Below are 58,450 nucleotides of genomic sequence, written 5' to 3' on the forward strand. Positions count from 1 at the left end.
AGTGTGTACGGGCTGTGGCCCCCCGGTGACGCCCAGTGTGTACGGGCTGTGGCCCCCCGGTGACGCCCAGTGTGTACGGGCTGTGGCCCCCCGGTGACGCCCAGTGTCTACGGGCTGTGGCCCCCGGTGACGCCCAGTGTGTACGGGCTGTGGCCCCCGGTGACGCCCAGTGTGTACGGGCTGTGGCCCCCCGGTGACGCCCAGTGTGTACGGGCTGTGGCCCCCGGTGATGCCCAGTGTGTGCGGGCTGTGGCCCCCCGGTGACGCCCAGTGTCTACGGGCTGTGGCCCCCGGTGACGCCCAGTGTGTACGGGCTGTGGCCCCCGGTGAGGCCCAGTGTGTACGGGCTGTGGCCTCTGGTGATGCCCAGTGTGTGCGGGCTGTGGCCCCTGGTGATGCCCAGTGTGTTCGGGCTGTGGCCCCCGGTGACGCCCAGTGTGTACGGGCTGTGGCCCCCGGTGATGCCCAGTGTGTTCGGGCTGTGGCCCCCGGTGATGCCCAGTGTGTGCGGGCTGTGGCCCCTGGTGATGCCCAGTGTGTTCGGGCTGTGGCCCCCGGTGATGCCCAGTGTGTACAGGCTGTGACCCCAGTGGACCTTTAACCCTTAAGTAGTATCATGGTGTCTATCATACACTGCTATCATACACATATCATTAGGATAGACACCATGATACTACTTAAGGGTTACAAGGGGTTGTCCCATCTCTAGGACCCTATCTATACTAGTAGTTTATGTAAATAGAAGAATTTTCCCTAAATACATTGCTTTAGAAATTCTGCTTTGTTTGCCTGCTATGTGACCTTATTCCTCCCATTGTTTAGACCGCGTTGCTATAGGACCTGGGACAAGTGACGTCACTTACTCACTGCCGGCAGGACAATCCGTTCAGCTAATTGCAGTTTGCTGATAAGGCCCAGTCTGTTATCTCTCTATGTAAAGACACAGATAACACTGAGCCCATTTTGTACAAGCCTCTGCCTATTATCTGCTCGAGTATTCTGTAAAAGAAAAATTTTATAAAAATTCAGCACCGTGAGGACTTTGTATGTTCAATAAAATATAACTTTTAATTTATTAATCAATGTCCATAAAAAAGTGGATAGAAAAACACGAGATACAAAAATAAGAAAAACTTACAGAGACATCAGCGCGGCAGGTGCAATCGTGTGGTGCACCAGAGCTGAAATAAGCCCACGCGTTTCGAGGCGTACGTCTATAACTCATGGAAAGAAGGGGCAAAAATGAGAAGGAAGGGGTTAATAAATCTCCCCTATGGGCTGTTATGCGGCCTATACAAGCACAGGACACAACCTGTGTTAGTGTCACAGTCTGTCCGTGTCTGTCTGGATCCCGTTATATAAAGTTTTGTGATACAAGAATAATCTTTAGCGACGTCACAAATACGCTTTTCTATTTCGGACTCATGTCGGCTTCCGTAGAAACTGGATCCGGTTCCTTGTAAACAACGTAGAGCGTAGGTGTGAGGCAGGCATGCCGCCCGTCCACCGCTCCCGCAGCCGGAGCCCGGTCCATGCGCGGAAACGGCATCATAGCAGCAGCAGCAGCTCCAGTAGTAGTGACAGGTCCCCGGAGAAGAAGACCCGGAGATCCAGGTCCAGGGATCGGGGTGTCAGTAATGGCCACCGCCGCAGCCGCTCCAGAGAACGCGCCTCGTCCAGCCGAGCATACCACAGCAAACAGTGGGGGGATTACTATGAGAAGGGGAAGGAGGAGATCATGAGACAGAGGCAGGAAGCCTTCATAGCCAGGTGAGGAGGGGGCAAAAAATTCCTGGTAATGGTACGACCTGTATCTGTGTGTGTGTGTGTGTGTGTGTACATGTACCATTCTATGTAGATTGTGAGGTGTACATAGGTTGTGGCCCCCGGCGATGCCCAGTGTGTACGGGCTGTGGCCCCTGGTGATGCCCAGTGTGTACGAACTGTGGCCCCCGGTGATGCCCAGTGTGTACGGGCTGTGGCCCCTGGTGATGCCCAGTGTGTACGGGCTGTGGCCCCTGGTGATGCTCAGTGTGTACGAACTGTGGCCCCCGGTGATACCCAGTGTGTACGAACTGTGGCCCCTGGTGATGCCCAGTGTGTACGGGCTGTGGCCCCTGGTGATGCCCAGTGTGTACGGGCTGTGGCCCCTGGTGATGCCCAGTGTGTACGGGCTGTGGCCCCTGGTGATGCCCAGTGTGTACGGGCTGTGGCCCCTGGTGATGCCCAGTGTGTACGGGCTGTGGCCCCTGGTGATGCCCAGTGTGTACGGGCTGTGGCCCCTGGTGATGCCCAGTGTGTACGGGCTGTGGCCCCTGGTGATGCCCAGTGTGTACGAACTGTGGCCCCCGGTGATGCCCAGTGTGTACGGGCTGTGGCCCCTGGTGATGCCCAGTGTGTACGAACTGTGGCCCCTGGTGATGCCCAGTGTGTACGGGCTGTGGCCCCTGGTGATGCCCAGTGTGTACGAACTGTGGCCCCCGGTGATGCCCAGTGTGTACGGGCTGTGGCCCCCGGTGATGCCCAGTGTGTACGAACTGTGGCCCCCGGTGATACCCAGTGTGTACGGGCTGTGGCCCCTGGTGATGCCCAGTGTGTACGGGCTGTGGCCCCTGGTGATGCCCAGTGTGTACGGGCTGTGGCCCCCGGTGATGCTCAGTGTGTACGAACTGTGGCCCCCGGTGATGCTCAGTGTGTACGAACTGTGGCCCCCGGTGATGCCCAGTGTGTACGAACTGTGGCCCCTCGGAGATGGTGATGCCCAGTGTGTACGGGCTGTGGCCCCCCCCCTCCCCAGTGATGCCCAGTGTGTACGGGCTGTGGCCCCCCCCCCCCCCCCCAGTGATGCCCAGTGTGTACGGGCTGTGGCCCCTGGTGATGCCCAGTGTGTACGAACTGTGGCCCCCGGTGATGCCCAGTGTGTACGAACTGTGGCCCCCCAGAGATGGTGATGCCCATTGTGTGCGGGCTGTGGCCCCCTGGCGATGCCCAGTGTGTACGAACTGTGGCCCCCGGTGATGCCCAGTGTGTACGGGCTGTGATGCTCAGTTTGTACGAACTGTGGCCCCTGGTGATGCCCAGTGTGTGCGGGCTGTGGCCCCCGGTGATGCCCAGTGTGTACGAACTGTGGCCCCCGGTGATGCCCAGTGTGTGCGGGCTGTGGCCCCTGGTGATGCTCAGTGTGTATGGGCTGTGGCCCCTGGTGACATGGCCTCAACTGTAGGACTGTATTGCATTGCATTGATGCGCCCCATAAATCGTGGCAAGTGATTTATGAAGAGGCTACTGACTTCCCTGCACCAGATTGGACGTTTACGCCACTGAACAGCCAGGTAGATTTCCATTGTAATTCATGCCAAAAAATTGGTGTGTGGTCTAATAAAAATGTCGGCCAAGGCACCTGCGCTCTGCTCGTGTTCACCTAATATGGCGAGTGATGTGCAGAATTGGAGTTATGACACACACAGTTGGTGCGGGAATGGTCTGTGCACCAGTTCTTGGTATAGAGGGATTGATAAATTCCTCCCTTTGAGGTTACCGTCTTCTTTGGCATTGCTAGGACAGTTAAAGTACCCGGATTACTCCAAGATATAGACAGGCTCCTGGATTATAAATTTCACATTACTTTATTTTTTGTTTTGCACAGGCGTCTCAATGAAAGAGAGAGGATTGGAGAATTAGGAGCTCCAGAAGTTTGGGGTTTTTCACCAAAAGTTCCAGAACCAGAGTAAGTTCTTATACCTGTAGTGCAAATACTCCTTTAAAAATAGATATTACCTAATATATCTAAGGACCGGTTCACATCTGAGTTCGGAGAGTGTCACCCCTCCCCCCGAATGGAAACCTATATGTATAAAAAAGCGATTACCTGGCAAACCCACGGACCCCATAGACTATAATGGGGTCCATGTGGTTTCTGGAGAGATTTCCCATAGCAGTAACTGAAGCGGTGACGCTACATGTCTTAGACTCTTGTAGCATGTGATGCGTCTAAGCCATAACTAGTTACCATGGTCATACCCCTAATATGCTGGAGGTAATGATTTGGGTTTGGACCAAAAAAATTCACATTTTGTTTTTCTTCTGTTGCAGCTCTGATGAGCACACGCCTGTAGAAGAGGAAGAAAAATGTAAAAAATCCAGCAGTTCCGATTCCTCAGAAGGTAAGTAATCCTCACCAGCGCCCTAAAGCTCCAAGTGTTCTGTGTAGGTTGAGATAAATTTCTCATTTCTGTCTCTATTTATTCTATTTCAATGTCACTTTATAGAAGAGAAGAAGAAAAAAAAGAAAAAGAAAAGAAAGAAGAAGTCTTCCAAAAAAAAACATAGAAAACACTCGGAAGACAGCGAAGACAGTTCGGAAGAGTCAGAAAGCAGTGGTAAGTATCGCTGTTCCTATCGGGATGATTGATATGATGTTGGAGTTATTACAACTTTGATTGCACAATGAAACCTGTAAATATACATCTAGATTTATCACGCCAGGGCTATTAGATCCTGATTTTATTCTTATTCCATAGTACAGGGATAAGGAACCTTCGGCTCTCCAGCTGCTGGGAAACTACAACTCCCAGCATGCTCCAGTCACTTCCATGGGAGTTCCAAGAACAGCAGAGCGAGTATGCATGCTGGGAGTTGTAGTTTTGCAACAGCTGGAGAGTCGTACGTTCCCTACCCCTGCCATAGTAGATAAATGCAGGGCACTCTAAGATCAATGATGGACCGAACCAAACACTTTAGTGTAGACAAGGTAAAGTTTTTCTGCCAATCACAATGCAACTCACAGTAACAGTACAGGCGCAGCCCAGTCATGAATCTTCCGAATTGATGTTCCCCGACCTCTTTAAACTGATACTATGGATGTAGTGAATAGGGTGCTAGCCAAGTATGCCCAGTCTCTTCATTCAATATGGGCGTTCTGAACACGGCCAAGCAACAGCGGCTGCACAAATTGGAGCAAAGGTTAAGAGACCCCCATTCCAGAAATCAATAGGAAACCACTTGTTTAAAATATCCTGTATATGTCATAAATGTCTGGGATGAGAATACCCCTTTACGTTACGTATTTTTATAAGTGAAGTTAAATTGGTAACAGACGTAAAATGTGCCAGAAATCCTTGTAATGCAGATTGCAGATTTTTAGTTTAAAAAGATCAAGTAACAAACACATAAAAAATGTGTGTGTGTGTGTGTGTGTATATATATATATATATATATATATATATATATATATATATATATATATATATATGTTTATTTACTTACATTTTTTTGCTATATATTTTTCTAAAATTTTACATGCATTTTTTCCCCCTCCAAGATGAAGATGAAAAAAAGAAGTCAAAGAAAAAGAAGAAGAAACACAAAAAGTAATTTTTATGTTGAGATTCCGTGAATGATTGCAACATACCGTATATACTCGAGTATAAGCCGACTGTTTCAGCACATTTTTTCATGCTCTCCTCGGCTTATACACGAGTCCGGGTCCACAGAGCACAGAAAACTGGAAGGTCCTTTAGTGCTACTGCTCTGTGATTGGCTTGTCATGAGGGCACGTGACTGTGATGTCATCAATGATCCTGTAGCCACTGTTATGTAACATCTGCAGATAAGGTGGAGTCTAAATCCTAGTAGCTCCGCCCACACCAGAGTCCGATTACATGGTCATGATGTCATCGGAGGTCCTTTAGCACACTAGGATTTAGCATCTCCCTTGCAGGTGAGTGGCCTGGATTCATTGTGTCTTATGGAAGATGTCTGCTGTATGGAGGAGGAGGCTGCAGTAACGTGACACACAGGGACCTTCCTCTAGTTACTCTGCCTAGTAATGTCAGGTATTTGGGGTTGTTCACTTAGTTTCAGTAACTCCATGGGCCTCACATTAATAACAGTTACCCCATCATGTCCCTCCTATTAACCCCTGTGTGCCCCATATAAGGGTTACTAATAGGTGAGACACATGAGGGGACTAATGAAGGACCTTAATGATGAAGATGCCTAATTATTACCCCCATATATCAGTAACTCTTATGGGAGGCACACAGGGGGATAATGTGAGGGACATGATGGGGTTAACTGCTATTACTATGATCCCCATGGAGTTACTGAGCTGCAATGCACATGACCAGACGTATTATCTGCAATGGTGGATTCCCCCCCTCGGCTTATACTCGAATCAATAAGTTTTCCCAGTTTTTTTGTGGTAAAATTAGGGGTCTCGGCTTATATTCAGGTTGGCTTATACTGGAGTATATAGGGTATGTCCATCGTGATTGTGTTACGGTTATGTTAAAGCAGTTTGCAGCACGCTGGGACCCCCCGCTGATCACATAGAGGGTTTACTTTGTCCCTTTTTCCCTGCAGACAAATATACTGTACATGAATAGTCACACTCTATTGTGGTTTCCTGGACATACAAAGAGTAAGACGGATCTGTATTGGTTCCCCACACTTTGTGGCATATCAGGATCATAATTGTAATCCCAATGAACCCTCAGACAACCACAATATATGTTATCTAGATGCCGACGCCTCACTAATTGCAGAATGAGATGACATTTCACCTTCTCCCTGGCTTCACTCCTTCTGGTTAGTCCATCTGCAATGCACATTACTGTACACAAGTGATTGCATCTATTTACATACCACATGAAGGTAGGAACACAATGGATACCTCATATGTGATAGCAATGATGTAGGTAGAGCATAATGCATGCACTGTTCGTGTTATACACAGGAGAGTGTACTGATTGTAGGGGAATAAATCTGGTTAAACTAGTTACATTCAATTCCAGAAGGAAAACAAGAAGATAATTTGCATTTTCCACCTTTTAATTCTTATAATAAAGCTCTGGTATAGTAAGGTTCTGGTATAATAAAGCTCTGGCTTTGACGCCTCTTTCTGATGAGGTTCAGAGTTCAACTTCTGGCAGGTGACTATGCAGTTGTTACCCCCTCCACATATATTTGGGATCCTGCATGGGGAATCGTAAGTATCTGAAGCTCCCATCCTCAATACCTGCACAGGACGTCTGGTCTCCTTGTTATCTCCATAAGCTCCATTATCTGGATCTTTCCATGTATTTGCCCATGAGAGGACTGTTCAGTTACCTCAATGGAGATTGTTTCACCTTCAGGCGGCTTGTAATGTCTTAATATTTTCACAGAAAGAAATCAAAAAAGAAGAGAAGCAAAAAAACTAGAAAAGAGTCCAGTGATTCAAGTAGTGAGGAATCCGATGACCAAACGCAGGAAGAAAACGCATGGGTAGAGAGAACAAGTAGGTGTTCGGATTTTGAACCCCGACTTTTTATAGCGCTGGTTTGTAGATAAAGGGATTCTAGCATTAAAAACTTTTTTTTTTTTTTTTTTTGTAGATAAGACGTCGGTATAGCCTTTAGTAAGTCTATTTGTCTCTTACCTTTAGATGTGATCTCCGCCGCGCCGTTCCTTAGAAATACCGTTTTTTACCGGTATGCAAATTAGTTCTCTAGCAGTGATGGGGGCGGGCCCTAGCGCTGAAAATGCGATGAGGGCGTCTCCACTGCTGCTTGAGAATATGATCCTGCGACGCCTCTATCTTCTGCTGGATCCTCCCCTTCTTTCTTCAGTGTCACCTCCGACGCTTGCGCAGTTGGCGCCACAGTTCCGACGCCGCAATTGCGCGCATGCGCAGTTGGCCCTACTAGTATCTCACTGGTAGAGCCAACAGCGCAGGCGTCGGAGGTGATGCTGAAGAAAGAAGGGGAGGATCCAGCAGAAGATAGAGGCGTCGCTGGAACCTGTTTTCGAGCAGCAGTGGAGATGCCCCCATCGCTGCGAGAGAACTAATTTGCATACCGGTAAAAAACGGTATTTCTAAGGAACGGCGCAGCGGAGATCACATCTTAAGGTAAGAGACTAATGGATTTTCTAAAGGCTATTCCGACGTCTTATCTACAAAAAAAAGTTTTAATGGTAGAATCCCTTTAATACTCTCCCTCCCTCTGCTCACAGTTCTCGTCTATAGACTAGTATAGGCGCTGCTGTGAAGAAGGACGTTCCTGACTGATTGTCTGGAACGCCCTTCTGACGGTGAAGAGCTACGGTACCGAGACCGCTAGCGCTTTACCCGGGGCACAGATTGGGAAAGACGACAGTGCGCTGAATTCAGCCGTATATAGAACCGCATGTGCCCCAAAGCATGAAAGGTCCTCTTTAAATGAATAGTACAATGTCTTAATGTATTTCCCCACAGAGGCTAATTTTGAAGATGTGGATTTCGTTGGTCCCGAAGCTCCAATAACACATTTGTCCCAGGACGATAAGCCATTAAAGTAAGCACTGCATCCATTTATAATGTAATTGGAATCTTTCCTGTTAGGCTTACAGAGTGATTTTGTCACTTTCTTATACAAATCTTTCAATATGTACATGTAGAAGGTTCGGGATCTTTTGATCAGATGTACACAAGTATAAAGATCACTCTATTACGTTACATATTGTAGATGATCTTTTCATAAATGAAGCACATACGATAATCGGATTCTTCCTACAGCTCTCTTGTCAGTAGAGTCCACAACACATGTGTCCGCATACACTGATATAACTGCTCATACGCTTAAAGGGCTTGTGTAGGCCGTCAAACACACATGGCTGCTTTATTCTTCTTAAAACAGTGGCATCATGTCATTTGGTCACATGGTCACGCTACATCTGTCTCATTCATTTTCATGGGAGGTAGATGTGGCATTGTCATGTAACCAATGGACACAATGTCACTTCCTAAGAAGAAAGCAGTCAAGTTTCTGAGGTCCTGCACAATCCCTTTAAGATAATTGACGGCAGCGCCCACCGATCAGCTAATGTTTATGGAGGTTTTTTGTCTCTCCTCCAACATCATATATTTACTTCCACTGCATTATTTGCAGTGAAGGGGGCAAAGTGTTTACACAATCCCTTCAAATAGCTGATCAGCAGAGATTCCCAATGACAGACCATTGCTGATCAGATACAAGGACAGACTCCATCTATGGAAACTAAATGTAACTAGTCCTCACATGTAGAGATGAGCGAATACTATTCAAAACCGCCGTTTCGAATAGCACGCTCCCATAGGAATGAATGGATGCAGCTGGCGCCGGCCGCTTAACCCCCTGTGCGCCGGCTGCATCCATTCATTCCTATGGGAGCGTTTCAAATAGTATTCACTCATCTCTACTCACATGTATTATGGTCTGCCATCTTTTAATATTTTCCATTGTGTTTTCCAGTTACGGGCATGCTTTGCTACCAGGTGAAGGCGCAGCTATGGCAGAATATGTAAAGGCCGGTAAACGTATCCCAAGGAGAGGTGAAATCGGTCTAACAAGTGATGAAATTGCCTCATTTGAGAAGTCTGGCTATGTTATGAGTGGAAGCAGGTATGTATTCATAGTATTCCTGGAGGGTTCGGGGGTCTTATCTGTTTTTAGTGCATCTATATTCCCCTGCATCTGCATCTACTTTCAACACTTGTGTGTATGATCGGTGCAGGGACCGGTGCAGGATCATTTTAAAGCTAATTTGCCATCTCTTTTTAAGGCATCGCCGTATGGAGGCCGTCCGTCTGCGTAAGGAGAACCAGATTTATAGTGCAGATGAGAAGAGGGCCCTGGCGTCTTTCAACCAAGAGGAGAGACGCAAGAGAGAAAACAAGATCTTGTCGAGTTTCAGGGAGATGGTTTACAGAAAAACCAAGGGAAAGGAGGACAAATGACAAAGTCCACGTGGGCATTTTTCAATTTGTCGATTTCCATGATTGTCAGAGAAACCCATTGGAGGTTTTCATTTCTTTTACAATAGGAGTTTCTCCTATGTTTGGATGCCTGTATATACCTGGACACTTTACTGTCAGATTATGGGAGCATCTCTATATAATGATTTTACATAACTTATTAAAAACTGCATCCTATTTCATCAACCAATGACGCCTTTTCTTATTGTATTAGATGGGAACCTGCAGCAATTTGGTTTCATGGAACAAGTTTTATTCATTATTTGCCCCACCATAGACAGCAATGCTATCTACTTAGGTCAGGATGGGTCATACTTTCATGTATAAACTGGTTGTTGCAGATTTTTTTTTTTTGTGCAAATCTTGCATTGCAACAAAGTACACTACGGTGAATGTGCATAAGCTTTACTGATCCTCATTCACAGACTTTGGATAACATAGCATATCCGTCTGGTTACTCGTATGTCACGGTTGGGTTGCCCACTGACTTCAATGGGGAAAACACACAGTGTTTCAGTTGTATGTATATAAAAAAACAAAAAATGCAACAGTACTTGTATGCAGCAGTAAGCGCATAATCCTCTGAACGGAGAATGTCTGGAAGAGGAGAATTCTTATCTCAGCTGGTGTTTTTTTTTCACTGTATTAGGATCCATTCACACATGGTGTATACACTGCGAGTCTTCTGCCAAGGATTGCATGGATAAAATCTGCAGGATCAAAGTCACCGCTGACCACACACTGCAAAGAATATCCGCAGCATAAACTGGCAATTTATCTTGCCAGAATTCACTGCAGATTTCACATCTTGCAATGAAAATGATAAATGTGCAGAAAACCTTTAGCGCTTATGCTATCAATTCTGCATCAGATTGTTGCAATGTGTCGTTTTTGCTGCTGCAAAGTTCATAGAGTTTCTGTTGTAGAAAATCTATGGCGATTTACAAGAACGCTTGATTTTTATTTATTTTTCTCTGCAATGTGTGGCTGGGATCACCCAGAGTCCGATGCAGTTTGCAGGGCATGTAAAACGCTGCATTTTTGCAATATGGGGCCCCCGACCTTAATGACAAATCCCTTATACAATGATGGTGTCCTGAAATAATAGGAAAAGTTTCCAGGGATTCTTACAAATCTGTGACAAAGCACAGCCTTATTTAAAGGGGTTGTCTTGTGAATAATTATGATGACATTTTTCTATTAAACTGAGCAAAACATAATAATTTAGTATTTGAACTGATTTTTTAAAAAATAAATCTGTTCCTATATTACAATTATGGTCACCCTTGTTCTTTGCACTTGGCACAGCCATCTAATGCAGGGATAGGGAACCTTTCGGCTCGCCAGCTGCTGTGAAACTACAACTCCCAGCATGCTCCATTCACTTCCATGGGAGTTCCAAGAACAGCAGAGCCAGTATGCATGCTGGGAGTTGTAGTTTTGCAACAGCTGGAGAGCCGTACGTTCCCTACCCCTGATCTAATGTGTCCACTGTTAGGAGGTTCTAGCACTGTCTGGTCGGTGCAATAGCAGGAATTACCACCTGTGTACGGGAAGATCCTGGACGGAGCTACTGAGCATGTGTGACCGCCATCACTGGACACAATGGGTGGCCGTTCTGAAAGGGAATCGAGAACACCAGGAGGCCCTACAACCCGGGCAGAACTGTCTAAATTGCAAATAAGTTACCAATTCCGGCTTCAAAATAAAATGAGTTTTAATCATAATATACAATGAATTAGATACACGGTTTATGTATTGACTTTCGTGGCAATTCCGTCCCAGGATTTTTAATGAGTTAGAGCAGCGTTACTGCATCGGTCTGACCATGGCTGTCAGCAATTTATGTCAAAGTTGGTGGTTTCGCCCTGGCCATAACAAGCATGTAAGAGCAATAACCAGACGCAGGAGTGTTTTTGTTAGGCTCCAGTTCACGTGTGCGTTCGGAAATTCTGTCTTCCTCTCCGCATGAAAAAATGTGGAGAGAAAAGCGTTGCAAGCAGCACTTTTCTCTCTGCATCTTTTGCACGGAAACCATACGTACCTCATTATAGTCTATGGTAGTGATGGCGAACCTTTTAGAGGCCGAGTGCTCAAACTGCAACCCAAAACCCACTAAATTATCACAAAGTGCTAACACAGCAACTTAACCTGAATAATGTGCGGATCCACAAGTGCAGACAATTACAGACCTGCAAAATATGGTCATACGACTGGGGCTTTATAGAGCTTTCTGCTGCACTGTGACCCCCACACAGTCCAATCTGCTCCACAGCAGTCCCCACACAGTATAATCTGCTGCACAGTGGCCCCCACACAGTATAATCTGCTGCACAGTGATCCCCACACAGTACAATCTGCTGCACAGTGATCCCCACACAGTATAATCTGCTGCACAGTGGCCCCCACACAGTACAATCTGCTGCACAGTGGCCCCCACACAGTATAATCTGCTGCACAGTGGCCCCCACACAGTATAATCTGCTGCACAGTGGCCCCCACACAGTATAATCTGCTGCACAGTGGCCCCCACACAGTATAATCTGCTGCACAGTGATCCCCACACAGTATAATCTGCTGCACAGTGGCCCCCACACAGTACAATCTGCTGCACAGTGGTCCCCACACAGTATAATCTGCTGCACAGTGGCCCCCACACAGTATAATCTGCTGCACAGTGGCCCCCACACAGTATAATCTGCTGCACAGTGGCCCCCACACAGTACAGTTTGCTCCATGGTGGCCCCCACACAGTATAATGTGTTCCATGGATGGGTGCTCAAAGAGTGGGCTCTGAGTACCATATCTGGCACCCGTGCCATAAGTTCGCCATCACGGGTCTATGAGGTCAGTGGGTTTCCTAAGGTATCCATTTTTTTTACGTGAATTAGGTTTCCATTCAGGGGCTCCCCCAAATAGAAACCCAAATGCAGAAGTGAACCAGGCCTTAGAGACAAAATAAATATTTTACGGCTATACAACCACATTAATGGTTTCCCTGACAGTCTTTCTTTCCTGTGACTTAACCCTTTCTTTATACACATCTCACCCACATTGTACGGTTTAGCAGGACGATCTTTACTGAGGGCGGTGCAATCAATTAAAATGTAATGCTGTTAATCATTATCAACTTGCTTTCGATGATGTCCTTCAGCCATTTCTCTCTGAATCTTGTCTGGCCAGGCCTGTAAAAAATATAGCAAAACGTAGAAATAAAACACCCGAGCAGACGGGCCCTCTCCGTACCCATGTGACAAATATATAGCTAGATCACCGGATGATCAGACTCGTACTGTAAACTGACTCTTACCTGTGAACAAGTCTGTTGGATTCAAACACATAGAAAACGTCTACGGGTAAAGTCTGGAAAACAAAGGAAAGTCACATAGTCAAGAATAGAAGAAATGACTGGCCACCTTGGAATCTTGTTTGATAGTCAAACATGTCTATTGTTCTGAAATGCATTATATGGCGTCCTCCAATCAAAACAATTATCACATTTTTGTGATGAAAACCGGCAGAACTATGAATGCAGCTCTGGGACACTCAGGGTCAGTGTTGCACTATATACCCATTGTGACCCCCACACAGTACAATCTGCTCCACAGTGGTCCCCACACAATATAATCTGCTGCACAATGGTCCCCACACAGTACAATCTGCTCCACAGTGGTCCCCGCACAATATAATCTGCTGCACAGTGATCCCCACACAGTACAGTTTGCTCCACGGTGGCCCACACAGTACAGTTTGCTCCACGGTGGCCCCCACACAGTATAATCCGCTGCACAGTGGCCCACACAGTAGTTTTATAGAGCTTTTTTATGGAGTTATGCTAAACGGAATGCAGAACTATGAATGCAGCTCTGGGACACTCGGTCAGTGTTGCACTATATGAGTTGTTCACCTCCATCATGCCCATAACCTTGTGATGTATTAGTGAATATCTTGCTATTGGGAATGTTTTAAGACGTTGGTGGAGCCAGTACAAAGGATTCATAAGCGCGCCCTCACCATCGCTGCTACCTAGACATGTCTGACCCGTTCTAGTTATAATGCCCCTTCAGTGGCTGCCACATAATATAATGTCTCCTTCATGGGGCCCCATACAATATAATACCCTTTAGAGGCCCACATACCATATACTATAATGGCCCATCCCACATTGACCTGCCCCCTCCCGTGTTCACTCAGACATTAACCTGTCCCCTCCTGGGTCCACTCAAATGGCCTCCATAGACATTTCATATTATAATGTCCCCTTCCAGTTTCCCCCACAGTTCCATCGCCCTCTCTAGTTGCTCCCACAGTTACTTGCCCCCCTGTATATATCGTCCCCCTACAACTCATCTGCAAGGACAGGATGCATTGGAGTTGGGACTGCCCGGACCCACTGCCTGAGAAAGCACTCCAAATGTAGGGCTATCCTGCTGCTCCAAGGGGGCCCAGGGGAGTGCACCTATTGTTAAAGCAGCCCTTAGCCCTTTCATCTTTCTATGCTCACCGTTGATTTAGTCATAGACTGATACTTACTGGGGGTTTAATTTTGGAGACCTTTATGGTAAAGTAGACGCAGGCCGTTGCCCTGGGAATTGGTTTCCTGCAGGTCGGGATACTCCATCTCATCCTATAATGGAAGAGTTTATTGAACTCTATCTCCTCTTCTCTTAGGAAATCTGTACAGTAGAGCCAGCTCTCGTGGAATTCCCATGTCTGGTCGCAACAAATGAGATAGTTAGGTATTAATCACAAGGTATAACAAGCTTATATAATATAGTTATATACTCCTGGATCAGGATAGGGGTATACACCGCTGCCATATGCCTCTGATGGTACCCTGTCCAACAAAAGGATCAGATGCTGAGATACAATAGAGTCAGGGGTCCCCATCATATAAGAAAGTTGGTCAATCCCACCCCGGTCAACTAAATTCAGACATCTTTAATGTGTATCGGGGCTTTAAGAATACAAAGAAGTGGAAACTGCGCAAATGTCACCAGTATTTAGGAAAGGGATAATGGAATAAATATCACCAGTCTGTCCGCCTTTGTGTATCATAAACTAGATTTTGCAAATTTCATACAATAGGTGCAATTTTGCAAACAGTTGACCCTTTTTGTAAGTAAACCTTTACATAGTGAATATAACTTATTCTATATCGTCTCGTCTTACCGAAACATATTCTTCAATTTGCTTCTTGCCCAACTCCACCGTGAAGTCCTGACCGGAGAGCCAAGCAATGTTCTTCACTTCATTATCAGTCTCTGAAACAAGATGTTACAATGTATATGTGTATTACTATAGGGAGCCATAGGTGTGAGATGAGGGGCTTCATCGTACCTTTCCCGGATTGTTCGTCTTGCGCGGGTTGCAGGCCTCTCAGACTATCCTGGGCGTTTCTCATGGCGGTCTCTACCAGTTCACAAGCCTTGTCTTTAAGCGCTGCGAGGTACGTCTCCTCCGAATCCATGTTACCCTGTTATAAGACAAGACACGGGATATCTATAGGTCCGCTATAAACGGTAATACTGGAATTACTTATGGAATCCAAACTTATTGCTATCAGGGTAGGTCGGTGCAAAGGACAGACTAGTTGCCAATTATCCCAAATTTGCTGGTACTCCCGAATTATCAGAATTTCCAGTCCTGACTCATTCCTGAAGATTTGGTCCCCGTGGCTCAAGGCAAATCATTGATATCAGGGACCGTATGGTCAGTAATACAAGGGAGTCACCAACGAAGTTCCCTGCACAAGTCCTTGGTTTTCAACGGCTGATTTGATGGTACAGCCCACTTGTGATGTCATACCAGCTCACATGACTTAAATACTTTGGTGTAGTGATGTCACAGCAGCCTACCTGACTATAAACTTACAGCAGTAGTGATGTCACTGCAGCCTATATTCCTTGACTGAAGCATCCTACATTTGTGATGTCACAGTAGTGAGCGACTTCCACCAATGATGTTCATGGTCCAAGGTCATCAGTATGATAATAGCCCCTTAACCAAACCTCTGCATTGTCCTGCTATCATTGGGAATCCAGGGTTGCCGATTGTCTTCTGAGATGGACATGGACTAAGTGGCCCAGGGGTCCAGTGTCGATCCCCTTCTGATCAGAGGATAGGGCATTAAAAAATCAGCCTGGACAACCCTTTTAATGGTCTTATAGCGAATAGTCAATGACTAGTTCTAACTTTCAGCTTTCACAATAATATTAGCCATTTGTGTATTGATACATGTTCATTCTATAGGTTATTGTTGGCGTTGTTGTCAGATCAATGGATACAATAAATATCCATGTATTATAGAAACAACTAATTTCCCAATTCGCTTCCAGTCGTGATCAGTTTTCAGTTTTACGTCATCACCTTTCACAAGTCATATTTTGTTTTTACATACAAAGCTACTGTATCGTGTTTGTCTTTAATGTCTTCCCTCGTGAAACGCTATTTCCAAGAAACTCTGTAACATGTGAATACGTGGATTCCGATTTCCCATATCCCGATTGTTACAGTACGTCATCCTTTGTTTGCGCCAGGTTGGTTGCTTGCTCTAGATTGTATAGAACCCTATAGGTGTATGGATATAATATATCAATATATATCAATTAATATATCTATTTCCGTTTGTCTTGTGGCAGCGCAGATATAGAACATGGTCATGTCGTATCAGCTTCAGGATGCAATACAGATGTAGCAGAGGTGAATTTGTCCTCATGCATAAGGGATTATAAAGCCACAGATGGCGTACGGGAATATCACACGTAGAATGATGATCTCAGCTCCGTCACATTCCTATTGTGCTGCACAGATACAATGCAAGAACCGACGCACAACCTGCCATAAAATGATCACCTACCAGATCCTGGTCCTGGCTTGCAGCGAGTAGTGTGACGGGGCATATGTCACAGCTTGTATTCAGTCGCACAATACAGTGTTTGAACACAGATGTATCTATGGAGACCTGTGCACCAACCAATGCCGGGCAGACTGCAGAGCCTCCAATACCTAGAGCGGTCAGTCATAGGGGCTTGGTCTGCAGCATGCTGACATCATGGTGGATCCTCCTCATACAAGTCAATGCATCTTATTACAAGGAGCCGATCAGGGATTTGTCACCATATTCCTGGAGCTTTTCTAGGAATTTGGCTTTTACAACATTGCAACAGGCAGAAGAATGTCTGAGATATACAGCAAAAGAAGAGACAGCGATTATATAGGGTAGAGAGTGTTTAAATATTGCTGAAAATAATAAACAATAATAGACCAGACGACCTCTGACCTGATGGGGTTGTGACTAGCGTTCACAAGCACGTCTACGAGTTTATCGGCAGGTGGAGGGAGCGACACGTCTCATGGACACCGATCAGAACAACCGGGAAGAAACAGCGTTCAATGACACAACGGACGGCGCTCACAGGTCGCAATAAGTTTATTAGATAAAACGGGTGCACAACGCAAAAAGAATCGCCGCGTTTCGGACTCACACGCCCTTGAAACAAATATTCAAATTCATGTTCAAAAAATCACAAAGGATCACGTAGACCCAAATAAATACATATCATTATACTTTATATATCTATTAGTAACTTCTAATGCTTGCACATGTTTATAGTCATTGTTTATGTCTTGTTTATTATTGATGTATTTATATATCTAATATTCTGTAATGGCGTCATCACTCGTAGACGTCTCCCGGCCCCCCCTGCTCTGCAGTACATGTGACTGATCACTCTGAGCTAATGGATGCCATGAATAATAACATTTCACGGTACTTGGATCAGCTGAGAATTTCATCACTATAAAACTTTCCAGATCTCCAAGAAAATTAGCAATAGGTAAGTAAGACGCCTACAAGTAAGGTGCGGGAGATTTGCAGCAATTCCTGCAATTCCTTGACTTAATGTTGGATGGTTTTTGTTGCATTGCAGGAGAACGTACTACAGAATTGCTCCAGTTCAGCACCATATTTGCAATGTGTCTCCAGCTTAGAGCGTGAAGATCATGTGACAAGAACGCTATGACCGTCTATGATCAGTTATCATTTCTTCGCACCATTTGCACAATGTGTCTATCAGGCTTTAGTCAAAGTCATACTTGATTCTTTCAAAGGAAACTTGCCTCCTCCCCGCAGCTATAGGAGTGAAGAGTTGTAAGACATTAGGGCTAGTTCTTAGATCCGCAGGGGACTGGTCCAGGGGACTGGTCGGCCGTATGACAGTGACGGTATAACACATGCACATGATTTGGCATCTTCCACTCAAGCAACTAAGTCTCTTAAAGGGTCATCAGCCCGATCTCCAGTGCTAAGGTTGGCACTCCAGGAAGATTTACCTAGTTTCTTGGATTGTCATATTTGGCCATTTTCCTGCTTCTCGCACGTTCCCTTGTTGCCTATCTTGACTGGAGCCATTATTATGGTGAGATGATCAATGTTCACTTCACCCAGGGGGTCTAGAGTCTTGAGGGTCACGGTAGCCAACAGGTAATGTCGTCCTTCAGTTTTACACCCAACTTGGTTGACAATGACGGAGAGCCGACCAGAAATGAAATGGCGTTTCTTAGCATAGAAGTCATGGCATGTCGATGGTGAAGGTCTGACTGTTGTAAGCGCTGCCACTTCTCTGGGTGATGGAGCCGGAGCTCTCGTTCATCGTTGCTGCTTTTTCACACTTTGAGGAAGAGGAAAGTGAAGGGTAGAAAGACCCCGACTTATCAATAAGGACAGTCCAGCAGGTGAATCTGCCTTCAATAGCCTAATGTCAATGTGGGGAATCGAGGACCTGACAGTAAGGAGGAAATGGGGGGGGGAGATAGTGAGGGTCGAGTTGGGGAAAGAGGATCTACAGATCAAGAACACCCCACTTGTCTTAACCCACTTATGACGGAGGTTGAATGTTTTGAGTTCTAATAATGGAACTCTAGGCATAAATGGGATAAAATAAAAGCAAGAGCGAATATAGGGGAAGAGGGGACAGAAATCAAAAGTTTGGGGTCACAAAGAAAATCACTCACTCAGTTGTAATGCAGATGGTATGCCATTATATGGGAGCATTACTAACTAATGTCTATATCCAGACAGGGGAACAAAAACCGTCCAAATACAATAATAATAAATTTTATTTATATAGCGCCAACATATTCCGCAACGCTATACAAATACAAGGTTTAATATGGACAGAAACAGTATAAGGGTTCCTTTTTATTCAATATTTTGTAGTTGAGCACCACCCTTAGCTACTAAATCATATAGTTAAGGGATATATATGCTATCTAATAGACTGGAGAATGCAGATTTGGGGTGATAGTGAGCCCCCTTAGCCATTGGGCCTCTGCAGCTGACGAGTGGGCCCCCTTACCTACTGGGCCTCTGCAGCTAATGAGTGGGCCCCCTTACCCATTGGGCCTCTGCAGCTGATGAGTGGGCCCCCTTACCCATTGGGCCTCTGCAGCTGATGAGTGGGCCCCTGCAGCTGATGAGTGGGCCCCCTTACCTACTGGGGCTCTGCAGCTGATGAGTGGGCCCCCTTACCTACTGGGGCTCTGCAGCTAATGAGTGGGCCCCCTTACCTACTGGGCTCTGCAGCTAATGAGTGGGCCCCCTTACCTACTGGGGCTCTGCAGCTAATGAGTGGGCCCCCTTACCTACTGGGCTCTGCAGCTGATGAGTGGGCCCCCTTACCTACTGGGGCTCTGCAGCTAATGAGTGGGCCCCCTTACCTACTGGGCCTCTGCAGCTGATGAGTGGGCCCCCTTACCTACTGGGGCTCTGCAGCTAATGAGTGGGCCCCCTTACCTACTGGGCCTCTGCAGCTAATGAGTGGGCCCCCTTACCTACTGGGGCTCTGCAGCTAATGAGTGGGCCCCCTTACCTACTGGGCCTCTGCAGCTGATGAGTGGGCCCCCTTACCCATTGGGCCTCTGCAGCTGATGAGTGGGCCCCTGCAGCTGATGAGTGGGCCCCCTTACCTACTGGGGCTCTGCAGCTGATGAGTGGGCCCCCTTACCTACTGGGCCTCTGCAGCTAATGAGTGGGCCCCCTTACCTACTGGGCCGCTGCAGCTGATGAGTGGGCCCCCTTACCTACTTGGCCGCTGCAGCTGATGAGTGGGCCCCCTTACCTACTGGGCCGCTGCAGCTGATGAGTGGGCCCCCTTACCTACCCAGCCCTGATCAGCATATCTGGACTGTCTCTTACAATGTATTTCTTGTGTTCCGGACAATCTAGATCTACTTTAGTGACGGCCAACAAATCCCCATATCATTGATTTCACAGAATAGAATCATCTTATAGACCAAAGCCGACCCTGTTTTATAACTGCAACCAATTGGAAAATTGTGACTATTACAGACCAATCCATTGAAAGACTCAGTGCGGTGGCTCAGAATTGTATTTCCAAGCTCCCGGAGTCTGTAGACGGATTCTACTCTCATCCTAAGAGATGGCACAACTTAATCTTCCTTTACTGATCGTGCTGGTGACCTGTAATACAATATCATTCTCCTTTCCAACCGGTGCACCGATATCTGCCTGCCAGACAATGAAGCCCGGCCATGTGGGTGTCTATCCACAGCCAAAACCTGTACCCTATATGATGAAGATCAACTCTAGTGTCTTCCAAAGTGGGAAACCTATACAAGGTAAGAGCCCTAAACCATAACGCACTGTTTTACGTATGGATTTTTGTTATTAGCGGCTTTATTAAGGATGGTCCATTGTGATTTCTTTATTGGAGTGTTCTCTGTTTTTAGTGCAAATCCTGGGCCCTCCGTATAGAGGCGTCTTGCTGCAAACTCGGACATATTCCAAACCCACCCTGTATGGGACATGGCTGGAGCCTCCGAATAACACCAAGATATTGGCGGTAAAATGTTAAAAAATACTAAAAATGTAAACCCATGACCAACTCATAACCATAGTGTTAAATAAGGCGGAGTTCACAATGGTGCAGACTCATTTTTGTGCGTTTGTTGTATTGTGCTTTGGGAGGGTGAACTCCATCTTGGGGCGTGCACGCCACCCATCTGTCCAAGGCTAATTTTAGTTAGAGCAGAACACGGGTGAAGTGCAATCCTCTATTCCATCGAGGCCACAGCTCCAGAGGAAGGCGGCTGTCCATGCCGTGGTGTATACTAGGCATAATATGGCCGGTATACACTTACCCTTATAGGAGGTGAGTCATTGTAGTGTAGGGAGCCATCTATAAGAGGTCGCCTTGTCACTGGCTAATGGGCTCACACATACAGTTTGATAAAAGCGTAAAACCAATAACCAATATTTTTTTATATACAGTAGTCATTTGTTGCAAGTTAGAAGGTTACATAGTTGATGAGGTTGGATACATTTGTTGCAACTTTTTGTGTTTGCACATTTGCTTTTGACACATGGTACACGGTTTCGAGGAGTAAACCCAGCAGATGGCACGGAGTCAATGTGGTAACCTGGCAGAGATTAGGTTCAAAGTCAGATAAACAGGCAGAGATCAATGATAGGTGATCAGATCCACAGTAACAAAGAATGTCTTCATAGCAAATAGCAAGACAGGAACGTCATTGCTCAGACACCTTGTGATGGAAGGCGTCTTATATACCCAGCAGACTGTGGTGGGCGGGGAGGATGGAGAATGCCAAGACTGGGAAAGTGTGCAACACTATACTGGAAACCAGTGAGCAGTCTGTGCAATTCTGCTAGTGCAAGGAGCCCCGATAATGTTACCCATGTTAGAGCGATTCCTGTTGCATTGGCTTAGTGGCAGAGACCAGTAGTGTGCGGGAACAGTCGGCGTCATGTATCCAGTCTACTATATAGTTACGTAATTCTATACATCCCATATTACTAATGATAACTGGTATGTATACAATGAAAGTTAACCCCTTCTATTCTTTTCTTTGCAGTGTCCTGAAAATACGGTCGGATCTATTACACACTCTAACACCAATCTAAAGGACCAGACCACCACCTATATCTGGATGCCACCAAATTCAAGTTGTCCAAATGTTCTATTCTTCATGTAAGTAAAGAGCAACGGAGGAGAATATTAGGCTGTAACGCCTCTAGGATCTTCGTTTATTGAGTATTATCATTGATAGTTCGGTAATAGGTAGATAATTGTGACCCTTTCTGTGCGGGGCATCCAGGGGATCGGCCCAGTATTATTGGGGAACACACCCGGGTACTTCTAGGTCTTGACTATCTCAATGTCCGCCCAACAGCTATAAGTACTTGGGTGTGCTCGATGTAGACTGATCAGAAATAGTGACGCTTCTGTTCGCTCTCCATGTGGGATATGTTGGTGTCTGACAAATTGACCTCTTGTATTTTTACTTAGAGCCACGGTAGCGGAGTCCTTCAATGTCTACTGGCTTGGAGTCAGGTCTGCCATTATCTATAAAGGTACGTTTAATGAATTTATATAGGGGGGGACCCTCCTTAATAGTTGTAACTGCACAGAGACCATCAGTATGCTGATAAGTGAGGTGGATGCTGCAAGGAAACCTAAAGAAAACAGGGAGTGTGAGCATATTATTTGGCTTAGTGGACAGAATCAGAACTACAGGATTTTTTTTTTTTAGGTAGGTAACATCAAAGATGTCTTAAGAGCTCACGTAAAATTCTCTAAAAGCATAACAAAAAAAATCGGACAATTTTCTGGTAACTATTAAAGACGCTGCGAATGGCATCCTAAATCTAGGTTTATTAGAATTGCAGTTCCCTCTCGCCAAACGTAATTTCATAGGTTTTATTGCCATCATTTTATGCTGAAATCATATGAGTATATCAAAATACTGTATAATAAGTTTTTTTGTATCATTTATTTTTGAACAGATCCGACATCAACCTGCAGCAATGAAAATCCCGGACAAGCAGGCTTTGCGTTGCTCGGTAGTGCCATGGCCTGGCAGCCAGCCCTTTACCCCATTCTGTGCCTGCAGCTTCTACCCTTCTTCATCTATTGAGCAATGAATAGCGTATATGACATGATGGAAGAAGCTATTGCAGCAATTATACCAATAAAGTGACTGCAAAAAGTAGTTTTGTCATTGGCTATTTTGTACGATAGAATTACATTTACAATTATTTTGTAGCACATCAGTCTGTTGTATAGAAAGTTTCCATAAAGCTAATTTGTTTCTATAGAGCGGTAGCTGTACGTCATCTTTGCATGGGGACGGTCGCTTCACCATCCGTACAGGTCTTGGCTACAATATAACCATGTGACCAGTGGGCCATACACATTATAGCAGGGACACTGATAGCTTGGATACCCACATTATGGCTTCAGACCACGGTCAGAATCAGGGGTACGTACCCTTGTAGTGTGTGGATGGTTGTACAAGGGGTGCAATCACTTATAAACTCTCCCTTCTTCTTACTGTCACTTGCAGCTTTCATATATGGACCCAGAACCAAGAATTAAAACTTTTCCTATCACTCTCTAACTAGAATTGAGATGGTCAACCCTAGAGTCACCACAGTACGCAGGGTACTGTGCAAATGTTTTAGACAGGTGCGGGAGAAAAGTAAAGCTGTAACGTAAAAAGGCTTCCAAAAATACAAAGGTTACATTATGTTATTTGACAAAAACAAACAAATCCTTCCATTCTTTGCAGCATTTTTTTCTCTACGCCTGCCTAATATATTTGCACAGCACTGCACACACCACCACATTTACTATTACACAGGTGTTGCTCCTCACCTTTCGAGGATTACAAACAAGACACCAAGTCTAAGTGCACTGAAAGGTTTGCAAGATGGCGCCTAAAGAAGTGATGAAGACCCCAATGAATTCGTGTAAGAAGTGGAAATACTGGAAGAAGTTTATTTTATTTTGTACATAAACATTACTGAGGACAAACAATCGGGAAAGATCTTCATGGTGAACAAGTCGGCTTAATGGATGTTCTCCAAGCCCTAAAACAAACAGAAGAGAGTTTAACAGAATCATTTCACAAGATTTATAGCATGTAAGAATGTAACATGACAAAAGACAAGGGCCAAAACGGGAGGGAGAGGGCTTCCTGCATACATAGTTATACCTCATCTCCATAATGAACCTGTCTTGTATTCCATTCAGGGGGTCTCCATGCGGACTCAGATGTGAAGCAACCCTAAGCCGTTACCAGCTTTGACTTTAGTCCTGTTACAACATAACTTACTTTAGACTTGTAATAGAGCTGCTCCCCAGACACTCTCTTGTCTCTTTGTAATAGATACCACTGGTAGGGTAGCCGGGCAATCCTCTTCTCCTATACAAGAACACAAAGGGAGTCATAGCCAAAGAAATGTCATACATGTAGCTAGAATAGATTGGAAATACTTTTACTCCCCCCCAGTACAGAGATGAATGATGATTGGGAAAGGAACACAGCAGATATAATACAAACAATATAATAGATACAAGCTATTCTAAGGGACCGTCCACTTTCTGGCCAGAACTTTGACTTTCCACCACCCTTTAAGGATATATTCACACGTCTTATTTCCCTCAATGATTCCAACCTATTGTCCACATCATAATCAGCAATGGAAACCGCTGGCATTCTGCATGTTATTGTTCCCACTGGTGAGCGGTGCCTGACTTCATACACTACAGAATTTTCTGCATGCTTATTTAAACACAGAGGTGCAGGATAAAAATGGTGGGAAAGCACTCCAGACTGGGCGGCCACATGCTGGAGCTAATCCATAGGAACGTCTGTGACATTGAGAAGCCACCGCCGCCAGGTCTCAGATCTTTAAAAACGGTATATCCCAGCCGTCATGTGCCCTTAGAGAAGCGGTCACCACTACGGCCTGTGACTGGCTACCACAAATGGGATGTCAATGGCAACGTCAGCCAAGGAGCCTGTATACAGATGAAGGGAGTGGCCGCTGCTGGAAATGAAGGACCATGGAGATGAGTACTGGGCGGTTATGTTTGTATTCCCAATAAAAGCCCTATTAAACCGTACAAATATGAACTAGAGAACCACTTTACAGGAGATATGTGTGTGTGCACCCAGTGAATGAGGTTTCCCACATTCTGCCACATATACATCCGGTGTGGGTGAACCCTGTCAGCTCAGGATACTGCAGCAGATGCCACTACCCCTGGACCCAGGATTAAGAGGTTATACTTTAGCATGTGGTCACTTGGTAAGGGGGAGTTCGCACTTGCGCCGTGATTCTGATGAAATTCCAGTAAAAGCATCTTGGGGACGGCTTGTCGGAAGTCAGTTTAAAAACCAATTCATTGCAATGAGTTTTTAACGCAAACCACCGGTGTCCGTATGCAGCTCCAATGAATGCGTTTTTAAAGTGACTGCCAGTAAGCCATTCCCAAGCTGTCTTTCCTGGAATTTTGTCAAAATCACAGCTGCAGGGGACACGGTGGCTGAGTGGTTAGCACTGCAGCACTAGAGTCCTGGGTTCAAATCCTGCAAGGAACAACATATGCAAGGAGTTTGTATGTTCTCCCCATGTTTGTGTGGATTTCCTCCCATTCTACAAAGGCATACTGATAGGGAAAAATGTACATTGTGATTCCTATATCCTATATCCCTATATGGGGCTCACAATCTACAAAAAAATTAAATCACAGCTGCAGACAGTGGAGCAAGTGTGAACACCCCCTTACACAATCTCACAGACAGAGGCATAACTGGGCCCCAATGCAAAAGCTGCAATATATACAAACAATGCAAAAACTGCAATGGGTTCCCTACCAATTTTGCGGTATGTTTTATGGGACAGAGCCCAGTAGTCACTGCCACCTCTGCATCCCCTATGACTACTGTACTGCTCCCAGATGCCTATATGTATGTATGTATGTATGTATGTATGTGTATACATATATATATACACACGCACCTGCAATGCAATGCAATGTACGCTTTGCACTGCCATATTACACAGCAGAGCCCTGACACCCCGCCATAGCCCAGAGCTGCACTCACCTTGCCCCCGTTAGTCAGCCGGTGAGCGTATATGGTGGATATACCGGGGACCATAAGACAGACGGTCATAATAGCAAACCCGGGCAGGATTTCATACCACATGCTGCCTCTGATCCGGTCTCCCCGGTAAAGTCACACACAAGCCCCAGGAACAGCTCAGGGTCACAGGGCTAGACCAGCATGCACAGCGCGCTGCCAATGTCACGCAAGTCCGCCATCTTTACTACTGGCAAATCAACTAATCAAGAAGGAATTGTAAAGCAAGTCTAAGTGAAATTAGATTTTTTTTTTATTCTTTATCACTGTTCTGGATATGAAGTTAATATTAAAATAATATTTTGTGCGGTGGAATAAAATCGTTTGCCCTTATCAGCAATGGCGCCGACAGTCCCGGAGACATAAACCTCGCGAGAGTTGACATCTACCGAGAAAATTGGACGCACAGCAACAGATGACGTCAGCGCGCCGCCATGTTGTGAAGGGAAAAGTTCCTGCCATGACAGATAAACCTAGCCATAGAAACAAGTTAGCGTTACAGCTCTTTCTATGGCTTCATGCACATAACCCAGACACATATGATGAACCGCAGCCTACGCTCACTACCTGTGCTCACTAGGGACAACTGCGCTTCTCGTACAAAGAAAACCTGCGGTATGTGTTAGTCGTTGTCAGGTGATGCCCCACCCAAGATGGCGGCTGTTTTGTGCCGCTGGCAGTCACGTGACGTCACGTTGGTCCTATCACGGAGCGGGGCAGGGGATTGCTGAGGAGAAGTGAAGCGCTGGAGTCAGTTAGTTTTGGCCGTCAAGCGCTGGTATCCGCCTCCCTGAGGAAAGCCATGAAGGAAGACAAGGAAAACACCAAACCCAAGGAGAAGAAAGGGGAGCAGGGCGGGGCGGAGGATGGGGACAAACCCGAAAAGGTGAAGGAGAAGAAGGAAGTCCTGAGCAAGGTGAGGAGAGGAGGCCTGCCCTGCCCCCACACACATGGGAGCCCTGGGGGGGGGGACACCACCTCTATCACACTGACTGTAGTGGTCACCCAGAGCAAGCAATCACCGCCCATGTAATGGTATATGGGAAATGAAAGCTGTGCTGTGATTGGTCACCATGTGCAGCAGAGAAAGGGTTAACGTCATGGTTTGTGACGTCTCCCTCAGGGTTCCTCAACATTTAAAGGGGTTCTCCATAAAAACAAGATCATACATGGAAAGTAGTGGTGTGGACTGGACTGGATTCTAAACATTATTGTTTGTGCAATGAGAATTTCTGCAGTTTCCAATATAGTTTCCGTATCAATTCCTCACTAGATCTCTGCTCGCTGCCATTCATTGTTCTAGGGGATTAAATCAGTCCATGGTCATGTGATGGACACGCAGGTGTATGGCTTGTTACTGTCACAGCTCTGTATTCAGACTCTGTTACAAGCCGTGCACCTGTGTGTCCGTCACGTGACCCTGGCGCGTCCATCACGTGACCATTCTCATGGAGGTTACCAGCCGTGCACCTGTGTGTCCGTCACATGACCCTGGCGCGTCCATCACATGACCATTCGCATGGAGGTTACCAGCCGTGCACTTGTGTGTCCGTCACGTGACCCTGGCGCGTCCATCACGTGACCATTCACATGGAGGTTACCAGCTGTGAACCTGTGTGTCCATCATGTGGCCCCGGCGCATCCATCACGTGACCATTGGCATGGAGGTTACCAGCCGTGCACCTGTGTGTCCGTCACGTGACCCTGGCGTGTCCATCACATGACCATTCACATGGAGGTTACCAGCTGTGAACCTGTGTGTCCATCATGTGGCCCCGGCGCATCCATCACGTGACCATTGGCATGGAGGTTACCAGCTGTGCACCTGTGTGTCCGTCACATGACCATTGGCATGGAGGTTACCAGCTGTGCACCTGTGTGTCCGTCACGTGACCCTGGCGCGTCCATCACATGACCTTTTGCATGGAGGTTACCAGCCATGCACCTGTGTGTCCGTCACGTGACCCCGGCGCGTCCATCACGTGACCATTCTCATGGAGGTTACCAGCCGTGCACCTGTGTGTCCGTCACATGACCCTGGCGCGTCCATCACATGACCATTCGCATGGAGGTTACCAGCCGTGCACTTGTGTGTCCGTCACGTGACCCTGGCGCGTCCATCACGTGACCATTCACATGGAGGTTACCAGCTGTGAACCTGTGTGTCCATCATGTGGCCCCGGCGCATCCATCACGTGACCATTGGCATGGAGGTTACCAGCCGTGCACCTGTGTGTCCGTCACGTGACCCTGGCGTGTCCATCACATGACCATTCACATGGAGGTTACCAGCTGTGAACCTGTGTGTCCATCATGTGGCCCCGGCGCATCCATCACGTGACCATTGGCATGGAGGTTACCAGCTGTGCACCTGTGTGTCCGTCACATGACCATTGGCATGGAGGTTACCAGCTGTGCACCTGTGTGTCCGTCACGTGACCCTGGCGCGTCCATCACATGACCTTTTGCATGGAGGTTACCAGCCATGCACCTGTGTGTCCGTCACGTGACCCCGGCGCGTCCATCAGGAGACCACGCACTGATTTTTATCCACTGGAGGTAAACCGAATGAATGACAGCAAGCAGAGATCTAGGAAACAGAGAGGAATTGATACAGAAAATATATCGGAAAATTTTAACATTTCATTACACAAACAATAACATCTATTAAATCTGAACTCTCTGAATTCTCTGCTGTTCCCAGTCCGCAGTGATATGTCATTTGTGGTCAGGTGACCTCTACAGCCAATCAGCCTATCCACAGAATAAGTGTCGGGGCGGTGTCTGCTGGTGCACCCAGAATTCAGAAGAAAAGGGGAGCAAAAGTCCCCCTGAATCTGACATGTGAATGAAGCGCTGGTGGGTCTGAATGGGAGACTTTTCTTTGCTGCGATGGCGTTGCCCCATAGAAATGAATGCAGCACTTCTGTTCCTATTAAAGAACCCCACACAGCACTATCTATTGGCTTGTGGGTTCTTCTTACTCACTGGTTCTCCAGGGCTCGCAGTCGTCATTAGGTTGCAGGATTATAACACCCTGCTGATCATAGATGCTGGTGCATGTTAGGGGTGAGGATAGATGTGGTCACATTATTATGATCACTAATATAGACATGGATAGGTGCATATCGTATCTTTAGGATTTTTCTTTGCATGGTGTTGCTTCTATCCACTCTCATCACCACATTAAACTGCCCGGGGTCAGGAGGACTGCTGTGCTGAGAAAACCTCTGAATGAACCCCATGTACTAGTGCTGCCGCTCCTTGTCCCCAATAGAAGTCTTATGTAACAAGTAACTCTTGTTTTATTAGGTTGTGATCCGTCGTTTGCCTCCAAGTCTTACCAAAGAACAGCTGGAAGAGCATCTTCAACCTCTCCCAGAACACGATTATTTTGAGTTTTTTGCAAATGACACCAGGTAAAGGTTCGGTCCTTTCTGTCCCTCTGTACATCATCCATTGCCTATAGTATTGTCTAATGCTAATATGTCTCCTTGCATTTGTCCCACAGCTTATTTCCTCATATGTTCTCAAGGGCATATATCAATTTCAAGAGTCCAGACGACATTGTGTTATTCCGAGACCGCTTTGATGGCTATGTGTTCATTGATCATAAAGGTATGTTGTAGTTTTGCTTGTGGCTTTTAGTACAGTGATGGTAAACCTTGTTCTGTATATTGCTACAAGGGGTTTCCTCACTAGTAAACTACTGTGACGTATATTGCAGTATATCTACTAGTGTGTAAATCAGTTTGTTGCTGCCCATGTACTTTCTCTCTTGACAAGGGACCACAACAAATGTTGCCTTTATAACAGGGATAGGGAACCTCGGCTCTCCAGCTGCTGTGAAACTACAACTCCCAGCATGCTCCAGTCACTTCCATGGGAGTTCCAAGAACAGCAGAGCAGGTATGCATGCTGGGAGTTGTAGTTTTGCAACACCCGGAGAGCGTTCCCTACCCCTGCTTTATAGAGAACCTGATAAACTATTGCAATGGCTGCAAAGATGCCGATTATGAAAAGGTTTGGTATTCCTCCATAGTCGCCCCTCAAATGCTCCATGCACTGTATTGTACCAGAACTTATAAGCTTTGCAATATAACTGAGAGGACTCCTAAGGGCTTCAGTTCTTGGATATTTAGTGAATTGTCTGCTGGAGAATGCCATTGGGCTCTGAAATAAAGTTACATATTTGGAATTGGCAGGTTTTTACCTGTCCCGGCATTACAGCTGTTTTTGGAGGTGTCAAAAGAGACAGATTCCCTTTAGGCATGAAACCAATCATTTTGGTAAGAATTAGAGATGAGCGAATACTGTTGGGATCAGCCGTTCTGAACAGCACGCTCCCATAGAAATGAATGGAAGCACCTGGCACGTACACTTTGCCGGCGGCCGGTCGCTGTGCCAGGTGCTTCCATTCATTTCTATGGGAGCGTGCTGTTCGGAACGGCTGATCCGAACAGTGTTCGCTCATCTCTAGTAATAATTGTATCCTAGCAGAGAACTATTATGTTGCAGATCTATTCGAGCACGTTGTATATGCCGATGCCAGTGTGATGGAGCGCACTAAAGTGAATGAACGTGGCACTCCTACTTACAGACTCCTTTTCTGGTTCTTGTCACAGGTCAGGAATATCCCGCCATTGTGGAATTTGCCCCGTTTCAAAAAGTGGCAAAGAAGAAAAGCAAGAAGAAGGATTCCAAGACTGGGACCATTGATGATGGTAAAAGCCTGATACTATAAAGTCGTGATTATGTTTCCTACTATAGCGCACATTTGTAAGGGCTGTCATCAAAAATTCTCAATTTTTAATATGGAAATTGAGTATTTTAATTAGTTGTGTGAAATTGTGCAAGTAACATGGCAATCTAGAGCTACAGCAACTTTGTCACATGACCTGAAGATCACATGGTCGCCTCTAATGATTGTCAGCAATGTCGCACAGTGACCTTCCGCGACGCCAACACAGCGATGGCAGAAACTCAAGAACAACTCAACACCATTTTGCTATTTATTGGTTTTCAGCTTTCAGGCTCTGGTACCTGTAAAATAGGATGCGGTGTAGCTGATCCGTTCTATTCTCTCTTTTAGATCCAGAATACAGGAAGTTTTTGGATTCTTACAGTCTGGATGAGGAGAAGCTTACTTCTACTCCAGAGACTTTGCTGGAAGAAATCGAGGCGAGAAACAAAGAAATGATAGGTAAAGCAAAGTATAGACTGTCACTGTTGTCTGACCAGGGATTCCTGCGCCTTGTTCAGGGGTTACATTACAACATTAAGAACGATCACCTTTATAGTACAGAAGCCAGACTGATTCCAACCTGATCATGTATACGTTGCAATGCTGTGAGATCTGTGAGAGCCAAATTGTAGCAGCGGACAAGAACTGCTTATTGCAGGGGCAACACGGTGGCTCAGTGGTTAGCACTGTAGCCTTGCAGCGCTGGAGTCCTGGGTTCGAATCCGGCCAGGAACAACATCTGCTGTAAACCTGGTTTGCGTGGATTTCCTCCCATTCTACAAAGACATACTGATAGGGAAAAATGTACATTGTGATCCCTGTATCATATATTCCTGTATGGGGCTCACAATCTACATTGAAAAAACCCAAAAAAAACTGCTTATGGTCACCTGTAAATCTGCGCTATGTACACAAGCGCCTGCATGAAGTTTTGCTCAAAATGTAAATTGGTAATTAAACAATGTTTAACATGCATGAAAATATTTCCTGACATTAAGCGGCGCTCACCTGAGTCCCCCTGTTGGTCTGGATTGGTGCAGGCTCTTAGTGAATGACCTCTGATATCGATGGCTATCCTAAGCATCAGTTTTATAGACCTGAAAAAACACTTGTTTGTTCATGGAAGCAAGTAAAGCCTCGTTCACATCAGCATTTGTATTCCCCCCCCCCCCCCCCCGAACAGAATACTGGACACAACTGCAAGTGGTGTGCCAGAGAAAGCACATGGACCCATAGACTATAATGGGGTCCGTGTGCTTGCCGCCAGATCTCTGCAGGGAACATGCGGATAGTAAGGTACTTCACATTCTACTTTCCTGTCTGCATGGTTCGTGCGGTCAGCACACGTACCCCATTATAGTCTATGGGGTCCTTGTGCTTTTACTGCACGGCGCTTGCAATTGCATTTGGTATTCCGTTGGCGGGGGGGGGGGGGGGTCCACATGCGGACTCCCCTGGACAGAATACCAACACAGATGTGACCCAAGCATAACAGTGGTAACCTTACACACATAATACAGATTGCAGACTGTCACACAGGATAACATTAGACTCTGTTACCCTTTGTTTTATAGCTAAGAAGACAACGCCATTGTTAAGCTTCTTAAAAAATAGACAGGTAAGAATGACATCTTGCTTTTGAGGGCCGTGAATTTTATCATGTTTGTGATTGTCTTGGTTGAGCTTTAATCCTTTACCTTTTCTTAGTAATATATAAGGGGGCAGGGACAGACAGCTATGTACTGCTGTTTAATGTGAGTTGGTTTATATGGGTTTGGCTTTATTAAAATATTGCAGATGGGGGGGGGGATCCTGAAACAACACATTGCAGAAATCCAGCGATTTTTGCTGCAGTTTTTTGAGCCAAAGTCAGGCATAAATTGTAAAGGAATGGAAAATATAAAGGAGACTCTTAGACGTTTTCCTTGTTGAATACACTCTTGACTTTGGATCAAAATTTGCAACTAGAAATGCAGCATTTCCGCAATGTGGGGCCACAGCCTTAAGACATGGCTGCTAGGTTGCTCAGAGAGGATAGTAAGGCCTACCAGCTGCATGGGATATGTGTTTGGCTAGTGACCCGTTGTCTTCCAAATGGACCACGTAATGCTGCATGTTGTTAGAATGTCTGTCTATAACGCTTGCACGGTTTTCCAGAGAATAAGAGATGAAAAGCGTGAAGAGAGAAGGCGGAGAGAACTTGAGCGTAAAAGACTGCGTGAAGAAGAAAGAAGGAAGTGGAAAGAGGATGAGAGAAGAAAAAGGAAAGAAGCGGAAAAACTGAAGAAATATGAAAGAACGCCAGAGAAAGAAAATGAGAGAGGAAAGGATGAGCCTAAGATTAAGGTACCGGAATCACACATGTGAATATGTGAACAGTCTTTAAAGGGATCCTATCATTGGATACCCCTTTTTTTCTGACTAACACATAGGAATAGCCTTAAGAAAGGCTATTCTTCTCCTACCTTTAGATGTCTTCTCCGCACCGCCGTTCGGTAAAAATCCCGGTTTTTGTCTGTATACAAATGAGTTCTCTCGCAGAACTGGGGGCGGTCCCTAATGCTGCGAGAGAACTCTCCATCGATGCCTCCATCTTCTTCTGGCCTCTTCCTGTGTCTTCTTCCATCCTGGGTTTCAATCTTCTAGGCCTCGGGCAGAAAATGGCTGCCTACACCAGCTTAATGTGTAAACCCAGATTTCTACTGAACGGTATCACGGAGAAGACATCTAAAGGTAGGAGAAGAATAGTCTTTCTTAAAGAGGACCTTTCATGGTCCGGGGCACAGGCAGTTCTATATACTGCTGAATTCAGCGCACTGTTGGCTTGCCCGATCTGTGCCCCGGGTAAAGAGCTATCGGTCCCGGTACTGTAGCTCTTCATCGTCAGAAGGGCGTTCCTGACAGTCAGTCAGGTACGTCCTTCTCCACAGCAGTTTCTATCGCGCTGTACAGTGTGAGCGGGGAGGAACACCCCCTCCCTTACTGATAATACTGGTCTATGGACGAGCACTGTGAGCAGGGGGAGGGGATGTTCCTCCCCGATCACACTGTGCAGCGCGATAGGCGCTGCTGTGCAAAAGGATGTTCCTGACTGACTGTCAGGAACGCCCTTCTGACGATGAAGAGCTATGGTACCGGTGCCGATAGCTCTTTACCCGGGGCACAGATCGGGAAAGCCAATAGTGCGCTGAATTCAGCAGTATATAGAACTGCCTGTGCCCAAACCATGAAAGGTCCTCTTTAAGGCTATTCCTACGTGTAGGGAGAAAAAAAGGGTATCCAATGATAGGATCCCTTTAAAGGCACAGTTAATCTGCTATGAAGGATGACCATACAGATAACAAACATTGGGATTGCACTAAATACAGGATTTACTACAGACATGTACTGAAGTACAACTTTTCTTGTCTCCGTAGCTTCTTAGAAAGCCTGAGAAAGATGACGAACGAGAGCCAGAAAAGAAGTTTAAACCCAGAAAACTGGAAAAAGACACGGTGAGAGAAGAACGCATCCCATCGACCAAGAGATCAGATGGAGAAACTGGGGAGGAAAAAATGAAACGGTAAGTTGTCCTTTACTTGTCTTTTGTCAGCGGATCCTGATTTATTGGGGATCTTCATAGCAAATTTTCTTAGCGTCTTTCCGTTATGGCCGCCTTATTTCCTGGGCAGGGGATAGAAATCTGCTCCATAGGTTTTATTATTTTAAACCGTAGCTAGGATTGAAGTGACAGTCAGACATGTGCCCTTTGTCGCCAGTGCGTCTGGCTGGAATATCCCGTCTGACAAGTTTCTCCATTTGAGCTGTTAATTTAATTTCCAAACTGACATTTCTGCACTGACATTGCCTCTTATGTGAAGTTCTGTTTGCTTATTTGCAGCTGTGACGATGACTACGTGAAGGATTATAGAGACAAGGATTATAGAGATAAAGATTACGACTTAGAACGCCGCGCAAGGGAAAAGGAGAAACACCGTTATCATGACGAGGAAAGACGTAAGCAGAGGGATCGATACGAGAAAGACCGATGCTTCCGAAGACGAGACGAGGACTTCAGGAAGGAAAGGGAAGTAGTAAGGGAGAGAGTGAGGAAGCATGAGGTTAGTGAATCTTCGACTCCTGATAAAGCTGAGCGTCCATCCCGAGACGAAAAGAAGGAAGATATGATCAAAAGAGATCGAATAAGGAACAAGGTGGGAATCCTCTTCCTGACTTTTAGCAAAGTTACACATTGTCGTATGAATACTATAGGCTAATAAGAAGTAAGCAGTCTTAAAGGGATCTTATCATTGGATCTCCCTAACACATAGGAATAGCTTTAAGAAAGGCTATTCTTCTCCTACCTTCTCTGCGCTGCCGTTCTTTAGAAATCCAGTTTTCTTTGGTATGCAAATGATTTGTCTCGCAGCACTGGGGGCAGTTCTCAGCGCTGAAACAGCACTGGGGGGTCTCCAATGCTATGAGAGAACTCTGCAGCGATGCCTCTATCTTCACCTGGAGCGTCCTCTTCCTGTGTCTTCCTCCGTCCTGGGTTTCAATCTTCTAGGCCTTGGGCAGAGCCAACTGCGCATGTCTGGGCCACAAGAAAATGGCTGCTTACACCAGTTTACTGTGTAAGCGGACACAAGAAAATGGCCACTTTCACAGCTTACTATGTAAGTGGCCATTTTCTTGTGGCAGTCTGCTCTGCCCGAGGCCTAGAACATTGAAACCCAGGACGGAAGAAGACACAGGGAGAGGGCGTTCCAGAAGAAGATGGAGACGGCACTGGAGAGTTCTCTCGCAGCATTGGGGACGCGTCCAGTACTGCGAAAGAACTCCTTTGCATAACGACAAAAACCCGGATTTCTACGGCACGGTGGCGCGGAGAAGACATCTAAAGGTAGGAGAAGAATAGTCTTTCTTAAGGCTATTCCTACGTGTTAGGGAGAAAAAAAAGGAATCCAATGATAGGATCCCTTTAAGCATCGCTAGGAACTTGCATTACAAGCATATATATTTAGGATTTTTATTAATGCGTTGTTGTTGTTTTTTTTTTTTAAAGGATCGCCCTGCAATGCAGTTATACCAGCCTGGGGCAAGAAGTAGGAGCAGGTTAACTCAGTGCGATGAGAGCCCAGCCAAGTCCAGCGATCAGGCAACTGAGAAGAAGCAAGAGAGTGAGACCAATGATACCCGAAAAGGCGAGTAAAGCCATGGAAGTTTTGGAGTGTCCTGCCCGTTGTGACAACCAAAGAATACAAACTCTGCAATCCCGAAGTGCCTTCACAGAGAAGGAATCAGGAACAGGCAGGAAACGTGTCCGGAGGATAGGCAGAGAGGCGTCTATGGGGTGGAGATCGTGCAGGGTTTGGCTCCGAACCCATAAGAGGTTCACAAAGCATCAAGACTGCTGGTGGATCATTTAGCATATAGTACTGTAGTGGCAATGGTGGGAGGAGAGAGCGGAAATCTCAAGTTTACAATATCTTGTCTTGTGGCCTTATTGAAACACGAGTCCTCCATTCCTGTATCGGCAGAGGGTTATGACAGAAGAATATTTTTGAATGTCCCAGCCTAGTATTACATGGGCTGTTTCCATAGAGCTCGCCCTGTATTTCAGTTTTGCTGTTTTAAGTGTTAATAAAGATTTTGCTTTTTTTTTTTTCCCTCTTACATTGGACATTCTGGAGACAAGAATGGACGCTGCTGTACAATGCTGACAAGACTCAGAATAATGCTGAAATTTTTTTTTGGTTTTCTGAATTATTTTCATACAGATCTTTATTACCTGCAATGAGAAAAGTCGACATTCACCTATTCAGAGGAGCGTGGCGGCTTTATTTTATCACGCCTGGATCATAGACAGAGTTAACTATCTTAAATGTAAACGACATCATTTCTTAACATTTTTTTTCTAGGAAAAATAAAGAGATTTTGAATCCAAAAACGCGGCTCTTATCATTTCTGTATTCACGATGCGCTAAGGAGGAAGAAGAAGGTAGCATGTTAATTTACATCCGGCGTGATAATATAAAACATATAATAAAGATGTTATTCCCCAAATCAACAATTTTATATTATTATTATATTTTATTTTTTAATTTTATTTATTTTTTTAAACCAAAATAAATCCAGAATAAGGCCCAGTTCACATCTGCGTGTGGTAATCCGTTAGGGGAGTCTTCTTGGGGACCCTGTGATGGGAAGACCGAACACATTAGAAAGCGCCACCACTATGCATAGATAGATGCATGTCAGATAAATCGCCCTTCTACATGAAGTCTTTTCCATCAGCTTCTTTTTCTTGTATCTGCCATAGTCTTCGTTCTTTACACCTTGCTGGGCCTTGTAGTTGCACAGAAACATGTTTAACCACTTCCGGACCGCCCATAGACTATAGACGTCCGGATAGTGGTTGCCTTGTTCTTACAGGATGTGTCGGTACATCCAATCAGAACACAGCAGCTGCACGGAGATTGTGCAGCTGCTGATACTGGGAGCCGGCTGTAACTTCAGCCGGAGCTCCCAGAGAGATGGCAGGGAAGGTTTATTCCCGTCCCTGCCTTCTCGATCGCTGTGTATACAGCATTCAATGAGCACAACCATGATGGGGCTGCCCTCTGACCTGGCGGTCACGTGATCCACCGGGCTCAGTGTCTTGCAAGAGCTGCTGGGTCCTACAGGATCCAGATCAGCTCTGTATACTGTGTATACAGCGTGCAGGAGGCTAAATGTACCAGCCCCAGGTATAGGAGAAATCAGCCTCTAATACAAAAAAAAAAAAGGTGATCAGATGTCCCCAAAGGTCTCTTATGGGGACAGCATCTGCAAAAAAAAATATTTAAAAAATTAATAAGTTTTTAAAAAAAATTAAATGAAATAATAAAAAAATAAGCAAAATAATACGCCAATAAAGTGCTGTTATTAAAAGTTATAGCCCTGCCCCCGACGACACCATACAAAATAAAAATTACCGTAACGGAGAGGAAAAACTATTTTATAAAGTTTTTCAGTGACACTTTGTGTGATTAAATAAAAAAGAAAAGTGAAAACCAGACACAGTTTTCCTTCTATTTTGTTTATATTTCCCCAGATATAAATAAAATTAAAACACATTCGAAAATAAAAACAACATAAAAATAAATCCCAATGTGTCCCCGAAAAAGGATGCAAAAATTAGTTCACTGAGAAAAACGTTACAGCCCTCAAAACTGCACATACAAAATAAACCGAAAATGTGTCTGGTCCTGGAGCACAAACTGGCCTGTGCCTGGCTGTCCTGACCCCTGTGCCGTGCCTGGCTGTCCTGACCCCTGGGCCGTGCCTGGCTGTCCTGACCCCTGTGCCGTGCCTGGCTGTCCTGACCCCTGTGCCGTGCCTGGCTGTCCTGACCCCTGTGCCGTGCCTGGCTCTCCTGACCCCTGTGCCGTGCCTGGCTGTCCTGACCCCTGTGCCGTGCCTTGCTCTCCTGACCCCTGTGCCGTGCCTGGCTGTCCTGACCCCTGTGCCGTGCCTGGCTGTCCTGACCCCTGTGCCGTGCCTGGCTCTCCTGACCCCTGTGCCGTGCCTGGCTGTCCTGACCCCTGTGCCGTGCCTTGCTCTCCTGACCCCTGTGCCGTGCCTGGCTGTCCTGACCCCTGTGCCGTGCCTGGCTCTCCTGACCCCTGTGCCGTGCCTGGCTCTCCTGACCCCTGTGCCGTGCCTGGCTGTCCTGACCCCTGTGCCGTGCCTGGCTCTCCTGACCCCTGTGCCGTGCCTGGCTCTCCTGACCCCTGTGCCGTGCCTGGCTGTCCTGACCCCTGTGCCGTGCCTGGCTGTCCTGACCCCTGTGCAAGCTATAAAACAAATCCTGCGCATTACTTAGACCTATGCTGCAATTTGCCCTCCGGCCGCTAGATGGCGCTCGTTGTACTGCGCGTGTTAGTAGCGCCCTCCCCTTCCGCCCTCTCTATTCCTCCGCCCTGGTAACCTCTGCCCTCCCGCTTCCGGCTTCCTCTTTCTCACCCGCCATTGTGGTGACAGGGTCTGTGCGATATACGATGGTGAGTGAATCCGGTGCAATCCTCTGCACCGGCGCGGTATGGCGGGGCTGGGGCTGTGCTATGTAGCGGGGGAATCGCCGAGCAGTCGGTTGGTGTGTGTATTGTGCCGAGGGCGGGTGCAGATACTTCTGTGCAGTCTCCGGTCTCCTCCATAGATAATGATGCGCTGGAGGACTACAAGACCCAGAATGGCTTATTAGTGTGTGCGGGGCTGAGGAGAATAGCCTGGGCTGTAATGGCTGAGTATACAGCGTGTGTGTGTAATACTGCTATATACCACTGGCAGCTCTAGGAATGGATTAGTACAATGGAGAGGACGGGCTGATGGGGGAACGAACATGGCTGAGGTGGAATAGATGAGTGTATTGTGTGTGCCTGTTGGTCTGTATACACTCCAGTGTATATATGTGTGTACTGTGTGTCAGTATATATAGAGTCCGGTGTATATATGTGTGTACTGTGTGTCAGTATATATAGACTGCGGTGTGTACTGTGTGTCAGTATATATAGACTGCGGTGTATATATGTGTGTCAGTATATATAGGCTGCGGTGTATATATGTGTGTACTGTGTGTCAGTATATATAGGCTGCGGTGTATATATGTGTGTACTGTGTGTCAGTATATATAGGCTGCGGTGTATATATGTGTGTACTGTGTGTCAGTATATATAGGCTGCGGTGTATATATGTGTGTACTGTGTGTCAGTGTATATATAGGCTGCGGTGTATATATGTGTGTACTGTGTGTCAGTATATATAGGCTGCGGTGTATATATGTGTGTACTGTGTGTCAGTATATATAGAGTCCGGTGTATATATGTGTGTACTGTGTGTCAGTATATATAGACTGCGGTGTATATATGTGTGTACTGTGTGTCAGTATATATAGACTGCGGTGTATATATGTGTGTACTGTGTGTCAGTATATATAGGCTGCGGTGTATATATGTGTGTACTGTGTGTCAGTATATATAGGCTGCGGTGTATATATGTGTGTACTGTGTGTCAGTATATATAGGCTGCGGTGTATATATGTGTGTACTGTGTGTCAGTATATATAGACTGCGGTGTATATATGTGTGTACTGTGTGTCAGTATATATAGAGTCCGGTGTATATATGTGTGTACTGTGTGTCAGTATATATAGGCTGCGGTGTATATATGTGTGTACTGTGTGTCAGTATATATAGGCTGCGGTGTATATATGTGTGTACTGTGTGTCAGTATATATAGGCTGCGGTGTATATATGTGTGTACTGTGTGTCAGTATATATAGAGTCCGGTGTATATATGTGTGTACTGTGTGTCAGTATATATAGACTGCGGTGTATATATGTGTGTACTGTGTGTCAGTATATATAGGCTGCGGTGTATATATGTGTGTACTGTGTGTCAGTATATATAGGCTGTGGTGTATATATGTGTGTACTGTGTGTCAGTATATATAGAGTCCGGTGTATATATGTGTCAGTATATATAGAGTCCGGTGTGTACTGTGTGTCAGTATATATAGAGTCCGGTGTATATATGTGTGTACTGTGTGTCAGTATATATAGGCTGCGGTGTATATATGTGTGTACTGTGTGTCAGTATATATAGAGTCCGGTGTATATATGTGTGTACTGTGTGTCAGTATATATAGGCTGCGGTGTATATATCTGTGTACTGTGTGTCAGTATATATAGGCTGCGGTGTATATATGTGTGTACTGTGTGTCAGTATATATAGAGTCCGGTGTATATATGTGTGTACTGTGTGTCAGTATATATAGAGTCCGGTGTGTACTGTGTGTCAGTATATATAGAGTCCGGTGTATATATGTGTGTACTGTGTGTCAGTATATATAGGCTGCGGTGTATATATGTGTGTACTGTGTGTCAGTATATATAGAGTCCGGTGTATATATGTGTGTACGGTGTGTCAGTATATATGTGTGTACTGTGTGTCAGTATATATAGAGTCCGGTGTATATATGTGTGTACTGTGTGTCAGTATATATAGGCTGCGGTGTGTACTGTGTGTCAGTATATATAGGCTGCGGTGTGTACTGTGTGTCAGTATATATAGGCTGCGGTGTGTACTGTGTGTCAGTATATATAGGCTGCGGTGTGTACTGTGTGTCAGTATATATAGGCTGCGGTGTGTACTGTGTGTCAGTATATATAGGCTGCGGTGTGTACTGTGTGTCAGTATATATAGGCTGCGGTGTGTACTGTGTGTCAGTATATATAGGCTGCGGTGTATATATATGTGTGATGAGATCCTAACGTGTTCCAGCCATGTGGGGTCGGCTAATGCGGCTTTCTGTATCAGTTGTTACTTACATGAATGACCTCTGACCCCCAAAGCCAGTGATCATGGACATCATGACGTCTTATGGGGAGCGGAGCCCACAGCGATGTGATGAGAATTAGGGATTTCCTTATACTATATCTCCCTCCTATTTGAATACCTGGTTGTGCTGCCATGACCCCCCGGGGTGGCTGCTTAGGGACACTATGGAAGCCATTGCTCCACCTGTAGGGTTTGCTGCATGGAGAGTGTTATGTGTAGGTGAAGCAGTCCAGGATTGTAGGGGCCATGATGGAATTGTTGTAGGAGAAGGAAACCCGGCGGTCAGTTTTCAAACGAATGAATGGGTTTGCAAAGTGTCCACCCATGAGCGTCTTCTGGTCTCTGCACCGAAACCTGGTTTTTTTTAACCAGACACAAACTCCTGCATGTCTGACTTTGTGTCGGGTTAAAAAAAATAAACAGTTTCGCCGCAGAGACCAGAAGACGCTCACAGGCGGTCACTTTGCAAACCCATTCATTCATTTGAACACTGACCGCCGGGTTTCTGTCCAGTTTCTTGGGCAGATGATGGAAACCCACAAAGCAGAGACTGGGCGCAGATGTGAACCCGCCCTAAGATAGTTGTCTCATGAAGACGGGTATCAGTCTCTGTTAGGGAAATCCTGATACTAAGTTGCCAGTCATTCATCTCAATGGCCACCAAGTAATCTTACATTTCAGGTCGCTGTAGAGTTGCCCAGCTGGTCTCGGCTTCAGCAGAGTCTTTATACCAGACAGTAATAGATGTTGTGGCGGTCCAGGAAAATACAACTGACTCTCCTATTATCTCATGTGACTTGCTGCTGTATAGTTATTGGGAGCAGCGCCCAGTTCTGTCTATTTGCACCCCATAAATACACCCGGGCTTAGATGAGGAATATTATGGCATATATTGTTTTCCCTATGGAGGAATGAATGAGCCATGTTGCATGCTCCTGTCCCCGGTGCTAATACCTGCTCTAGTACACGCACTTTACACGCTGTCAGATTGCTAATGTGTATTTTATCTTTTTCCGCTCAGTCGTCCCACAAGACCTTCAGAATTAAGAGGTTTCTTGCCAAGAAGCAGAAACAGAACAGGCCAATCCCACAGTGGATCAGAATGAAGACTGGCAATAAGATCAGGTATGTGCCAAGCTTTCCTCACCCGGCGTTTACATTGCTGCCTGTATACTAGGCTGATGGGGTCTGGTATATATTTATGTATATGGGGTCTGGTATATATCTATGTATATGGGCCCCGTCATCTCTAGGAATAGCTTTCAATAGCCTTGTCCTCTGAGGTTCGAGTCAGTCCGTTCCGTTTTTCATGTGGAGAGAAGTCCTGCAAGCAGCGCATTTCTCTCCTGCATTCTTCATGCAGAAACCACACGGACCCCGTTATAGTTTATGGGGTCTGCGGGTTTACTGCTTTTTTATGCAGATTAGGTTTCCGTTAGGGGATCCCCAAGCGAACTCCCCGAATGGAAACCCGTACACAGATGTGGAGCAGGCGGTAGAATACGTCTCTGCTGGTGGGTGCACAATGCTGGGCTCTGTATGTGGGACAATTGGTGCACTGGCTTACTGACTCTGGTATATTGGAGATCGCTGACACACTAACAGCATTTCATTTACCTGCGTCGGACATGTGTTTAGGAATGACAACAGGTCGTGTCTTGAGGATATTCCATAGGGAAACGCCTGTGCTAATGATTTGTTAAAATAACTCCTGTATGGAATATTGAGGACGTTGTGTATACAGAGACGAAACAGAGTTGCACTAGTGAGGTGCACGTGAGATTGGAGACAGAAAGGCTTCTAGGATCTCACATAAGAATTTCCCAAAGTGCACAGTCTGTAGGTTTAGACTGTGGACACGCAGCCATGATGGCCAATGCTGCTACAATGTGGAAAGGGGGGGGGGTCAATTATATCCAAAATGGCAAACACTTCCCACAAATATAAACTGACTCCACGTCCGTAGTCTGGTGCATTTTACCACAAAATCTTACCCTCATTTCTAAAAAAAAAAAAAAAATTAATGGATTCTTATTTGAGTTTTGGGTTGGTTCTGCTCCTGGGTTACCTCCCCCTCCCAGCCCCTATAACACAGGTAGCCTTGAAGAAATATAAAAGCTGAAGGAGCCCATGAACCGGTTCTATTTCTGGTCACATGACCTAAGGGGGGGGTATCCCAATGCAGGTTGCAATTACAGCGCTTCTTTGCAGTAGACGTGCTGTCATTATCCTGCAGATACTAAAGACGTCTGCTTGTTTGATGGCTTTTCTTTCATCCGAGGGAAATCCTTCAGCGCTGACGGCGACAGCTCACTGTGTCTTATATACGAGGTCACTGAGATGAATAGATATTGGATGTCGTGGTGGTAAAACATGTCTTATATCTCACAGGTACAACTCCAAGAGAAGACACTGGAGAAGGACCAAGCTCGGCCTGTAAAGAAGCCGACACATGGCAGACCAAGCTCCCTGTGGGTTCCTTGTGAAGACCTGATAAACATCTTATTATACAGTTATAATTTTGTAGCATTATCGGCTATTTGCATCTGTAATAAATGAAAAGTTACCATCAGCACTTGTCCGTCTGCTTATCCTGTGCAAGACCGAAGCTGGGACCAGTCAGTCATGTGAGCCCAGGGCGGGGAATGGGAAGTATTTATCCCTCCAATTCACTGGGCGACATTGATCAGCGTGATCACATCAATAGCACATCACCTCCTGTCCTGCAGTATCCTATGAGTATTTTCAGAATTGTGGTGTCCGTCCTCTGACAAACTCCTTACATGCCGTGGTTCCTATTGACTGGGGCGGTTCAATGGCTAAATGGCCGTGACCTGTGCTATCTGTGGCCATTGCAGTGGGAGTGTGGCTGCCTATTGGGCTCCACCGTGATCACTTGGGCATCGTGACATAACTGGAGGCTGCTGCAACAGCTGGGTTGGGGGTCAGATCTCCACAGATCACATACTGATTGGGTAGCTCATCAGTATGAGAAATCTGTTTGCAGCAAGAAACCCCATTTGAAGCCTCTTTGCAGATGAGCTCTATGGGGCACCCTCTTCCCAAATCCTTGAATCTACTAAATGGACTGTTAAAAATACTGGTAATGTGAATGGCTCTATTCACGTGGATTGAGTTTTAATTTTGTAGCCGATGGGCTGTCCTTTGTCTTTGCTACATTAAGCAATTCTTTCCAAAATATTGGCTATTGCAACAAATGTTCATCAATTTAAGGCTCTGCTCATACGGAGGAATTTGCTGCAAATTTCGCTACTGAACCTGCCTCCCATTTTTTCAAGGTGCAGAATCTGCAGACACTTCTTTTTTCCCTGCATCCTGCTGCAGTCTCTGCCTCTCATTGAAAACAATGGGATGCGGATTCCAGGAGGATTCTGCTCTGGGTTCGGGGGCCAAATCCATCCCCAAATCTGCAGCAAATTGCTCCATGGGAACACGGCCTTAAAAATGAGCTTCTTTTTTACAATGGTTGCAATAAACCTGAACCAAAAGCCATGAATGTGATCAATGAGTGGCACAGAACGATATAAAATAAATCTGTATCTGGGATCAATAATTGGCACAATAAAATACCATTCATGGCGGTGCAAGCGTTCTGCAAATGCAAGGGAACAGGAAACGCTTTATTTCACCCAAATTACCACAAAAATAATTCATCCTGTAAAAAGCAAAATGTCTGTGTGCAAGGAAGGAACGTGGGAGGCGAGAACAAGGATCCCGGCTATAGTTGTACATTCATGTATAGATTTACATCAGTGTTTAGGAAATAAATCCGCACAATGGATCTCACGAAGTCTATGGCCAGGTCCTCTGGTGCAGAAATCCTACAGCCCCTGTGTAATTGGTAAACCCGGCTCTGCTACATCTGTATCAGTCAGAATTGGGAAATCCAGGGGACTACAAGTATAAGAGCAGCCGTCCTATTGTCAGTCTATGTACTGGCCCCAACAATACGGAAGTCACTGGCAGTGGAACATGCCAGAAACCGCAATGCTTTGTTTAACAAACTTTCCATTACACAGCGGATTAAAATGTGGGACAGTGGAGAGAAGTGGGGAAGACGTGAGACACAAGGTTTCTGAAAATATCTCAAGTTCAAAGTTTGTAGCCAAACAATTGGTAAAATAAAACTTCTGTCCAAATGACTTGAAGAAAACGGCAAGATTGGTTAGAAATCTCAGGTTATGTCTCAGCTCAGATCCAGGCTCACCCTGTTATGCCAATAAAGAGCCTTAAAGGGGGTGTTCGGGGCCCCTAATGCATGTTTCACATGGATGAGCTTTGCACTGGACGGGTCATCAGTATCTGATCTGTGAGGTCTGACCCCGAGACCCCGCACAGATCAGCTATTGTGGCAGCCTCTGGGTGTCCCAAGCTGCTAGTGGCCCGGTGGTATAAGCTATACAGTGGACGGGGCTCCTATTACTTGCTATAGCTAGACATGGAGCGGACAGTCACTCTCCAATACCACTGCTGTATTGCATGAATAGAAACAATGTAACTGCTGCCGATTGTCTGCAATTCCAATGTGGAATATTTTCGGTATGACTGCACCCCGGCTTCTTGTGGGGAGAAACCCCTTCTTACATACTGATGGACTACATCGGTCCAAAGTATGACGAGGCCTTGGCGCTCACTGACCCCTTCTTACATATCCAGACACGGCACCTTCTTTTCCCAGACACTTGCCTTACAAATACAGGAGGGTCCTGCTCCTTATAACAAGGCGATGCGTCATCTTTAAGTCTTTATATCTTAGCGTTTGCACATTTAGTGGTTTATGTTAAATAAGGAAACCTCAGCATTTCCAGGATGTGACAACACCCAAGAAGTATGATGGAGGAGGCGCGGCCGTACACAATACAGACTCCAGCGGAGACGTCACAGGCTCATGGCAGAAGAAGAAACGGGCAACGAACTTCATATTTCTTCTATTGCCTGTCTGACTCCTTAGTAGAGAATGTTCTGGACATACCTTACGCTGGGTTCACACCTGCGTTCATGTCTCCGTTCTATGGTTTCCATCTTCTGCATGCCAGAAGACGGAAAGCACAGACCGGGTCCGGCCGTGAGCGGCGGTGAGCGTTTTATGCTCTCCGCCGCAAAACTGGATTTTTTATCCGGACACAGAGTACTGCATGTCCGACTCTGTGTCCGGATTATAAAACCCGGTTTTGCGGCGGAGAGCATAAAACGCTCACCGCCGCTCACGGCCGGACATCTTTCTCACCCATTCAAATGAATGGGTGAGAGAGACTCCTGCAGGCTTCCGTCTCCTGCCTCTGTTTTAGGCAGGAAACGGAAACCTGAAGTACGGAGACCGGGCGCAGATGTGAACGAGCCCTTAGTCTGTGTGGGCACTTAGTATAGAACCCTCTTCATATACAGTAGTCAGTTTGGCTACTTAGTTTCTGCACATACTGTAGTCTGGCTACTTAGTGCAGAAGGTTCTGTGTATACAGTAGTCTATATGGCTGCCTAGTATAGAATGCTCTGTATATACCCTGTTTCCCTGAAAATAAGACCCCCCCCCCCCCCCCCCCTTCACCTTCTGGATCACATACAACCAGCAGTCATGCCGGCGCTCCGCTAAGGAAGCATCAGCATGACTGCTGATTGTTCCCCGCTCCAGCCGCTGCATAAGACATCCCCCGAAAATAAGAAAAGTCATATATTTCGTTTGATAATTAATTATAAGAGACTGTCTTATTTTTGGGGAAACAGGGTACCATAGTCTGTACGGCTCCTTAGTACAGATCCGTCTCCATATACTATAGTTACTACAGAACATTTCCCTTGTACTTCTGTATTGGAACCTTTCAGCTCAGTGAGGAGACATTTACCAGGGTGCAGCATTTTCTGGTGCAGATTTGGGGCCTAGCTGTTTATGCCAAAAAAAAAAAAGCCACTTTGTCCTTTTTTCAGCTCTTGTAAAAATTTAGAGCAGGTTGTGGAGGCCTCGACCCCACAGATGTAATATAAGTCACAGCAGAATACTCATGATTTATACCTATGGCATAGAGTTCATCGCACGGTCCTGGTGCAGAGAACCGTGCGATATACCGACCTTAATACATTACCCCTGGTGTATACAGAGATATTCTACTTTAGAGGAAAATACCTCTGTATACTCCTATCCATGACACTGTATATCCCTATAACACTTCCAAACCATAACCCCATATCATGCACGCTATAAAGGCAGCGGTATAAATAAGCTGCACATACATTCAGATTCTCATTGCCTGACACCATGTTACTGCGGTAATCTTTAGAAGACATTGATTGCTTGTCAGAAAATTTTATTTCAGGTTACCAAAAAAAAGAAACGTTCAGTCTAACAATTGTAACAATCTTACAATTTGAACATGACAATATTAAAAGGTGACCCTATAGGGGGCTCCACCCGCAGAGCCGTGTTCAGACTATTGTACTATTCTTAGACTATCACCATTACACCATGACAGTGGATTCTTTTTGCAGGCCCACATGAGCCCATGTCACAGGATATCCTGAATCCTACAGCTAGGCTATCTTTGGTCATGGCTGTAGGTTTGCATTGTTTTACTATTCAAAGAGCAAAACCTAAAATGGTTTATGTGAGTAAGCCCGACGTTAGAGTGGCGACTGCCACTTTGTTATTTTGGCTACAACCCTACATATACGGTAAAGCACCATGGACTAATGCTGTGCTAAAAATACATAATAATAAATCTCATCGTTGTCCAATGTGTAACCCGCCCCAGCCCCGGGCAGCAGTCATGGCTACTATGTATCTGTATACGTGTGCAAGACTCATAACTGCGATATCAAGGCAACTTTCCAACCTATTAGGACATATGGATCACATGATGGAGGATTCATGACTTGAGATTCTCATCTATTAGCCAAAGTGCTTTGGAGTGTTCTCTGTAATATGAAAGGGTTGTGCAGGACCACATTTCATCTGCAGCATAAACAACGTCCCGTTTCCATTACCAAAAATAAACTAGTGCAATTCCCGTGCATTCATCTTGATGGTTGACATAAGATACAACTCCGTCTAGGTTTACCAGTTCTTAAGAAAACTATAAGCATTCCTTATAAAGTTCCTGAAGGGCGCTACTGACAAGGCTACTTTAGGTAGAGCATCCACTTCGTCGTAGCCCTGTCGTACCATTCTCTGTAGAGTCGCTGCATGACTGTTGTTATTGTTGTTCATGCCAGCCGTTGCACCAGCCTCCTCTTCTTCAGGAGCGCCTAGGAGTACCAAAAGGTTCCTGTCAGTCTTGAGCTTTAGGTATTGCCAAGCTTTTCGTCCGTTATGGTCACGAATATGGATGTCAGCATTGTATGCCCCAACCAGAACTTTGATGACCATGGCGTGCCCCTGTAATGCCGCAATATGGAGTGGGGTTAAACCACCGCTAGCACGAGTGTTGACATCTAAAAAGTAGCAAGTGGCGCTTGCAAAATCCATAAGCTTTATTAAGTCCTCGTGGTGGCCATGTTTGGCAATCCAATGGATCACAGAGTAACCAGTCACAAAGTCTTTTTTGTAGAGCAAGCTGGGATCCTGCTGCAGGGAGTCCTGGAGATCCTCGAAGTTGCCTTCTGCAACCATTAACATCCATGCATGCTCCACCGGGTCAAGCACCAAATCACTGGTACCCGATTCTTGCAGCTGCTGATCCTGAGCATCAATGGCATCAAAACTAGCTGCAGAGATCCATGCTCCACCAAACGGCAGCGACCCGGTTGTGCTCCATAGACTTCCTCTCATTCCTCTTTTCCTTTTGCTTATGGTGGCAGGTGACGGAGTCCTGCTCATACTTTCCATCCTCTTCATGCTTCTTGCATCTCGTATAAAGGAAGATCTGTTCTCCACGTCTTCCTCTGTGCTGCCGTTTGGCTTCTTCACCATGTTCTCCAGAGACTTCTTCTTCTCCCATACCTTTTTGCTCGTATCCTGCCAATCTATGTTGGGATCCATTTTCCAGCACAGGACTCAAGAGTCACATCGGTAACAAGTATTTTCGGGTTGTCCTCTGCCTCCGATTCACAAGACATCTACCAACGTACTGAAGGAACCAGTCGTATCACTTCTTCTTTAAGATGTTGCAAGCTGCTTCCTTTATCTGTTGGCATGTGACAAAGTATATGAAAGCAGGAACAACTGTTTTAACTCTTTATTGACAGTATCACATTCAAGTAAGTCATTCTATCTAAATCATCCAAATTATCATCAACGAGCGACTGCCTATGAAGGATCTGTGCTGGGAACCGGCTTCTCGCCAAACCTGTACAGAACCAGCTTTTTTGCACATTGCCAGGGTTCCGTTTAATGTTTGCATTTCTTTTGCAGAGGTAAAGCACGCTTGTGTTACTGCAATGCAAGCCCTGAGAAAAAAACAAGGTGACTCAGCCCCATCCAACAACGTTGCGGACGTTAAAGGGCGTTTCCTGGTGTTGGTGCAGCTATTTATAGGGGTTATGCCCCCCCCCAAGAAAAGATAAATAGTTGATGAGTTGGAGTTTGATCGCTGAGACCCCACAAACCTAAGAACGAGGGGTGTTTTACTACAGGCGCACCCCCCACTATATTTAGTGCTGAAGGACAGCACAAACAGAGGAGGGGGGTACGCCTTTGCGGTTACATTCCCAATAGGGGTAAAACACCCTCATTCTCAGGACCGGTCAGCAATTTATTCTCTATCCTATGGATAAAGGATATTTTTTTGTGGAATACCCCTTTAAACGGGCCGCAGCGTTTTGGCAAGTGCCGCATCCTCTTACTTGTTTACACTGTTCCGTGTAGCAGAGCCCTGCACTTTTACTAGCAGCTGTCTCTAGTATTACAGCTCAGTCCTATTTGTTTCATGGGACAAAGCTGTAGTAGATTGTAGTAAAAGTCACGGCCATTACTAAGAAGGTGGAGCTGTTCCAGATCTACACTGAAGGGGATGCGGTGTTGCCCTTTGAAACAACAGATTAGTGGGGTGCGATGGTTTCTCTGTTCTAGAACAACGCTGTTCACAGTATTAGAGGCATGCAAGGATTGGTTATTATATACCAAAGCTAGCCATACATTGTCAGCCATTACTATAGGCAATGGACGGGCGGCATGAGACTGAAGAATCCCGGCAAGTAGTCAAATGGCCGAGACAGACGACCGCTATACATGATGACATATAAGTCTCAGCCAAAGAAACCTCATCTATTGTAGGCTCTGTAAGTGAATTCCCACTAGGACATCATGGTGGTCTGGAATTGGACAAGGGCGACATTTGCTTGAGTTTTGTCTGCTGGCCAATAAGATGCTTTGTATTACATGGGCTATAGGGTTTCTATAGGAGCTTGAGATACGAGAAACATATTGTGAGCTCAACGGGGAAAAGAACGAATGTGAATCTATTACTGAGCCCTGCTGGGAATACGTCAGTGCCATATACATAGAGATGACTAAATAGATAATAACTGATTGCATAGAACGTCTATTAGCTATAGGTTATTACATATCAGTACAGAATACATACATACATACACAGGTATTACATATAGCACATAGGTATATACATACTTACAGCATTCCCCTGCATGTAAAGGTGAGTCTGCTCAGGAGTTGCCAGTCTCTAACCTGTGATCTGGACAATGTCCACGTCCCTCCCTTCTGTATCTAATAATCGGATCCCTTCCGTCTTCCTGTGGGGTTTTGCCAAAAGTCACTAACAGTAACAAGGTTTTCTTAGCCGTGACCTCTGCTCCCAGAACAGGTCTGACTAGCTGGCTGCTGTACGCTCGGGCTCACATTCAGGATACATGCAAAGCAGAATACAGGGACAGGGAGGAAGAGAAAGGAATAACATGTCTGCACGGCAGAGAGGTCACATGGAGAGGACCTTAGTGTAATGACTTACTTCCTTTATGAGTCCATAGAGAAAACAGACACCCTGGAAATAGCTGCAAGTACTAGTGCAAAACTGCGACACGGCTTCCACTATATAACTAGTACGGCACGTTCACTATATTTACTCTGCAAATACAGATGGAATCCTCAGAGGTAACAACATACAGGTACGCTCCCAAAATGTGCGGGAGGATCATAGTAAGTGATAGGGGGACTGTCATCTGCCATCACACAACAGGGACATGACCAGGGGCAGATTATAATAAGGGTGAAATGTGTGGTTGCCTGAAGCTGCAAGTGGGCCCAGCAGCAAATTGCCCATTCGTCACCATTATAATTCAACCTTGTCATGAACTGTATCAGCACCGGAGTCTACAGGAGGTATTAGTTGAAAATCTCCTGGCGGGTTCATTTGGACCAAACATCTGAACTGGAACTCCTATTGCTATACTCTCTGCAGACCCTAGAATATTCTATGCGGAGGCCCAGGAGAGGCGAATAGACACAATAAACAGTGTTACTCACCTCCTCTTTGGGCCTCTTGAAGCCACCTGAATGACATCCGGGATTGCTGAGACCCAATCACAAGTCATGTGGGTCATACGCTGACTTGTGAGACCCCGGAGTATAATGGTAGTTTGCAAGTGGCAAACCCTAAAAATTTGGGGTCTATTAGAACCAAAATGTCTGGAAAACTCCCAAGGAGAAGCAATTTAATTATTCCCTATGTATGTGAGGGGGGGGTTGCATTTTTTTTTTTTTTTAGCATAGAGGCCACTCCGGGCTGTTGTGTTGTGCCGGGGCCACTCTGTGACATTATACTACTCGCAGGCCACTATAGGACAATACACTGCGTAGTGGAAATACTATGGGGACATTATTCTGTCACAGGGATCTTCTGGGTGTATTAATGGGTGCACTTTCCTGACAGCTTGGGGGGCCCATAGTACCCTTAAATTTACCCCCCGTTTGGGACAAGTATATGTCATAAAAAGGGGCCTGGAACCCAAGAGGAGACGTGTCCATACAAAAAAAATATTTGCAACAAGCTCAGTACACATGGGCTGTTAGAGATTGGTCAAAAATTGGCAAGTAATTTTTTTGTATTATTGTGCAAAAGTTTTAGGCGGGCATGGTAAAATGTTGCAAAGTGGGACTGTTTAACAAAATAGAAACATTAATAGATCAATTTAATTGACACAATGCAAAGTTATAAAACAGACAATGTGTGATGGGAATAGTGAAAGGATCATCGTGACCCCTCAAACACCTGATCAGCTGGGGTCCTGGGTTTTAGATCCCCACTGATTTGATAAAATATTCTGAGGTGAGGTAATACCAAGGATCTGGAATACTCCTTTACAGGGATTATGCACCTTTTGAAAACTTACATTAAGAGACGCCAGCAATCTATTGGGGTCTGTGTCAGGACCGCACAGATCAGCTGTTTCGCAGATCATGTAATAATGGGCACTGCCCTACTCTCGCACCAGAGGGTACTATAGTTATATCCATTCCTGTATCAAGTCTATGGGACGCCAATGCACTAGCTATAACTGCTGCTATTAATGTGCTGTATAGAGGAGGTAGGGGCCCTGCTCAGAGTCTGCACCGGGGCCCACAAACATTAGTTATGCCACTGACCGCAGCGACATTGTAGCCTTGCGCCGCCATCATCAGCATATTATGCAAGAACAATCAGTGAGTGCGGCAGGAGTAAGACATGTAAAGTATCGATCTGTATCACCATATGATCTGTATTACTTAACCCCTTCCTAGCATGCACCAAAATTGTGGTGCCACCTTTTTGGGGAGGATTGCCATAGCCATGACAGCCAGAGTCTATTAAAGGCTCCCAGGTTTGTCTCAGCATCACATCTACTACAGGCTGCATCAGTTATCAGACCCCCAGGGAGTCTAATAAATACAATATTACGTTTTTTCCATCTTGGTTTTCCTGCTGCAGCCCTCGACATGGAACCTTAGCCTTAAAGGGAGTCTGTCATCCATAAATTGGTTATAAATCTAATCCCAGTACCTCGTTCAGGTGTTGTACTTTACTTCTTATGTCTATTCTGATACCCATTACAATCACCTCTTGTGTATTTACTTCTGTATTGTACTTACTCTTATAGCGTCAGCACTTTACAGATATTGTCACCCCTGTCCCAGGTATCTAAAGTCCCTATCAGGCGGTCTTTGGAGTGTGGGAAGAAACCGAAGCGCACAGAGGAGGGGTCTGGAGTCACTGCTACTATAGGTAATGTCAGTATTAATAAAACCACCATTTAGCTGCAGCAACGTCTGTACATGGCCTAACTACGTGTAACCAAGACATATAGAAAATAATCATGAAATATGACGTCTAGTTTATACAAAGTTTATTCAGCAATAGGAAAAGAACACTCAGCAGTGCACAAACTTAGTCCTTTATTCTAGATTTGTTAAGACAGTATTGCAGATCCAGTTGTGTTGCACTAAATACACTTATCACGGCTCCTTACTGATACGGGCTATACATTATCCTACACAGGATTGGCCAAATGCATAACAGTACTGGTGGTATAGTCACAGATGTGGTGCATTTGTAAACCAACTCTTAGGCCAGGGCAACACACAAAATATAGATGGGAAATTCTGCAGCCTGTTCCTTTGCAATCAGGTGGTTTTTGCAGGGACTCGCCTGCAGCTGAAAGCCAGGATTGAAGTCACATGCTGCAGGTTAAATCCCTTAAGCGCAAGTCTCTTTGTGCTGCATTTACCATCCATGTGACCCGGTCTTCCTTGGCTTAATTTAGACTATTCCTGTGTGCCATAAAAACGGTTGCTCGCCACTGACAGGTCTGTGGCATTTTAGGGCTCGACAAAACCATTGGCCGTTCATAGACATTATGGAAAAGATAATCAGCAAGGAGCGAGTTTTGTTCTTTTCAGATTAAGGAAATATTTCTGTAAACTGATCTGCACCAAAACGAAGGTGCAACTTTTGGCTAGAACCCCAGTGCAAGGCCCTTAGTAAATGTGGGGACAGCTCCTATAGTGCAAACTAAAATATGAACACCCCAATTAACCCCTTAGACAAACGCAAAAGCAGCAAGGAAAGCATACTTTGATGGAACGCAGGGCTAATAGGGCCGTTCCTACCGAATGGATAATATTCTAGGATTATTGTAGGTATTGCTAGAAGATGTCGGGAGACAGGGCTCAGCCACAGTCATTGCCAGATCTCTCCAGGTTGTTGTCCCAATGGCTTAGATTAAGTGGGAATGAAGTAATCCGGTATTATCACTTGCCAAACATCTTTGCCACCTTTTGCTGGAATTGGTTCTAATAACCACCTGGGATTGGAAATCAGTGTCAGGTATTTGCCATCCATTTCTGTTAACAAGGCTTTGTTCTCAAGCTCCGTGACCTCCTCAGCGGGGATAGTTGCTTCAACGTGCTGCCAGGTTACTCCGATGTCAATGAGCCCTGTTAAAAGAAAGAAAGACACATCAAGGGGACGGCCAGACAGTGCAGCAACCTACCTGGAGACCAAGTGTCTGATTTTACAGACTGAGGGATAAGCAATCCCAGTGGACACTGCAAAGTCACAGATCATTTTTTTTTATACTATTTATATACCATGTTGTGCCACTGTACACATAGTCATCTATTAATTAGGGAGAGGTTCAAGTGCAGGCGCCTGGACCATCTCTGCACCAAGCTCACCCCATACAGATGGCTCTGCACACAATGTGGTTGCCCTGGTGCACCTTCACAGTTCAGCTCTCACTCACTACATAACATACGGAGCTGTCCGCTCTCTTGGACCCCTAAGGATAGGGCAAAATAATTAGTCTCAGAAGCCCCTTTTAGGATACCTGTACACTGTGGCCGGTTTGGAGTAACAGTAGCAGATTGCCACTAGTTATGCGCTTCATCTGTACTTGCAACTTGATCCTGTGGCACATACAGGTGACAGACGGCACTTAGTGGTAAAAACATGGCGTCACTTTCGTTTGATTGCAACATGTTTGGGCGCTCGGCTACATAACCAAGTCTTATCTAAATATCCTAAGTATCAAATACGTTCCAGTAATGACGGACGTGTTACCAGTTAAAGTGTCACTAGTAGAGATGAGCGAGTACTGTTGGGATCAGCCGATCCGAACAGCACGCACCATAGAAATGAATGGATGCACCTGGTACTTCCGCTTTGACGGCGGCCGGCCGCTTAACCCCCTGCGTGCCAGCTACACTATCCCGCGATCGACCCATACGTCCATTGCGATCGACCGGTAGATCGCGATCGACGTATCGGGCACCCCTGGTCTAGAGAATTGGTTCTGTGATTCCTGGCGCACATTCAAAAGCAAATGATCAGGTTCTTTTGTGAACACATCTTACCCATGCAGTCATGTCTGTACCTGGAATAGTTATAGGGGGTGCAGAGGTAACAGCCCTGGTGTCTAAGGGGGCACATGGTAATTTGGGGGGTGTAGAAGCTTCAGGTTACACTTCTTTCTGCACCTGAACTTTACATGCACCTTAGTTGCAGATCACAGCATATCTAAGTTACACAGGACACAATTTTCAACAATACTAATAATCCAACCCCTTAATTAACACCTCCTAATAGCTCTAAGCTAAGCAAAATCTGTAGCGGTGCTCCCTGCTACCAAGTGGTATCTATAATATTAGCATCTTGTGTTGTACAGAGGTCTTTGGGTCCCCTGATTCTACCTCTGCAGCCCCTATATCCATACACATACTCCTTGGCCTCAATACTGGATGTCTGTATAGAGAAAACTTCTGGACTTTCTGCGATAAGTGCGGTCAGACAAACCAGGATCCGTTTCCACCCGTTTTCCCCACATTGCCTTAACACTGCAGCCCGCCAGACATGTGGGGCATTATAGAATAAAGGGGCATTAGCGTGAAGGGGTTATCCAGGGCCCGTCTAAAACAAACTTCCTCTGTGGTTCTATTTCAGCTGAAACTTATTTTTTTTGTGCCAATTTTGACCATGGCTCACAGGATTGTAACCAGCACCTGCAGAAATCTGCCTCGTCCCTCTTCCTCAGCGGTAGGACATGTACTATGGGGTTTGGCTTTACTATCACTACGATCTACTCCGCCAGTCCCATAGCACAGGTAACCTAATATGGGAGAGGTGGAGCGACTCAGGTGCTGCTTCTGAGCATATGACGGAGTCAGAACCAGCATGGAAATCCAAGGTTCGGCCAATAGACCCGGGGAGAAACAGTTTATAAACAGTCCCTGGACATCCCCTTTAAGGGCACGTTGGTCACTGGTTATGGAGAACATCCAGCCTAATCATCTCAATGAATACATAGGCAACCTGCTTGATTTTCAGGTGGGGTCTGCCCAGAACGCCCATTCAAGTGAATAGAAGAAGGAAGCTTTCTGCAATGTATTGCATAGCAGGTCCCATCAAAGTCTGCTGTGTGAACCTAGCCCAGGAGAAGTATTGTAGGTTTTTTTGGTGAACTTTTTACGGGAAAACTAGCAGTTTGTGGGGGAACTCTGGCTGACGTAGTGCAAGTAATAGTCAGTTAAAGTGAGAATGCAGCTTATGTCTCTCTGGCGCTCTGTGTTACCATAAGTGAGATCTCAGAAACAATTCACACCATCAGTATAGGAGGGTTATGGCGCTAAGGGGTGCACGACACGCCCACCGTGCACCATCCAGCTCATTTACATATTGATTAATAAGGTAATTATCAAAAATGGGAGGGCTTTTTACAAACTAATATCCTTATTCAGGCATATCTAGCTCATAACCCATAAATCTGCTGATAGAGCCCCTTTAAGGTGCCACATTACAAGTACAGGGGCCAGAGTTGTGCAGACTGGAGTGACCCCCAATAAAACAGCTCACCCACCTGCAATAACTCCCCTGCCGAACCGCTCCCCTTGCTCCACCAGGTCCTGCACCTCCTCAAATGTCATCCCCATCCTGTTCTGCAGCACGTCCCTCCACTGCTCCTTCTCCCAGTCATTGACAGCAATGTGCACGGCCAGGGTGCGGTACCGATGTTCGGCCAGCAGAGGGCGCCAGCGCGATTCCACCGTCTTCATGCCGTTCAGGATGAGGCCTGCATAGGGCTGGCGGAAGGAGAGGCAGCCGAACTCCATGTCCGCCGCGGCGTCTGTCCGACCTGGAAGGAGGCGAAAGCGTCAATAAGAAAGGCCGAGAGTCTCAGAGTGCGCAGAGCGCCATCACTCACCGCTAACTCCGGAGACACCGCCACAACCTATGCCGCATGGTTACCAGCTTGTCTACATAAAGAAAACTCCAACTCCCAGAATCCCCCGCTCAGGATTTGTATGGAACAACTTTATTGAAATCACAAAAGTGCAGAGTTCACAATAAGATGTCCTGGACGATGACATAGACTTGTGTTATCCTTTAAAGGGATTCTACCATTAAAACCTCTTCTTTTGTAGATAAGACGTCAGAATAGTCTTTAGAAAGTCTATTCGTCTCTAACCTTTAGGTGTGATCTCCGCCGCGCCGTTCCTTAGAAATACCGGTTTTTACCGGTATGTAAATTAGTTCTCTCGCAGCGATGGGGGCGGGCCCGAGCACTGGAAATGCGATGGAGGCGTCCCCACTGCTGCTCCAGAACACGTTCCAGCAACGCCTCTATCTTCGGCTGGATCCTCCCCTTCTTTCGGCGTCTTTCTTCGGCGACGCCTGTGCATTAGGCTCTGCCAGTGAGACGCCAGCAGAGCCAAATGTGTATGCCAGCCGGCGGCCATAGCTCGGAGGCCGCAATTGCGCACATGCGCAGTACGTTCCTCAAAGTCTTCGCCAAACTGCTGATACTTACCTGTCTGTACAGACCCTCCGAAGCCTCGCGTGAGGCTTACTGCGCATGCGCAGTATGCTTTGTTCGGCGAAGACTTCAAGGAACGTGCTGTGCATTGCGGCCTCGGAACTATGGCCACCGGCCTAGTGTCTCACTGGCAGAGCCAACTGCGCAGACGTCAGAGGTGACGACGAAGAAAGACTACGAAAGAAGGGGAGGATCCAGCCGAAGATAAAGGCATCGCTGGAGCCTGTTCTCAAGCAGCAGTGGGGACCCCCCATCACATTTCCAGCACTGGGGCCCACCCCTATCGCTGCGAGAGAACTAATTTGCATACCGGTAAAAAACGGTATATCTAAGGAACGGCGCGGTGGAGATCACATCTAAAGGCAAGAGATGAATAGACTTTCTAAAGGCTACTCCGACGTCTTAACCACAAAAAAAGAGGTTTTAATGGTAGAATCCCTTTAAGGATAACACAAGTCTATGTCATCGTCCAGGACATCTTATTGTGAACTCTGCACTTTTGTGATTTCAATAAAGTTGAAGGGTTTTAAGGGTAGAATCCCTTTAATATGTCTCTTATGGTGCTTGTACAATATATCATGTCTTATTAGACTCTATAGGATCATGTATATTCTTGCGCTGCATGTAAGAAGATTGTCAACCATTTTTAGGCCAAGGCCACATATTATGGAGGTGCAATTAAAATAACGCTTTGGAAATATAAGGGTATGTTCACATGCCTCAAAATCCGCCTACAAAAATGCCTCCCATTGACTTTAATGGGAGCCGCTCACTTTTTTCCCCGCTAGTTAGTAGTGGAAAATAAGAAGCAAGATGACCTATCGATTCCGCGACTGAATCAGCCGCGTGTATTTTTGCAAAATACACGTGTA

General features: G+C 45.9%; 8 protein-coding genes and 1 non-coding gene across 9 annotated transcripts; 5 read left to right on the top strand and 4 right to left on the bottom strand.

Moving 5' to 3' along the window:
- Positions 1-1,436: 1,436 nt before the first annotated feature.
- Positions 1,437-9,944, top strand: NKAP (NFKB activating protein). The gene is made up of 9 exons (XM_075258983.1): positions 1,437-1,770; positions 3,647-3,727; positions 4,093-4,163; positions 4,269-4,379; positions 5,321-5,369; positions 7,167-7,279; positions 8,237-8,315; positions 9,252-9,401; positions 9,562-9,944. Exons 1-9 carry the CDS (start codon positions 1,493-1,495, stop codon positions 9,734-9,736), a joined length of 1,107 nt encoding a protein of 368 aa, XP_075115084.1. The 5' UTR covers positions 1,437-1,492; the 3' UTR covers positions 9,737-9,944.
- A 2,671-nt stretch (positions 9,945-12,615) lies between these two features.
- On the bottom strand, positions 12,616-16,718 carry AKAP14 (A-kinase anchoring protein 14). Its single transcript, XM_075259106.1, has 6 exons — positions 16,614-16,718; positions 15,095-15,230; positions 14,927-15,018; positions 14,288-14,467; positions 13,065-13,117; positions 12,616-12,939 (listed from the first exon to the last, which is right to left on the bottom strand). The coding sequence occupies exons 2-6, from the start codon at positions 15,222-15,224 to the stop codon at positions 12,855-12,857; spliced, it is 540 nt and encodes a 179-aa protein (XP_075115207.1). The 5' UTR covers positions 15,225-15,230; positions 16,614-16,718; the 3' UTR covers positions 12,616-12,854.
- Positions 16,719-20,142: 3,424 nt separating this feature from the next.
- On the top strand, positions 20,143-22,769 carry LOC142184389 (putative defense protein 3). The gene is made up of 5 exons (XM_075259233.1): positions 20,143-20,395; positions 20,507-20,619; positions 21,650-21,765; positions 22,084-22,148; positions 22,581-22,769. Exons 1-5 carry the CDS (start codon positions 20,197-20,199, stop codon positions 22,709-22,711), a joined length of 624 nt encoding a protein of 207 aa, XP_075115334.1. The 5' UTR covers positions 20,143-20,196; the 3' UTR covers positions 22,712-22,769.
- A 791-nt stretch (positions 22,770-23,560) lies between these two features.
- On the bottom strand, positions 23,561-25,892 carry NDUFA1 (NADH:ubiquinone oxidoreductase subunit A1). Its single transcript, XM_075260672.1, has 3 exons — positions 25,691-25,892; positions 23,912-24,001; positions 23,561-23,666 (listed from the first exon to the last, which is right to left on the bottom strand). The coding sequence occupies exons 1-3, from the start codon at positions 25,790-25,792 to the stop codon at positions 23,646-23,648; spliced, it is 213 nt and encodes a 70-aa protein (XP_075116773.1). The 5' UTR covers positions 25,793-25,892; the 3' UTR covers positions 23,561-23,645.
- Positions 25,893-26,357: 465 nt separating this feature from the next.
- Positions 26,358-36,399, top strand: UPF3B (UPF3B regulator of nonsense mediated mRNA decay). Its single transcript, XM_075259443.1, has 10 exons — positions 26,358-26,642; positions 29,039-29,145; positions 29,238-29,344; positions 30,352-30,450; positions 30,819-30,929; positions 32,045-32,088; positions 32,628-32,816; positions 33,887-34,032; positions 34,351-34,663; positions 35,515-36,399. Exons 1-10 carry the CDS (start codon positions 26,529-26,531, stop codon positions 35,659-35,661), a joined length of 1,377 nt encoding a protein of 458 aa, XP_075115544.1. The 5' UTR covers positions 26,358-26,528; the 3' UTR covers positions 35,662-36,399.
- A 2,016-nt stretch (positions 36,400-38,415) lies between these two features.
- Positions 38,416-43,401, top strand: RPL39 (ribosomal protein L39). Its single transcript, XM_075260350.1, has 3 exons — positions 38,416-38,494; positions 41,851-41,954; positions 43,221-43,401. The coding sequence occupies exons 1-3, from the start codon at positions 38,492-38,494 to the stop codon at positions 43,267-43,269; spliced, it is 156 nt and encodes a 51-aa protein (XP_075116451.1). The 5' UTR covers positions 38,416-38,491; the 3' UTR covers positions 43,270-43,401.
- LOC142185784 (small nucleolar RNA SNORA69) lies at positions 43,008-43,140 on the top strand. The gene has a single exon (XR_012711959.1). It is a non-coding gene; the product is annotated as a small nucleolar RNA SNORA69 (small nucleolar RNA).
- A 3,912-nt stretch (positions 43,402-47,313) lies between the features above and the next one.
- SOWAHD (sosondowah ankyrin repeat domain family member D) lies at positions 47,314-50,505 on the bottom strand. Its single transcript, XM_075261067.1, has 2 exons — positions 50,411-50,505; positions 47,314-48,964 (listed from the first exon to the last, which is right to left on the bottom strand). The coding sequence occupies exon 2, from the start codon at positions 48,817-48,819 to the stop codon at positions 47,896-47,898; it is 924 nt and encodes a 307-aa protein (XP_075117168.1). The 5' UTR covers positions 48,820-48,964; positions 50,411-50,505; the 3' UTR covers positions 47,314-47,895.
- Positions 50,506-53,126: 2,621 nt separating this feature from the next.
- On the bottom strand, positions 53,127-57,045 carry LOC142185427 (protein EOLA1-like). The gene is made up of 3 exons (XM_075260857.1): positions 56,967-57,045; positions 56,622-56,897; positions 53,127-54,204 (listed from the first exon to the last, which is right to left on the bottom strand). Exons 2-3 carry the CDS (start codon positions 56,872-56,874, stop codon positions 53,990-53,992), a joined length of 468 nt encoding a protein of 155 aa, XP_075116958.1. The 5' UTR covers positions 56,875-56,897; positions 56,967-57,045; the 3' UTR covers positions 53,127-53,989.
- Positions 57,046-58,450: the final 1,405 nt, after the last annotated feature.

Source organism: Leptodactylus fuscus, chromosome 11 (assembly GCF_031893055.1).
Source record: "Leptodactylus fuscus isolate aLepFus1 chromosome 11, aLepFus1.hap2, whole genome shotgun sequence".
NCBI lineage: Eukaryota > Metazoa > Chordata > Amphibia > Anura > Leptodactylidae > Leptodactylus > Leptodactylus fuscus.

Coding starts and splice junctions, on each gene's coding strand:
- NKAP (XM_075258983.1), top strand. CDS start 1,493: ATGCCGCCCGTCCACCGCTCCCGCAGCCGGAGCCCGGTCCATGCGCGG. Junction 7,280..8,236: donor CGCATGGGTAGAGAGAACAA/GTAGGTGTTCGG, acceptor ATTTCCCCACAG/AGGCTAATTTTGAAGATGTG. Junction 9,402..9,561: donor TATGTTATGAGTGGAAGCAG/GTATGTATTCAT, acceptor TCTCTTTTTAAG/GCATCGCCGTATGGAGGCCG.
- NDUFA1 (XM_075260672.1), bottom strand. CDS start 25,792: ATGTGGTATGAAATCCTGCCCGGGTTTGCTATTATGACCGTCTGTCTT. Junction 24,002..25,690: donor GGCTGACTAACGGGGGCAAG/GTGAGTGCAGCT, acceptor GTTCTTGTATAG/GAGAAGAGGATTGCCCGGCT. Junction 23,667..23,911: donor AGCTCTATTACAAGTCTAAA/GTAAGTTATGTT, acceptor TGTTTGTTTTAG/GGCTTGGAGAACATCCATTA.
- UPF3B (XM_075259443.1), top strand. CDS start 26,529: ATGAAGGAAGACAAGGAAAACACCAAACCCAAGGAGAAGAAAGGGGAG. Junction 30,930..32,044: donor GAGAAACAAAGAAATGATAG/GTAAAGCAAAGT, acceptor TTTGTTTTATAG/CTAAGAAGACAACGCCATTG. Junction 34,664..35,514: donor GAGATCGAATAAGGAACAAG/GTGGGAATCCTC, acceptor TTTTTTTTAAAG/GATCGCCCTGCAATGCAGTT.
- AKAP14 (XM_075259106.1), bottom strand. CDS start 15,224: ATGGATTCGGAGGAGACGTACCTCGCAGCGCTTAAAGACAAGGCTTGT. Junction 15,019..15,094: donor AGACGAACAATCCGGGAAAG/GTACGATGAAGC, acceptor ATCTTGTTTCAG/AGACTGATAATGAAGTGAAG. Junction 12,940..13,064: donor TCCAACAGACTTGTTCACAG/GTAAGAGTCAGT, acceptor TATTTTTTACAG/GCCTGGCCAGACAAGATTCA.
- SOWAHD (XM_075261067.1), bottom strand. CDS start 48,819: ATGGATCCCAACATAGATTGGCAGGATACGAGCAAAAAGGTATGGGAG.
- LOC142184389 (XM_075259233.1), top strand. CDS start 20,197: ATGGCACAACTTAATCTTCCTTTACTGATCGTGCTGGTGACCTGTAAT. Junction 20,620..21,649: donor ATAACACCAAGATATTGGCG/GTAAAATGTTAA, acceptor TTTTCTTTGCAG/TGTCCTGAAAATACGGTCGG. Junction 22,149..22,580: donor GTCTGCCATTATCTATAAAG/GTACGTTTAATG, acceptor ATTTTTGAACAG/ATCCGACATCAACCTGCAGC.
- LOC142185427 (XM_075260857.1), bottom strand. CDS start 56,874: ATGGAGTTCGGCTGCCTCTCCTTCCGCCAGCCCTATGCAGGCCTCATC. Junction 54,205..56,621: donor CGGCAGGGGAGTTATTGCAG/GTGGGTGAGCTG, acceptor TTCTTTTAACAG/GGCTCATTGACATCGGAGTA.
- RPL39 (XM_075260350.1), top strand. Junction 41,955..43,220: donor AAGACTGGCAATAAGATCAG/GTATGTGCCAAG, acceptor TATATCTCACAG/GTACAACTCCAAGAGAAGAC.